The 72,089-nt window shown below is 35.9% G+C and overlaps 1 long non-coding RNA gene across 1 annotated transcript; it reads right to left on the reverse strand.

Moving 5' to 3' along the window:
* Positions 1 to 17,039: 17,039 nt before the first annotated feature.
* On the reverse strand, positions 17,040 to 45,864 carry LOC140543535 (uncharacterized). The gene is made up of 5 exons (XR_011978185.1): positions 45,825 to 45,864; positions 30,293 to 30,355; positions 19,113 to 19,175; positions 18,283 to 18,345; positions 17,040 to 17,104 (listed from the first exon to the last, which is right to left on the reverse strand). It is a non-coding gene; the product is annotated as an uncharacterized lncRNA (long non-coding RNA).
* Between the last annotated feature and the right edge of the window lie 26,225 nt (positions 45,865 to 72,089).

Below are 72,089 nucleotides of genomic sequence, written 5' to 3' on the forward strand. Positions count from 1 at the left end.
AAAACCAAGCTACTGGAATAGTTACAGTTTCAGATGTGATGGAAAACACATTCGAATATTAATAAAAAATAATTATAATAATAATTAGGACAAAAATGAAGTCTTTTATACGCTTTTTTCGCTCCGTTTGGTCATCGTACTTTGATAGGCTTCTTAATAATGGATTTGTCGTTATTTAGTAAGTTTAAATTACAATCGATCTGTCAGGGAGGTCGCATTTACAAGTAGGAATACTTGAGATTGTAGATGTAACACGACTTGACCAGAAATGAAGTGTAACTGTGGTATAAAAATGAAAAAAATATACATACATCAAGCAGAATGAGGCGGGATTTCAGCAAGAAGGTATTTAAGTGTAAACAGTTGAAAGGGACCTGGAAGAGAAAGAGAAGGAGTAATAAACAAAACACAACCTAACACAAAGCTACTGGAATAGTTACAGTTTCAGATGTGATGGAAAACACATTCGAAAATTAATAAAAAATAATTATAATAATAACTGGGACAAAAATGGCGTCTTTTATACGCTTTTTTCGCTCCGTTTGGTCATCGTACTTTGATAGGCTTCTTAATAATGGATTTGTCGTTATTTAGTAAGTTTAAATTACAATCGATCTGTCAGGGAGGTCGCATTTACAAGTAGGAATACTTGAGATTGTAGATGGAACACGACTTGACCAGATGTGAAGTGTAACTGTGGTATAAAAATGATAAAATATAAATAAATCAAGCAGAATGAGGCGGGAACTCAGTGAGAATGTATTGAAGTGTAAATAGTTAAAAGGGACCTGGAGGAGAAAGACAAGGAGTAATTAACAAAACACAACCTAAAGCCAAGCTACTGGAATAGTTACAGTTTCAGATGTGGTGGAAAACACATTCGAATATTAACAAAAAATAATTATAATAATAATTGGGACAAAAAATTGCGTCTTTTATACGCTTTTTTCGCTCCGTTTGGTCATCGTACTTTGATAGGCTTCTTAATAATAGATATTTTGGTATTTAGGAAGTTTAATTTATATTCGATCTGTCAGGGAGGTCGAGTTTACAGGTGGGGATACTTGGGATTGTATCTGGAACACGACTTGACCAGATGTGAAGTGTAACTGTGGTATAAAAATGATAAAATATAACAATAAAATCAAGCAGAATGAGGCGGGAAGGTAGTGAAGTGTAAATAGGTAAAAGGGAGCTGGAGGAGGAAATGGAGTAATTAACAAAACTCCACAAAAAAACAAGCTAATGAAATAGTTACAGTTTAAGATGTGGTGGAAAACACATTCTAATATTAATTTTAAAATAATAATAATAATAATAATAATAATAATAATTGGGACTAAATTAGCATCCTTTTACAAGATTTTTTGCTCAGTTTAGTTATCGTCCTTTGCTAGGCTGCTTAATAATGAATATTATGTTTTTAGAAAGTTTAAATTTCATCCTTCAGTGAGGTCGTATTTACAAGAGGTGATACTGGAGAGTGTACATGAAACACGTCCTGACAAGATCTGAAGTGTAACTTTGGTATAAAAATGAGAAAATATATATAAATCAAGCAGAATGAGGCGGGAACTACGCAACAAGGTAGTGAATCATAAATAATTAACAGGGGGTTAGAGACGAAGGCTAGAGAAGTTTTGTGATATTCTCTTCCTATTTCCCAGTTAACCATATGATATATAGAATCTTCAGATGAGTTCGCAAGCACAGGGCATGTACTTAATTACATGTTTTAAGTAACTCATTTAATATTTAACCTGTTCAGAAACGAAGAGTGTTCAGGACCCTGTAAATAATTGTGGTATAATAATGAGAAAATGTTAGTAAACCAACAAAACGCAGTGGGAGTTTAGTCAGAAACAGGTGAAAAATGTAAAAACTGTTTTCGATGTGGTTGACGTGGATTTGGTTTATAACAAGATCAATGAAAATAAACAATAATCATACCTTTAACAATGATCCCACGCTACTGCTCCGCTGTTGCCGAGCTGTTGTGTCACTGCGACGCTAATCCAATGTTCGCTTGCTGCTGCTGCACTGGTATAAAATAATAAAAATAATGTATACATTATAATAATAGACACTTGAAGCCACTGCTACAGGTCAGTGGTAACCTTAAAATCAAAACATTTACTCACACAATACAGCCGACAGTCCTTTCTCTCTACCAAACCTAAAATATTCAAATAAATTAGTTAATGTGTTTTGGTACATTATGTTTAATACAAGTTGTTATACTAGACAAATATACATGGAATGTGCACTTTAGTTATAAGTCAACACAAATAATTTTAGGGCTACCAAGTCCATTTCTATAGATGTTAAGTTATTTGTAGGTAACCTGACTGAAATTCAAAGTTAACACACATTAAAACCAGTAATTACATACTACATATAGCAGAGTTTGCTTGAATTTGTGAGTTGTCTCAATGTTTTCCCAAGCTTGATTGAGTTGAGATGAAATATTATTCTTTTATTATTCTTTTATAATTAAATATTATTATTATAAGTCATATCAGTAAAAGATAATGCTGCGTTTACAAAACATTTTGTCTCATTCAAAAATATTAGATCAACATTATCAGATCAACATACTTTTTCATTGATTTATCCTAAATACTATGTTGCATGAAATTAAATGTTTAGTTTTAGTTAAATTAATTTAAACGCAACCAGGTTACTTATTTTTTATTAGTTAGTTTTTTTAACAGTGCAGTATTGAAGGATATCAAGATAGACAACCTGTGTAAATACACAGAAAGAGTAAACAACAGGGAGAGTATGCACATGGGTGCGACAGGGAGTTTCTGTGTGAAATAAGAGGCGGTGATGAACAAAAAGAGAATGGGCAGGTTTTAAAGATTTAAACACGCCGGTTGCCACTTTTTGTTAATAAGATCAGCTGGTCTTTGTTCTAGACAGGACTAGAAACAAAAAAAGAAAGAATGAGTTAAGTGTCATCAGCATAGAAGTGGTAAGAGAACCCATGAAATTATATTCCTCACATCAGGACAGCAAGTGTAGAGTTAGAACAGAGGACCAAGCACAGAGCCTGGTGCAACACCAGTGGAGAGTCTACACGGAGCCGATGGTCTGTTGCTCGGTCACTTTTGGATGGAAGGAAGGTTGAGGTGGATGTAAAATCAGGATAACGGTTTTAATAAAAAGAACCAAACTGGTGAGGAACACAAGACAGACAGGTGGTAAACACACAACAAAGAAAGGAGAATCAAAACAAAAAGTCAGAGTAGGAGCACCTGACAATCATAACAGACAGGTCCAGGCTAACAATGGAAAAAGTCTAAGGAAGGTACAAATACAGAAAAGGAAAGGTCAAGGTGGAACAGTTTGATTAGTATTCAAATCTTCCTCCTGGTGAAGGTAGCAGAGCATTGATCACAGCATCACAGTAAAAGTACAGACCCCAACACAGGGGGCTTAGCTGAACACATGGCATAATTCTTGATTTTGCCAATGCTGGACAGTATGCAGTGAGTCCATGGGACACCGCCTGCTTTACCCTTTCAGCTCAGCAAAACCCGTCACGTCCGTGTTTTCAGCAGAAAGTGCTTCCCATTTTTCAGGGTAAAGATCATTTAACATGTTCCTCTGTTTACATTTTCCTTCCTACATCTGCCTTTTACTGACATTCTTAAAGCTATGTTTGCTTATGTGTTATCAGATGAACGTATGAAATGACCTACTGACCAAATTTTAGGTTAACAGGACCAGACCACAATGATCACTTTTTGCCCCAAAAATTAAAACATCTGAAAAGTCTTTTTCACCAGCTTCTTTAAACTGAAATGACCAGTCTAACTTGTATATTTACACACAGTTACACACTCCAGTTTCACAAAACACAATAACGACAAGTCTTTGCAGTGGTTTCATTGAACTCTTTATTTTCTGCATTATCCTTTCTAGTCCTCTTTCCTCCTCCTCAGCCTCCCACCATCATCTCTCCTCACTTTCTATTGCCAGGAAAGCTGAATCTGAAACACACACACACACACACACACACACACACACACACAGTTTAAATGCAAGTTAAGGTTTGATTTTAACATACAGTATTAAAACTCGGTGCTACAGAAGAGCTTCTCCACCAAGCATGCTGGTTAATATTTCTACAGCTCCTGAATTTAAACCAGGCTTTGGTTCTAAATGTGCTCCATTGCAGCCGGTCTGGTTCTGGTGAGGACAGACTAGTCTCTCTATATATCTGTAGCGTTTTCACAAGCTGAGATTGGTTAATACAGACTGATCGGTCTCCAATTAAACCTTCCTCAGCTCGTCAGGACTGCCGAAAGACAGAGAGGGTGGTAGTTAACGACTAAACGCGGAAACCGTTGTTTTTCTTTTGATGGATGAAGCGCCGGTCTACACTGAGCAGCGTTAGCTGTGTGCTACTTACTGAGGGGAACGTTAGCTAGTTAGCTATCAAAGTTAACCCAACTCTTAATGCTGAACATTCAGTCCTAAAACTCCCAAAATTCACCAAACCTGACCTTCATAAATCGCTCATTTACAAGCAAAAAACTAAATTCAAATGTTTGCAGCCTCTCACCTCGTAAAGAACTCCACTTTTCCCCCCCTTGCCACCGTTCACTGACGACCCTCAGCCTCCAGCGGTTCCACCACCTCAGTTGTGTTTTGGTCACATACTCCAAAATGTCTCCGGAAGCAGTCATGTCATCCGGGGACTTTTCTGCGTCCTGTTGATATTATATACATTTTTTTACTAGATGTTTTGTTTGTAATTAACTTGATTTGAAAATAGAAATAATGTTTAATGTAAAAATAATGCTTTCCTAGAATGCACTGTCCAATAAAAATAAAACCTTTCGGGTCGTGAGGCATCTTGGACGCGGGCTGTAAGACTGCCCACCCAATCAGAAGACGTTAGTGATATTTTCTGTGGCTGAAAACAACAATACCGCTGGCCTTAAAGAGTCGTGTTTAGCTTACTGCTTAAGTAGGAGAATATTGTGACAGGAGTTACTGTCATCTGTCATACAGTCACGCAGGATAACGTTCAGCATTTTATTTTTTACAGCGGTTCCATGAAGTGCATACTCTTTGCTGCGATCTTTGCTGCCATCTAGTGTGTTTGGCGTGTGCAGCAGTGAGAAACGTAAAACATTTTTTTAGTGTTTGCAAAGCTTTTTAACAGTTTTTCAGGATTTCGTTTGTGGCAAAAAAAAGACATTTTTATTTACAGATAAAAAAAATAGTGAAAATTGTCGCTAAAGATAGTCAAGGATACAATTATAACAATGGCTAATAATTTAATATTCACTGATCACAATATTTTTTTTAATATTTTGTTTTTATGACTTTACCTGTGTAGTACCATGTCGTTTTATCATTCAATGTTATGCTTTTGGGTGCCCCGTGGTGGCGTTGGGCCGGCTCTACACCCGAAAGGCATCCGTAATCTCAAATCTCCAGCTAACTTTTGATTGCAACTGGAACTGCTGCACCATGCCAGTATATGAAAAATACACAGTGAAATACAGAGAGAACGCACAAGACATGGTTTTGTAATGAAGTGGTCTGAGAGTGGAAACGCAAGACAGACATATCCAGACATTTTCCAACATGTAGTGCAAATTTATCTTCAACATAGGTTTTAATCATTCCTGACTGTAAGCAGACACCTCCATGTCCTCATCTTTGATTCATTCATCAAATTATTCACCAAATTATGAAACCTAAAGTTCTTCTACCTGCATTGTTTTTCCTCTCTGGATTCCAAACCCATTTAACAGAAACACCACCCAAACTCCGTCTACACCAACTGTGCTACACAAGTAATTAGTCAAACAGCCAATCATATTGGCTAATTAGCAAATCATCCAATCAGGAGAGGTGTTGCACGTTCAGGTAGGCTGTTCCTACATAATCAAACCACAGGAAAACATAAATATACAAGAACTTCAGCTTTAGTTGTTCAAATCTATCTTAATTTCTAAACCTCTGGAGGTGCAACTGGTAATGTTTTAAATGTTACTGTGGAAAAAAATCAACACTGCAGCTGATGGCATACATGCTAGCAGTGTTCTCATTAGCTTCATAGCTCTGTGAGCTGAACAACAAACTTCCGATTTGTATCATCTATTGCTGCCTCCTGGGGGTCTGGAGTAAGAGACTAGCCTCTCTTTCTATGCTGTAGTTTCTGTGTTGAAGTTCCAAACAAAAAGGAGAGGAGAGAAATTTGGTTCTCCAGATTGGAACCATCAGCACCATGTTCCACGTGAGGCATGCGGAAGCTCTCCTTTAGTCCAGCAGTTGAAACTCCTGCGGTGTTTAATTAGTGAGGAACCTAACTTGCTGGTTGTGACGTTTCCAACAGACATGCCCATTAATATTGAGCGACGTGGCCCTGGTCAACAGCACCAAATTAAATATACCCACAACAGTGTTACAACACTACAGCAAAGCCATAACATCACGATAGAAAGCCCATAACAACACTATAGCAAAGCTATAGCAACCTAGAAGAAATGGCAGCTGGTTCCAGTGGAGCAGCTCTACTAAATATTTTTAATGGTTTAACTGCATGCAGCTGGTTGTTTGGAATCTGAACTGATCCAGTAAAGTGTTGGTGGGTTTAACTGGTTTTAAGATGTGTATGAAAATGAATTCCCAGTAGAGCTACTGGTTTAGAATGCTAATGCTTGGATATGGGATTCTACTGGAAGCAGCTGCATTTTGCAACTCGTTTCTACCGGAATTTCCACACCAGTACAGTAGAAGTGTTCCAGTTTCCAGATCAATTCCACTGGTGTCAACTGAAAGCAACTGGTATTGTACTGGAGTTTGCACTGGGGTGATGCTGGATCAGGTTTAGGATAATGCTAATGTTCACATCAGCATGTAATAAAGGACAGTAGAGGAAACTGGTGCTGGTGTTGAGAAGATGCTAATCCAAGTCCAGAAAGGCTGAGAAGGGTCAGTTTGAACATCCTGGTCTTTCTGTTTTACATATCCACATAAACCGAGACACCAGCAGAGCAGTCTGATCTCAGTCTAGATCTGATAAGTTTTATTTAGGGTCACTAAACTCTCACTAATGAACTCAATCTAATTCTAAAAGTTTAAGGATTAAGGATTAATCACTTCCAGATCTTCGCCCTCCGGTCCTGCTCTTCTGCTCTGGATTCAGCCCTAAACTCATAAATATGATCAGCAGCAGTTCTGAGCACCTTCTCTAATGCTAACTAGATAGATAGCTTTGGAGATCAACACTTGCAGTTAGCTTATGTGCAAAGGCTAACTCTGCAGTGGGCTTTGACCACCAGGGGGCGCTGCTCGCTATTAATGGCGTGTAGTGTTAGAGATGTCAGAAGCAGCAGGTGAGGTTTATTACAAATTACAAAAGTCTTTAGTTGGGAGAGACGCTGTTGAGCTTCCACGGGTGCCTCAGGTGGAACACACACGGTTCTCTGTATCTAGAACACCAGCACCACAGACTTTAAAATGGATCTGTCTTGAGCTACAAACCCACAGGAGTCAGAGTCGGACGTCCTGATGGATCTGTACCTTTCACTGAGAATCAGGAGTTGATCTGTCCTAGCTAGCTAGCTGGGAAGCTAATGCAAACACTGTTAGCATGTATGCTAGCAGCTCCAGTGCTGTTCTGCTCCTGTTTTCCACACTAATGTTTAAACCATGAACAGTTTCTTCTCCAGAGGTTTAAAGGTGAAGCTGGGAGAGTCTCTGGACGTGCTGAAGATCCTGTCCTTGTTCCGTTCTTTACATTTTCCATCGTTTATAAAGTTGGAGTAGCCTACCTGACTGTGGAGGCCTTCTTCTTCCTGTCCTTTACAGACACTCTCCCTACAACAACTCACCTGGTTGGCTGATTGGCCAATTACAGATGTAGTTCAGCTAGTAAGCAAGGTGATGAGATGGTGTATTGAACAGGTTTTTAGGCAACAGGCCAGAGTCTCCTGAGCACAGAGAAATCAGTGTGATCTGGGACAGAGGCAGTGACTAATTTCTGAAGGGCAGAGCTGCCAAATGGTTGCACCCTGCACTGACTTTTAGCTAACAGGTTTAATTCAGGCTAAAACAGGCTAACCTTATCCAACAGGTTTAACTCAGGCTAAAACAGGCTAACAGGTTTAGCCAACGGATTTAGCTCAGGCTAAACAGTCTAATCCTAGCCAATGGGTTTAGCTCAGGCTAAAATGGGCTAACCTTAGCTAATGTGTTTCACTCAGGGTAAGATGGGCTAAGCTTAGCCATCAGGTTTACCTCAGGCTAAAAGAGCTAACCTTGCCATCAGGTTTAACTCTGGGCTAAAACAGGCTAACCTTAGCCAACAGGTTTGACTCAGACTAAAACAGGCTAACCCTAGACAACAGGCTTAATTCAGGCTAAAACGGGCTAACCTTGGCCAACAAGCGTAACTCTAATTCAGTCAGGATATGTCCAGCTAACACATTTTTTTAAGATAAGCTAAGGCAGGCTAGCCTTAGCCAACAGGTTTAACTCAGGCTAAAACGGGCTAACCTTAGCCAACAGGTTTGACTCAGGCTAAAACAGGCTAACTTCAGATTTAGCTCAGGCTAAATAGATGTAGATGCTTTAAGTAGATGAGTTTATAGGTGTGTTAAACTACAGCACTATCAGTAGCGTTCTGCTTCGCAGTGCTAACGCTACACACTGAAGTGTTCTCCATATAATCTGAGATTAATGTTCTGTTTTGCAGGTTGAGGTTCTGCCCGTGTTCCAAGTTGATGATGCTGGAATGAGAACATTGCTCTGAGAACGTCTTTAGCTCAGTAACCTGCTGAGTGACAGTAAGACAGGTGGGGGTGTACAAACTGATCTACATAGGTTCTAGAGAAATGCATTTCAGAGAGGGTGTGGTGTTTGAGTTCCTCACTCTTTGCAGATGTTCTGATGATCCTAAAGTTGCTGTTCTATTGTAGGAACCTGGTTTCTGAATCTGTACCCCGTCCTGAAAACTGCCTGGTTCCTCATCTGTGCTGAAGATTCCTGTCTAGAAGATCAGCCTGAGCCCTTGTTTGTCTGAGCTCCTGCCTCTGTGATTGCTTCCCACAATGCAAAGATTCCATAGCTTCATCCACTGTTTCTCCACATGCCACACCCTTTCTGAACATATTTGCATATATAATGAGTGAGTAGCCATTGAGAGGTGCTGACGAAAATGAGTGTTTAAAAGGCGTGTGATGTGAGCGGTGTTCACGATGACGGTGAGGATTAAAAAAAGAGTAAAATCTGAGATCTTTCCACCGTGATTGAGAAGACTAGTACTGCAGAATAAGTAGCAGCATCGGAACCAGACCCTCCACCTGAACTGGTTCCAAAAAAAATGGGGAATATCATTTCCTTCTGTTCAGAAGTTCCTGTCTTGCTCTCCCTCACCAGGGGGAGTGCAGTGTCCCCAGCCCTGGGTAACATCTCATTCTCTCTCAGGCATGGAGCATTTCCTTTCCATTTTCCTCAAACCCACCCACACTCAGTGGAGAAGGAGGAGAAATTGCCCCGCCCACACTTACAAAGACATTTACAACTGGGGTTCACAATTATGGTGACCTTTGGTCAGTTCCTGATTGGGTAATGTGGTAATATGCTAATTAACTGAGTTACCATCAACGTGAAGTCTGGAGCATCAAGCTAAGATGGACGGGAGAAGCTGTGACCTCTGTTTGACTGTTTGGGGGCAGATTCAGGAGGGTTTACTCTCTGTAATCAAAAAACCGCAGTAGGTGTGATAAACTCCTCCCACACTGCACCCATGCGCTAGTATAGGCTGACTCACATCTGCAGCTGTTCTTTTCTCTCTATGAGGTTCTAGGTAGTTCAGTGCTGGTTTTCAGGTTCAGGGTAAGTGCCGTTGATTCTAAGCTGATTACAGACAGCTGTTCAGAATATTCTCTGATCAGTTTAACTGGAGAACTTTACTTCCTGTGTTTACTGACTTTCACACTGACGGTCAGCATTGGTCAGGTCGTCTAGGTGAAATGGTCATTTTCTGAGGCAGCCTGAAGTCTGGATCTCTCGAAATCTGAGTTTTTCCTCATGTTAGTCAAACAGGCTCTGCAAAAAAAAACAAAAAAAGAAAACTCCAATGGCAGGTATTTCAGTACTAGTCTTTACCTTCATGGTAACCTTTGATCATATCCCAGCTTACCTGATCTGTAAGGACCCATAAAGCATGCGGAGCATTCAACATCCAGCCTTCGTTCATCCTTCAGTCAAACAGCCGTCTGCACAACAGCGCCACCCTCAGGCTGTGATTGGTTTAGTGCATGGTCTTCTGATCTACAGTAGATGCTCTAGTGCTATTCTGACTGTTAGATCCCAAATGCTGCCATAAAAGATCCTATTTAACCCATTTAAGACAAATGTTTGTGCAGATATTTGCATATATTGTAATCTATATACAAATATATTTGCATACTCAAACAAATGTAGCAAATTTAAATGAATGTAACCTGTATGTCTTACCAGCGTGTGCACAAATCCAGAGTCACACAGTTTAATCACGTTACAATGATCACATTTACATACAGTGCATTGACAAAAGTATGTGGACACCTGCTCATGCAACGTCCAAAATCAGGAGCCATAGACAGGAGTTTTTACTCATTTACTGCAGTAACAGCCTCTACTCTTTTGGGAAGGCAGTATGCTAGATGTTGGAACATTGCTGCAAGAAGGATTTGATTACATTTAACCTCGAGTGAGAGTATCTAAGAGGTCAAGTCCTGTTATTAGATCAATAGTTCCACCACAGCAACTCGTCCCAAAGGTAATAGAAACCAGTGTATCAGAGCTCGCTGCAATCAGTTAGTGTGTAGAACAGAAGCAGAACAGCACTGGAGCTCCTAGCATACATGCTAACAGTGTTTGCATTAGTTTCCCAGCTAACTACCTAGAACAGATCAACTCCGTAAATTGAAGCTTTTATAGATTCTCAGTAAAAGGTTCAGGTCCATCAGGACGTCCAGCTCTGACTCCTGTGGGTTCGTAGCTCAAGACAGATCCTTTTTAAAGTCTGTAGTGCTGGTGTTGGTGTTGTAGATACAGAAAACTGTCTGTGTTCCACCTGAGGCACCCGTGGAAGCTCAGAAGCATTTGTCCTACCTCACCTGCTGCTTCTGATGTCTCCAACACCACACGCCATTGATTGTGAGCAGCGCCCCCTGGTAGAAGAGGACTAGGATAAAATTGGACTCTCTGGAGCAGAAAAACATGAACTTACTGGCACCATGCCCAATGTCCGGCATGAGTCACCTGGATATAAAGCCCCCCACCATTGAGCTGTGGAGCAGTGTAACTGTCTTCTCTAGAACTTTTGGGATGAGGTGGAGTGGTGCTCATCCAACATACTGACTTCTCTAATGCTCGTCATTGAAGGTGTTGAAGTTGTTGGATAGTTATTTGGCATCCTACGGCACGCCAATCTTTATGTGTTCTGTTCATAATGCTGCTTTTCAAGCAAAATTCTCCTCTTCCTCCAGTTACTGCAAGACCCTCTAACTGAGCATATTACACTACCGTACATCTGCTGTTCCACTGGATGTTCTAAAACAAAGATGGCCACCCCACTTTTTTAATTGAAAAGAAGTTTAGCTGAGCAGACCCCAGTAAGTTTGACAATAAGTGACAGTAAGTGAACAGCATTGTCTCACTTGTCAGTAATAAAGTGGGAATTGTGTCTAGAACTGCTGAAATGTTCTAGATAGATTCTAATAAAATATATCCCAGCACAAAGACTGTGAGGAAATTTTGAGAGCTTCATTCTTTTCAACAGCTTTCATGATTCTAACACCGTTCCAGGAACCTGGTTGTCAGCTGGATCTCATCCGCACCCAAGATTCCAGTCTAGAGGATCAGGCTGAGGACTCATTTATCTGAGCTTTTTATACTAGTATATTTAATAAAAAAAACAACCTATCAAAACCAGCAATTAATATGAGTCTTTAAAAGGCATGTGATGTGACCGGTGTTCTCCATCGCGGTAGAGACAAGAAAAAGTGCAAAATCTGAGATTGTTCCACCACGATTGAGAAGACTGGAGCCGTAGACTAAGTCTCAGCATTGGAATGAAAAAAGGTACTTAAAACTGAGTTTTTTTTTTCCTTCCACCTATAGCGTCTCTGGCTCTAGAAGCATTTTATTCTCCATTTGGCCTGGGGCACTCTCCGATCCACCGAGGACCAAGGAGCCCCTCAGACCTTACCCAAAGTGGGCTAAGAACAAGATTGCATTGATTGGGCCAACCCAACTGCTCCGCTTTTCTGAGTGGAAGACGAAGGCAGGCCAACCCCATTCTTGAGTGGGACTTGAACACACTGACACTAAGTGGAGGTCAAGACAAACTGGGCCAACTCAAATATATATTGTTCATGAGACTCCGAACAGTTACTATTTTAAATCAGGGTTTCACACTGATGGTTACTTTTGCTCTTTTTAACCTGATTGGGTGAGGTGGAAATATGATGGAATTTTTTAAAACATGGATATATTCTATAAAACAAGAGCTATGGTGTTTATTAAGGAGCTAATAAGCTTACTTGAGAAAAAAATGAAAACATGAACCTCTTCAAACTAGATTATGTTAAGGATATACGCATAAGACTAGTTTTCACAGTGATGGTAACTAAGATAAACACTCTGATGTCTGGAAGAACAGAAAAAAAAACAAAAAAGAGCCCAGATTTGTTAAAGGATGTGTAAAAAAAACTAACAAAAAAAACATAATAATAATATAAAACATAAAACATCACACTCCAATCTCCATTGGAGATCATTGTTAAGTGTGGCAATCCTGACTGCTTCCTCCCCATTCATTTAGTCCTGTATGTAGAAAAAAGTTTACTAAAGTGTCCAGTAGGGGGAAGCACAAGGCTGTGGTTTTTAAAAAAGTGGCCCATGAGGGAAAGCATTAGGAAGGGGTTGAGAAAGGGGTGTGTAAAAACTTTTCAACATATAGTGCAAATTTATCTTCAGCATGATTTCAGCAGTGTACGCTTTAATGTTTCCTGACTGCAAGCAATGTCCTTATTTATGATTCATTAATTAAAAGTTTTAACCAAACCATGAAAACTAAAGCTCTTCAACCTGCAGTGTTTCTCCACTCTGGATTCCAAACTCATTCAACACTAACACCTTCCAAACATCATGCTAACCAGCAATCATGGAAGCCCTGCTATAGTCTTTAGAACTCAGCGTTGTGTCTTGCAGTGAAAGGTGTTTAATTAGTGATAAACATTTCCAACATGACACGCCTATTAATAGTGAGCCAATTCTTAGTTAATAGTTAATTCTTTTCTGCAGATTGTGTTCCTTCCTATTCGCTGATGCTGGAACATCAACATAACTCAGAGAATGACTTCAGCTCATTCATCTGCTGACTGACAGTAAGTGAACAGCAGCATCTCAGTAATCAAGTTGGTATTGTGTCTAGAACTGATGAAATGTCCTAGATAAAAATATCCCAGTACAAAATCCATGAGGAGAGTGTCTGATGATCGACATCTTCATTCTTTCAAGCAGCTTTGATGATTCTAATACTGCAGTTTTTTTTCCCCCTGGTAACCTGGTTGTCAGCTGGACCTGGGCTCTGAGATCTTCATCTGCTCCAAACAGTCCAGTCTAGAAGATCAGCCCGAAGAATCATTTATCTGAGCTTATCTGTCAGCCCACAGTGCTTTTGTGATTACTTCCCACAATGCAAAGCATTCACTACTTTATCCACATTCTCCCACCTTTTTGGAATATATTTTCCTGTTTAATAAGCAGCCAATCGGACATAGCAATTATGATGAGTCTTCGAAAGGTGCGTGATGTAAATGGTGCTCTCAATAGAGAAGACTGTAGCAGCAAACCAAGTCTTAGCATCAGAACATAAAACCTGCTTAAAGTTTTTGGAAATAGTTAGGAGATTTTTTTTTTCTTTTATCTAAAGATCTGATGGAGCGGGGTTTGTGTTTGTTGCCCTTTCAGCCAGAGACCATGTAGTGCCCCTGACTCTAGGAGCATCTCATTCTTTCTCTCTGACCCACATAGGACCAGGAAAACCCTGCCCAAAATGGACAGAGAATGAGCTTAGAGTTTTTGTTTTTTTTTCTGGATCAGCCTAACTGCACCTCCCCTATGTGTGGGAGAAGAAAGAAAGCCTGAAAGATTGGGTGTGGTGGAAATATAGTAATTATCTGTCTTACCATCAACGTAAAGTCTAGAGCATCAGGCTAAGATTGAGGGGAAGGCGGTCAGCTCTGTTTGTCAGGTAGGCATCCTGTTCTACTCTGATAATTATCTCATTGTTTCATGTGTTTTAATCACAGCTAGCAATAACTCAAATGTAGGTCAGTTCTGTGTGTAAAGCCCAACCCACATCACACACCCAGAAACACATTCACAGGTTTGCTGCTTTCTGAAGTTATAAGTAGCTCAGTGCTTATCTTTCAGTTCATGGTAGATGCTTTTAATTCCTAGAAAATTATCATCAGTGTTAAGAATAGCAATCTTTATTTGATAGAAAAACAAGAACATACATTTAACTAGTCTAGACTTGATTACGTTAAGACTGTGCATTGTGAGACTAGTTTTCACAATGACTGTAACTGAGATACACGGAGTCTGAGATATGGAATATCAGAAAAAAAACAACCCAGAATTTTTGGAATTGTACACTGCCGGACCCACACTAAAGTTTGTGGACACCACTTCTCAATAGCTAATCCAATTAAGTAGCTTTGGGATAAGTTGTCTAACAGGAGACTCTATACATCTAATGCTAGCATTGTGGAATGGCATCGAAGGGTATAAAACCCCCCAGCATTGAGCATTGGGGTTCTCTATAAAGCCAGCAAAGTCTCGGTTCACAGTAATAAAGTGCTATATAAATAACCACATTTGGATTAAAGTGGGAATTGTGTCTAGAACTGCTGAAATGTTCTACATCAATATATCACAGCACAAAGATCATGAACAATGGCTTGGTGTTTGAGATCTTCACTCTTTCCAGCAGTTTTGATGATTCGAACACTGCAGTTCTGTTTCAGGAACCTGGTTTTCAGCTGGATCTGGGTTTCTGGATCTTCATCTGCACTGAAGAGACCATTCTGGAAAGTCAGCGTGAGGACTCATTTAGCTGAGCTTCTTCCCTTAACGCAAAGCCTCCACTTCATCATCCATGCTCTTCCATTCCTTATTCTAAAAGATCTGATGGTGTGGGTTTTCTGAGCAATTCATTTTCCGTTTGGCCTGGTGCCCTCAGTAAACCACATATGACCCTCAGCCCTACCCATGCTGGGCAGATAACAAGGTTTGGTTCATTTGGGAAAGCCCAAAGACTCTTTTTCTGTCAGATGAAAAAGAAGAAGTCATGCCATACAGAAAATCTCTCTTCTGAATCTCCCCTGCCTAAAGAATAAATCAAATTGATCCAACCCAGACTGATATCATATGAGCTTCAGAGTTCTGATTATTTTAGAGCAAAGTTTTAACTCTGATGGTTGGTTAATACTATGGGGACAGATAGTCATCGTCTTCTGCTTTGATGAACATTGCAATCAAGTTGTGTCATGTGTTTAAATCACAGCTAATATCAAGTTATAGACTGTGGCTCAGATTTGTTTGTAAAGCTAGAGGAAAAGAAGGACAAGGATAAAAAAAAACACATGAAATCAAGCTATTGGACTAGTTTCAGATGTGGTGGAAAACAAATTCTAATATTAAAAAAAATAATAATTGGCAAAACAATGGCATCTTTTACATGCCTTTTTCGCTCCATTTTGCCATCGTACTTTGATAGCCTTCTTATGAATGGATATGTCGTTTTTAAAAAGAATAAATTACATTCGATCTGTCAGTGAGATGGTACTTGCAAGTGGGGATACTTGGGATTGTAGATGGAACACGACTTGACCAGATGTGAAGTTGCTGTGGTAGAAAACAGAGAAAAAGTTACATAAATCAAGCAGAATAAGAAGAAGGTAGGGTAATGGCACGTTTTACAAGCCATTTTTGCTGGGGTTGGTCATCGTACTTTTATAGGCTTCTTAATAATGGATATTTCGGTATTTAGAAAGTTTAAATTACATTCGATCTGTTTGGGAGGTCGAATTTACAAGTGGGGATACTTGGGATTGCAGATGGAACGCAACTTGACCAGATGTGAAGTGTAACTGTCGTATAAAAATGAAAAATATATACATACATCAAGCAGAATGAGACGTGAACTCAGCGGGAAGGTAGTGAAGTGAAAATAGTTAAAAGGGAACAATAGGAGAAAAACAAGGAATAATTAACAAAACACCACCTAATACAAAGCTACTGGCACAGTAACAGTTTCATATGTGGTGTAAAACGCATTGTAATATGAAAAAATAATCATAATTATAATAATTAGGCCAAAAATGGCGTCTTTTATACGCTTTTTTCGCTCCGCTTGTTCATCGTACTTTGTTAGGCTTCTTAATAATGGACATGTCGGTATTTAGGAAATTTAATTTATATTCGATCTTTCAGGGAAGTCGAATTTACAAGTGGGGATACTTGGGATAGTAGGTGGAACACGACATGACCAGATATGAAGTGTAACTGTAGTATAAAAATAATAAAACATAATAAATCAAGCAGAATGAGGCGGGATTTCAGCAAGAAGGTAGTGAAGTGAAAATAGTTAAAAGGGAACTGGAGAAGAAAAACAAGGAATAATTAACCAAACACCACCTAAAACCAAGCTACTGGAATAGTTACAGTTTCAGGTGTGGTGGAAAACACATTCGAATAATAATATAAAATAATTAGAATAATAATTGGGGCAAGAATTACGTCTTTTATACGCTTTTGTCGCTCCGCTTGTTCATCGTACTTTGATAGGCTTCTTAATAATAGATATGTCGCTATTTAGGAAGTTTAATTTACATTCGATCTGTCAGGAAGGTCATATTTACAAGTGGGGACACTCGGGAATGTAGATTGAACACGACTTGACCAGATGTGAAGTGTAACTGTGGTATAAAAATGAAAAAAATATACATACATCAAGCAGAATGAGGCGGAATTTCAGTAAGAAGGTATTTAAGTGTAAATAGTTGAAAGGGACCTGGAAGAGAAAGACAAGGAGTAATAAACAAAACAACTTAAAACCAAGCTACTGGAATAGTTACAGTTTCAGATGTGATGGAAAACACATTCGAATATTAATAAAAAATAATTTAAAAAATAATTAGGACAAAAATAGCGTCTTTTATACGCTTTTGTCGCTCCGTTTTGTCATCGTACTTTGATAGGCTTCTTAGTAATGGATATTTCGGTATTTACGAAGTTTAATTTACATTTGATCTGTCAGGAGGGTTATATGTACAAGTGGGGATACTTGGGAATGTAGATGGAACACGACTTGACCAGATGTGAAGTGTAACTGTGGTATAAAAATGATGAAATATAATAAATCAAGCAGAATGAGCCGGGAACTCAGCGAGAAGGTAATGAAGTGTATATAGTTGAAAGGGACCTGGAGCAGAAAGACAAGGAGGAATTTACAAAATACAACCTAAAACCAAGCTACTGCTATAGTTCCAGTTTCAGATGTGGTGGAAAACACATTCGAATATTAATATAAAAATAATTACAATAAAAATTGGGGCAAGAATTGCATCTTTTATACGCTTTTGTCGCTCCGTTTGGTCATCGTACTTTGATAGGCTTCTTAATAATAGATATTTCGGTATTTAGTAAGTTTAAAATACATTCGATCTGTCAGGGAGGTCGTATTTACAAGTAGGAATACTTGTGATTGTAGATGTAACACGACTTGACCAGATGTGAAGTGTAACTGTGGTATAAAAATGATGAAATATAAATAAATCAAGCAGAATGAGACTGGGACTCAGCGAGAAGATAGTGAAGTGTAAATAGTTGAAAGGGACCCGGAAGAGAGCGCCAAGGAGTACTTAACAAAACACAACGTAAAACCAAGCTATTGGAATAGTTACAGTTTCAGACGTGGTGGAAAACACATTCGAATAATAATATAAAATAATTAGATTAATAATTGGGACAAAAATGGCGTCTTTTATACGCTTTTTTCGATCCGTTTGGTCATCGTTCGTTGATAGGCTTCTTAATAATGGATTTGTCGTTATTTAGTAAGTTTAAATTACATTCGATCTGTCAGGGAGGTCGTATTTACAAGTAGGAATACTTGGGATTGTAGATGTAACACGACTTGACCAGATGTGAAGTGTAACTGTGGTATAAAAAAGAAAAAAAAATACATACATCAAGCAGAATTAGGCGGAATTTCAGCAAGAAGGTATTGAAGTGTAAATAGTTGAAAGGGACCTGGAAGAGAAAGAGAAGGAGTAATAAACAAAACACAACTTAAAACCAAGCTACTGGAATAGTTACAGTTTCAGATGTAATGGAAAACACATTCGAATATTAATAAAAAAATAATTAAAATAATAATTAGGACAAAAATGGCGTCTTTTATACGCTTTTTTCGCTCCGTTTGGTCATCGTACGTTGATAGGCTTCTTAATAATGGATATTTCGGTATTTACGAAGTTTAATTTACATTCGATCTGTCAGGAGGGTCATATGTACAAGTGGAGATACTTGGGAATGTAGATGGAACACGACTTGACCAGATGTGAAGTGTAACTTTGGTATAAAAATGATAAAATATAATAAATCAAGCAGAATGAGCCGGGAACTCAGCGAGAAGGTAATGAAGTGTAAATAGTTGAAAGGGACCTGGAGCAGAAAGACAAGGAGGAATTTACAAAATACAACCTAAAACCAAGCTACTGCTATAGTTCCAGTTTCAGATGTGGTGGAAAACACATTCGAATATTAATATAAAAATAATTACAATAAAAATTGGGGCAAGAATTGCATCTTTTATAGGCTTTTGTCGCTCCGTTTGGTCATCGTACATTGATAGGCTTCTTAATAATAGATATTTCGGTATTTAGTAAGTTTAAATTACATTCGATCTGTCAGGGAGGTCGTATTTACAAGTAGGAATACTTGGGATTGTAGATGTAACACGACTTGACCAGATGTGAAGTGTAACTGTGGTATAAAAATGAAAAAAATATACATGCATCAAGCAGAATGAGGCGGAATTTCAGCAAGAAGGTATTGAAGTGTAAATAGTTGAAAGGGACCTGGAAGAGAAAGACAAGGAGTAATAAACAAAACACAACTTAAAACCAAGCTACTGAAATAGTTACAGTTTCAGATGTGATGGAAAACACATTCGAATATTAATAAAAAATAATTATAATAATAATTAGGACAAAAATGGCGTCTTTTATACGCTTTTTTCGCTCCGTTTGGTCATCGTACTTTGATAGGCTTCTTAATAATGGATATTTCGGTATTTTGGAAATTTAATTTACATTCGATCTGTCAGGAAGGTCATATTGACAAGTGGGGACACTCGGGAATGTAGATGGAACACGACTTGACCAGATGTGAAGTGTAACTGTGGTATAAAAATGATGAAATATAAATAAATCAAGCAGAATGAGACTGGAACTCAGCGAGAAGGTATTGAAGTGTAAATAGTTGAAAGAGACCTGGAAGAGAAAGAGAAGGAGTAACAAACAAAACAACTTAAAACCAAGCTACTGGAATAGTTACAGTTTCAGATGTGAAGGTAAACACATTCGAATATTAATAAAAAATAATTATAATAATAATTAGGACAAAAATGGCGTCTTTTATACGCTTTTTCCGCTCCGTTTGGTCATCGTACTTTGATAGGCTTCGTAATAATAGATATTTCGGTATTTAGGAAGTTTAATTTACATTCGATCTGTCAGGAAGGTCATATTTACAAGTGGGGACACTCGGGAATGTAGATGGAACACGACTTGACCAGATGTGAAGTGTAACTGTGGTATAAAAATGATAAAATGTAAGAAATCAAGCAGAACGAGGAGGGAACTCAGCGAGAAGGTAGTGAAGTGTAAATAGTTAAAAGGGACCCGGAAGAGAGCGACAAGGAGTACTTAACAAAAAAAAAATTAAAACCAAGCTACTGGAATAGTTACAGTTTCAGATGTGATGGAAAACACATTCGAATATTAATAAAAAATAATTATAATAATAATTAGGACAAAAATGGCGTCTTTTATACGCTTTTTTCGCTCCGTTTGGTCATCGTACGTTGATAGGCTTCTTAATATTGGATATATCGGTATTTACGAAGTTTAATTTACATTCGATCTGTCAGGAGGGTCATATGTACAAGTGGGGATACTTGGGAATGTAGATGGAACACGACTTGACCAGATGTGAAGTGTAACTGTGGTATAAAAATGATAAAATATAAATAAATCAAGCAGAATGAGACTGGAACTCAGCGAGAAGGTAGTGAAGTGTAAATAGTTAAAAGGGACCTGGAAGAGAGCGACAAGGACTACTTAACAAAACACAACCTAAAACCAAGCTACTGGCATAGTTACAGTTTCAGATGTGGTGTAAAACACATTCGAATATTAATATAAAAATAATTTGAATAATAATTGGGACAAAAATGTCGTCTTTTAGACGCTTTTTTCGCTCCGTTTGGTCATCGTACTTTGATAGGCTTCTTAATAATGGATTTGTCGTTATTTAGTAAGTTTAAATTACATTCGATCTGTCAGGGAGGTCGTATTTACAAGTAGGAATACTTGAGATTGTAGATGTAACAGGACTTGACCAGATATGAAGTGTAACTGTGGTATAAAAATGAAAAAAATATACATACATCAAGCAGAATGAGGCGGGATTTCAGCAAGAAGGTATTTAAGTGTAAATAGTTGAAAGGGACCTGGAAGAGAAAGAGAAGGAGTAATGAACAAAAAACAATTTAAAACCAAGCTACTGGAATAGTTACAGTTTCAGATGTGATGGAAAACACATTCGAATATTAATAAAAAATAATTAAAATAATAATTAGGACAAAAATGGCGTCTTTTATACGCTTTTTTCGCTCCGTTTGGTCATCGTACGTTGATAGGCTTCTTAATATTGGATATATCGGTATTTACGAAGTTTAATTTACATTCGATCTGTCAGGAGGGTCATATGTACAAGTGGGGATACTTGGGAATGTAGATGGAACACGACTTGACCAGATGTGAAGTGTAACTGTGGTATAAAAATGATGAAATATAAATAAATCAAGCAGAATGAGACTGGAACTCAGCGAGAAGGTTTTGAAGTGTAAATAGTTGAAAGGGACCTGGAGCAGAAAGACAAGGAGGAATTTACAAAATACAACCTAAAACCAAGCTACTGGTATAGTTCCAGTTTCAGATGTGGAGGAAAACACATTCGAATATTAATATAAAAATAATTACAATAAAAATTGGGGCAAGAATTGCGTCTTTTATACGCTTTTGTCGCTCCGTTTGGTCATCGTACTTTGATAGGCTTCTTAATAATGGATTTGTCGTTATTTAGTAAGTTTAAATTACATTCGATCTGTCAGGGAGGTCGTATTTACAAGTAGGAATACTTGAGAATGTAGATGTAACACGACTTGACCAGATATGAAGTGTAACTGTGGTATAAAAATGATAAAATATAATAAATCAAGCAGAATGAGCCGGGAACTCAGCGAGAAGGTAGTGAAGTGTAAATAGTTAAAAGGGACCCGGAAGAGAGCGACAAGGAGTACTTAACAAAACACAATTTAAAACCAAGCTACTGGAATAGTTACAGTTTCAGATGTGATGGAAAACACATTCGAATATTAATAAAAAATAATTATAATAATAATTAGGACAGAAATGGCGTCTTTTATACGCTTTTTTCGCTCCGTTTGGTCATCGTACGTTGATAGGCTTCTTAATATTGGATATATCGGTATTTACGAAGTTTAATTTACATTCGATCTGTCAGAAGGGTCATATGTACAAGTGGGGATACTTGGGAATGTAGATGGAACACGACTTGACCAGATGTGAAGTGTAACTGTGGTATAAAAATGATAAAATATAAATAAATCAAGCAGAATGAGACTGGAACTCAGCGAGAAGGTAGTGAAGTGTAAATAGTTAAAAGAGACCCGGAAGAGAGCGACAAGGAGTACTTAACAAAACACAACGTAAAACCAAGCTACTGGAATAGTTACAGTTTCAGACGTGGTGGAAAACACATTCGAATAATAATATAAAATAATTAGATTAATAATTGGGACAAAAATGGCGTCTTTTAGACGCTTTTTTCGCTCCGTTTGGTCATCGTACTTTGATAGGCTTCTTAATAATGGATTTGTCGTTATTTAGTAAGTTTAAATTACATTCGATCTGTCAGGGAGGTTGTATTTACAAGTAGGAATACTTGGGATTGTAGATGTAACACGACTTGACCAGATGTGAAGTGTAACTGTGGTATAAAAATGAAAAAAATATACATACATCAAGCAGAATGAGGCGGGATTTCAGCAAGAAGGTATTGAAGTGTAAATAGTTGAAAGGGACCTGGAAAAGAAAGAGAAGGAGTAATAAACAAAACACAACTTAAAACCAAGCTACTGGAATAGTTATAGTTTCAGATGTGATGGAAAACACATTCGAATATTAATAAAAAATAATTATAATAATAATTAGGACAAAAATGGCGTCTTTTATACGCTTTTTTCGCTCCGTTTGGTCATCGTACTTTGAAAGGCTTCTTAACAATGGATATTTAGGTATTTAGGAAGATTAATTTACATTCGATCTGTCAGGAAGGTCATATTTACAAGTGGGGACACTCGGGAATGTAGATGGAACACGACTTGACCAGATGTGAAGTGTAACTGTGGTATAAAATGATAAAATGTAAGAAATCAAGCAGAATGAGGCGCGAACTCAGCGAGAAGGTAGTGAAGTGTAAATAGTTAAAAGGGACCTGGAAGAGAGCGACAAGGACTACTTAACAAAACACAACCTAAAACCAAGCTACTGGCATAGTTACTGTTTCAGATGTGGTGTAAAACACATTCGAATATTAATATAAAAATAATTTGAATAATAATTGGGACAAAAATGTCGTCTTTTAGACGCTTTTTTCGCTCCGTTTGGTCATCGTACTTTGATAGGCTTCTTAATAATGGATTTGTCGTTATTTAGTAAGTTTAAATTACATTCGATCTGTAGGGGAGGTTGTATTTACAAGTAGGAATACTTTGGATTGTAGATGTAACACGACTTGACCAGATGTGAAGTGTAACTGTGGTATAAAAATGAAAAAAATATACATACATCAAGCAGAATGAGGCGGGATTTAAGCAAGAAGGTATTGAAGTGTAAATAGTTGAAAGGGACCTGGAAAAGAAAGAGAAGGAGTAATAAACAAAACACAATTTAAAACCAAGCTACTGGAATAGTTACAGTTTCAGATGTGATGGAAAACACATTCGAATATTAATAAAAAATAATTATAATAATAATTAGGACAAAAATGGCGTCTTTTATACGCTTTTTTCGCTCCGTTTGGTCATCGTACGTTGATAGGCTTCTTAATATTGGATATATCGGTATTTACGAAGTTTAATTTACATTCGATCTGTCAGGAAGGTCATATTTACAAGTGGGGACACTCGGGAATGTAGATGGAACACGACTTGACCAGATGTGAAGTGTAACTGTGGTATAAAAATGATAAAATATAAATAAATCAAGCAGAATGAGACTGGAACTCAGCGAGAAGGTAGTGAAGTGTAAATAGTTAAAAGGGACCTGAAAGAGAGCGACAAGGACTACTTAACAAAACACAACCTAAAACCAAGCTACTGGCATAGTTACAGTTTCAGATGTGGTGTAAAACACATTCAAATATTAATATAAAAATAATTAGAATAATAATTGTGACAAAAATGTCGTCTTTTAGACGCTTTTTTCGCTCCGTTTGGTCATCGTACTTTGATAGGCTTCTTAATAATGGATTTGTCGTTATTTAGTAAGTTTAAATTACATTCGATCTGTCAGGGAGGTCGTATTTACAAGTAGGAATACTTGAGATTGTAGATGTAACAGGACTTGACCAGATATGAAGTGTAACTGTGGTATAAAAATGAAAAAAATATACATACATCAAGCAGAATGAGGCGGGATTTCAGCAAGAAGGTATTTAAGTGTAAATAGTTGAAAGGGACCTGGAAGAGAAAGAGAAGGAGTAATGAACAAAAAACAATTTAAAACCAAGCTACTGGAATAGTTACAGTTTCAGATGTGATGGAAAACAAATTCGAATATTAATAAAAAATAATTATAATAATAATTAGGACAAAAATGGCGTCTTTTATACGCTTTTTTCGCTCCGTTTGGTCATCGTACGTTGATAGGCTTTTTAATATTGGATATATCGGTATTTACGAAGTTTAATTTACATTCGATCTGTCAGGAGGGTCATATGTACAAGTGGGGATACTTGGGAATGTAGATGGAACACGACTTGACCAGATGTGAAGTGTAACTGTGGTATAAAAATGATGAAATATAAATAAATAAAGCAGAATGAGACTGGAACTCAGCGAGAAGGTTTTGAAGTGTAAATAGTTGAAAGGGACCTGGAGCAGAAAGACAAGGAGGAATTTACAAAATACAACCTAAAACCAAGCTACTGGTATAGTTCCAGTTTCAGATGTGGTGGAAAACACATTCGAATATTAATATAAAAATAATTACAATAAAAATTGGGGCAAGAATTGCGTCTTTTATACGCTTTTGTCGCTCCGTTTGGTCATCGTACTTTGATAGGCTTCTTAATAATGGATTTGTCGTTATTTAGTAAGTTTAAATTACATTCGATCTGTCAGGGAGGTCGTATTTACAAGTAGGAATACTTGAGAATGTAGATGTAACACGACTTGACCAGATATGAAGTGTAACTGTGGTATAAAAATGATAAAATATAATAAATCAAGCAGAATGAGCCGGGAACTCAGCGAGAAGGTAGTGAAGTGTAAATAGTTAAAAGGGACCCGGAAGAGAGCGACAAGGAGTACTTAACAAAACACAATTTAAAACCAAGCTACTGGAATAGTTACAGTTTCAGATGTGATGGAAAACACATTCGAATATTAATAAAAAATAATTATAATAATAATTAGGACAGAAATGGCGTCTTTTATACGCTTTTTTCGCTCCGTTTGGTCATCGTACGTTGATAGGCTTCTTAATATTGGATATATCGGTATTTACGAAGTTTAATTTACATTCGATCTGTCAGGAGGGTCATATGTACAAGTGGGGATACTTGGGAATGTAGATGGAACACGACTTGACCAGATGTGAAGTGTAACTGTGGTATAAAAATGATAAAATATAAATAAATCAAGCAGAATGAGACTGGAACTCAGCGAGAAGGTAGTGAAGTGTAAATAGTTAAAAGAGACCCGGAAGAGAGCGACAAGGAGTACTTAACAAAACACAACGTAAAACCAAGCTACTGGAATAGTTACAGTTTCAGACGTGGTGGAAAACACATTCGAATAATAATATAAAATAATTAGATTAATAATTGGGACAAAAATGGCGTCTTTTAGACGCTTTTTTCGCTCCGTTTGGTCATCGTACTTTGATAGGCTTCTTAATAATGGATTTGTCGTTATTTAGTAAGTTTAAATTACATTCGATCTTTCAGGGAGGTTGTATTTACAAGTAGGAATACTTGGGATTGTAGATGTAACACGACTTGACCAGATGTGAAGTGTAACTGTGGTATAAAAATGAAAAAAATATACATACATCAAGCAGAATGAGGCGGGATTTCAGCAAGAAGGTATTGAAGTGTAAATAGTTGAAAGGGACCTGGAAAAGAAAGAGAAGGAGTAATAAACAAAACACAACTTAAAACCAAGCTACTGGAATAGTTATAGTTTCAGATGTGATGGAAAACACATTCGAATATTAATAAAAAATAATTATAATAATAATTAGGACAAAAATGGCGTCTTTTATACGCTTTTTTCGCTCCGTTTGGTCATCGTACTTTGAAAGGCTTCTTAACAATGGATATTTAGGTATTTAGGAAGATTAATTTACATTCGATCTGTCAGGAAGGTCATATTTACAAGTGGGGACACTCGGGAATGTAGATGGAACACGACTTGACCAGATGTGAAGTGTAACTGTGGTATAAAATGATAAAATGTAAGAAATCAAGCAGAATGAGGCGCGAACTCAGCGAGAAGGTAGTGAAGTGTAAATAGTTAAAAGGGACCTGGAAGAGAGTGACAAGGACTACTTAACAAAACACAACCTAAAACCAAGCTACTGGCATAGTTACTGTTTCAGATGTGGTGTAAAACACATTCGAATATTAATATAAAAATAATTTGAATAATAATTGGGACAAAAATGTCGTCTTTTAGACGCTTTTTTCGCTCCGTTTGGTCATCGTACTTTGATAGGCTTCTTAATAATGGATTTGTCGTTATTTAGTAAGTTTAAATTACATTCGATCTGTCAGGGAGGTTGTATTTACAAGTAGGAATACTTTGGATTGTAGATGTAACACGACTTGACCAGATGTGAAGTGTAACTGTGGTATAAAAATGAAAAAAATATACATACATCAAGCAGAATGAGGCGGGATTTAAGCAAGAAGGTATTGAAGTGTAAATAGTTAAAAGGGACCTGGAAAAGAAAGAGAAGGAGTAATAAACAAAACACAATTTAAAACCAAGCTACTGGAATAGTTACAGTTTCAGATGTGATGGAAAACACATTCGAATATTAATAAAAAATAATTATAATAATAATTAGGACAAAAATGGCGTCTTTTATACGCTTTTTTCGCTCCGTTTGGTCATCGTACTTTGATAGGCTTCTTAATAATAGATATTTCGGTATTTAGGAAGTTTAATTTACATTCGATCTGTCAGGAAGGTCATATTTACAAGTGGGGACACTCGGGAATGTAGATGGAACACGACTTGACCAGATGTGAAGTGTAACTGTGGTATAAAAATGATAAAATGTAAGAAATCAAGCAGAATGAGGCGGGAACTCAGCGAGAAGGTAGTGAAGTGTAAATAGTTAAAAGGGACCCGGAAGAGAGCGACAAGGAGTACTTAACAAAACACAATTTAAAACCAAGCTACTGGAATAGTTATAGTTTCAGATGTGACGGAAAACACATTCGAATATTAATAAAAAATAATTATAATAATAATTAGGACAAAAATGGCGTCTTTTATACGCTTTTTTCGCTCCGTTTGGCCATCGTACGTTGATAGGCTTCTTAATATTGGACATATCGGTATTTACGAAGTTTAATTTACATTCGATCTGTCAGGAGGGTCATATGTACAAGTGGGGATACTTGGGAATGTAGATGGAACACGACTTGACCAGATGTGAAGTGTAACTGTGGTATAAAAATGATGAAATATAAATAAATCAAGCAGAATGAGACTGGAACTCAGCGAGAAGGTAGTGAAGTGTAAATAGTTAAAAGGGACCCGGAAGAGAGCGACAAGGAGTACTTAACAAAACACAACGTAAAACCAAGCTACTGGAATAGTTACAGTTTCAGACGTGGTGGAAAACACATTCGAATAATAATATAAAATAATTAGATTAATAATTGGGGCAGAAATGGCGTCTTTTATACGCTTTTTTCGCTCCGTTTGGTCATCGTACGTTGATAGGCACCTTAATAATGGATTTGTCGTTATTTAGTAAGTTTAAATTACATTCGATCTGTCAAGGAGGTCGTATTTACAAGTAGGAATACTTGGGATTGTAGATGTAACACGACTTGACCAGATGTGAAGTGTAACTGTGGTATAAAAATGAAAAAAATATACATACATCAAGCAGAATGAGGCGGGATTTCAGCAAGAAGGTATTGAAGTGTAAATAGTTGAAAGGGACCTGGAAGAGAAAGAGAAGGAGTAATAAACAAAACACAACTTAAAACCAAGCTACTGGAATAGTTACAGTTTCAGATGTGATGGAAAACACATTCGAATATTAATAAAAAATAATTATAATAATAATTAGGACAAAAATGGCGTCTTTTATAGCTTTTTTCGCTCCGTTTGGTCGTCGTTCTTTGATAGGCTTCTTAGTAATGGATATTTCGGTATTTAGGAAGATTAATTTACATTCGATCTGTCAGGAAGGTCATATTTACAAGTGGGGACACTCGGGAATGTAGATGGAACACGACTTGACCAGATGTGAAGTGTAACTGTGGTATAAAAATGATAAAATGTAAGAAATCAAGCAGAATGAGCCGGGAACTCAGCGAGAAGGTAATGAAGTGTAAATAGTTGAAAGGGACCTGGAGCAGAAAGACAAGGAGGAATTTACAAAATACAACCTAAAACCAAGCTACTGGTATAGTTCCAGTTTCAGATGTGGTGGAAAACACATTCGAATATTAATCTAAAAATAATTACAATAAAAATTGGGGCAAGAATTGCGTCTTTTATATGCTTTTGTCGCTCCGTTTGGTCATCGTATTTTGATAGGCTTCTTAATAATAGATATTTCGGTATTAGGAAGTTTAATTTACATTCGATCTGTCAGGAAGGTCATATTTACAAGTAGGGACACTCGGGAATGTAGATGGAACACGACTTGACCAGATGTGAAGTGTAACTGTGGTATAAAAATGATAAAATGTAAGAAATCAAGCAGAATGAGGCGGGAACTCAGCGAGAAGGTAGTGAAGTGTAAATAGTTAAAAGGGACCCGGAAGAGAGCGACAAGGAGTACTTAACAAAACACAATTTAAAACCAAGCTACTGGAATAGTTACAGTTTCAGATGTGACGGAAAACACATTCGAATATTAATAAAAAATAATTATAATAATAATTAGGACAAAAATGGCGTCTTTTATACGCTTTTTTCGCTCCGTTTGGCCATCGTACGTTGATAGGCTTCTTAATATTGGACATATCGGTATTTACGAAGTTTAATTTGCATTCGATCTGTCAGGAGGGTCATATGTACAAGTGGGGATACTTGGGAATGTAGATGGAACACGACTTGACCAGATGTGAAGTGTAACTGTGGTATAAAAATGATGAAATATAAATAAATCAAGCAGAATGAGACTGGAACTCAGCGAGAAGGTAGTGAAGTGTAAATAGTTAAAAGGGACCCGGAAGAGAGCGACAAGGAGTACTTAACAAAACACAACGTAAAACCAAGCTACTGGAATAGTTACAGTTTCAGACGTGGTGGAAAACACATTCGAATAATAATATAAAATAATTAGATTAATAATTGGGGCAGAAATGGCGTCTTTTATACGCTTTTTTCGCTCCGTTTGGTCATCGTACGTTGATAGGCTCCTTAATAATGGATTTGTCGTTATTTAGTAAGTTTAAATTACATTCGATCTGTCAAGGAGGTCGTATTTACAAGTAGGAATACTTGGGATTGTAGATGTAACACGACTTGACCAGATGTGAAGTGTAACTGTGGTATAAAAATGAAAAAAATATACAAACATCAAGCAGAATGAGGCGGGATTTCAGCAAGAAGGTATTGAAGTGTAAATAGTTGAAAGGGACCTGGAAGAGAAAGAGAAGGAGTAATAAACAAAACACAACTTAAAACCAAGCTACTGGAATAGTTACAGTTTCAGATGTGATGGAAAACACATTCGAATATTAATAAAAAATAATTATAATAATAATTAGGACAAAAATGGCGTCTTTTATACGCTTTTTTCGCTCCGTTTGGTCATCGTAGGTTGATAGGCTTCTTAATAATAGATATTTCGGTATTTACGAAGTTTAATTTACATTCGATCTGTCAGGAGGGTCATATGTACAAGTGGAGATACTTGGGAATGTAGATGGAACAGGACTTGACCAGATGTGAAGTGTAACTTTGGTATAAAAATGATAAAATATAATAAATCAAGCAGAATGAGCCGGGAACTCAGCGAGAAGGTAATGAAGTGTAAATAGTTGAAAGGGACCTGGAGCAGAAAGACAAGGAGGAATTTACAAAATACAACCTAAAACCAAGCTACTGCTATAGTTCCAGTTTCAGATGTGGTGGAAAACACATTCGAATATTAATATAAAAATAATTACAATAAAAATTGGGGCAAGAATTGCATCTTTTATACGCTTTTGTCGCTCCGTTTGGTCATCGTACTTTGATAGGCTTCTTAATAATAGATATTTCGGTATTTAGTAAGTTTAAATTACATTCGATCTGTCAGGGAGGTCGTATTTACAAGTAGGAATACTTGGGATTGTAGATGTAACACGACTTGACCAGATGTGAAGTGTAACTGTGGTATAAAAATGAAAAAAATATACATGCATCAAGCAGAATGAGGCGGAATTTCAGCAAGAAGGTATTGAAGTGTAAATAGTTGAAAGGGACCTGGAAGAGAAAGACAAGGAGTAATAAACAAAACACAACTTAAAACCAAGCTACTGAAATAGTTACAGTTTCAGATGTGATGGAAAACACATTCGAATATTAATAAAAAATAATTATAATAATAATTAGGACAAAAATGGCGTCTTTTATACGCTTTTTTCGCTCCGTTTGGTCATCGTACTTTGATAGGCTTCTTAATAATGGATATTTCGGTATTTTGGAAGATTAATTTACATTCGATCTGTCAGGAAGGTCATATTGACAAGTGGGGACACTCGGGAATGTAGATGGAACACGACTTGACCAGATGTGAAGTGTAACTGTGGTATGTTCAGGGAATACTATGTGCAATATCCCATCCCCATGTGCAATTAAGAGTCTTTTACTGTAAATAATATTGTTTATTGCTTTTTTAATTCTTATTTATATTGTGTATATAGTGTAAATTATTTATCCAAATTTTTTGTAACTGAGTGTCCTGCTATCCCTTTCTGCTGCTACACTGTGAATTTCCCCACTGCGGGACTAATAAAGGATTATCTTATCTTAAAAATGATGAAATATAAATAAATCAAGCAGAATGAGACTGGAACTCAGCGAGAAGGTATTGAAGTGTAAATAGTTGAAAGAGACCTGGAAGAGAAAGAGAAGGAGTAACAAACAAAACAACTTAAAACCAAGCTACTGGAATAGTTACAGTTTCAGATGTGACGGTAAACACATTCGAATATTAATAAAAAATAATTATAATAATAATTAGGACAAAAATGGCGTCTTTTATACGCTTTTTCCGCTCCGTTTGGTCATCGTACTTTGATAGGCTTCGTAATAATAGATATTTCGGTATTTAGGAAGTTTAATTTACATTCGATCTGTCAGGAAGGTCATATTTACAAGTGGGGACACTTGGGAATGTAGATGGAACACGACTTGACCAGATGTGAAGTGTAACTTTGGTATAAAAATGATAAAATGTAAGAAATCAAGCAGAACGAGGAGGGAACTCAGCGAGAAGGTAGTGAAGTGTAAATAGTTAAAAGGGACCCGGAAGAGAGCGACAAGGAGTACTTAACAAAAAAAAAATTAAAACCAAGCTACTGGAATAGTTACAGTTTCAGATGTGATGGAAAACACATTCGAATATTAATAAAAAATAATTATAATAATAATTAGGACAAAAATGGCGTCTTTTATACGCTTTATTCGCTCCGTTTGGTCATCGTACGTTGATAGGCTTCTTAATATTGGATATATCGGTATTTACGAAGTTTAATTTACATTCGATCTGTCAGGAGGGTCATATGTACAAGTGGGGATACTTGGGAATGTAGATGGAACACGACTTGACCAGATGTGAAGTGTAACTGTGGTATAAAAATGATGAAATATAAATAAATCAAGCAGAATGAGACTGGAACTCAGCGAGAAGGTAGTGAAGTGTAAATAGTTAAAAGGGACCCGGAAGAGAGCGACAAGGAGTACTTAACAAAACACAACGTAAAACCAAGCTACTGGAATAGGTACAGTTTCAGATGTGACGGAAAACACATTCGAATATTAATAAAAAATAATTATAATAATAATTAGGACAAAAATGGCGTCTTTTATACGCTTTTTTCGCTCCGTTTGGTCATCGTACTTTGATAGGCTTCTTAATAATGGATTTGTCGTTATTTAGTAAGTTTAAATTACATTCGATCTGTCAGGGAGGTCGTATTTACAAGTAGGAATACTTGAGAATGTAGATGTAACACGACTTGACCAGATATGAAGTGTAACTGTGGTATAAAAATGAAAAAAATATACATACATCAAGCAGAATGAGGCGGGATTTCAGCAAGAAGGTATTTAAGTGTAAATAGTTGAAAGGGACCTGGAAGAGAAAGACAAGGAGTAATAAACAAAACACAATTTAAAACCAAGCTACTGGAATAGTTACAGTTTCAGATGTGATGGAAAACACATTCGAATATTAATAAAAAATAATTATAATAATAATTAGGACAGAAATGGCGTCTTTTATACGCTTTTTTCGCTCCGTTTGGTCATCGTACGTTGATAGGCTTCTTAATATTATATATATCGGTATTTACGAAGTTTAATTTACATTCGATCTGTCAGGAGGGTCATATGTACAAGTGGGGATACTTGGGAATGTAGATGGAACACGACTTGACCAGATGTGAAGTGTAACTGTGGTATAAAAATGATAAAATATAAATAAATCAAGCAGAATGAGACTGGAACTCAGCGAGAAGGTAGTGATGTGTAAATAGTTAAAAGAGACCCGGAAGAGAGCGACAAGGAGTACTTAACAAAACACAATTTAAAACCAAGCTACTGGAATAGTTACAGTTTCAGATGTGACGGAAAACACATTCGAATATTAATAAAAAATAATTACAATAAAAATAGGGGCAAGAATTGCGTCTTTTATACGCTTTTTTCGCTCCGTTTGGTCATCGTACTTTGATAGGCTTCTTAATAATAGATATTTCGGTATTAGGAAGTTTAATTTACATTCGATCTGTCAGGAAGGTCATATTTACAAGTGGGGACACTCGGTAATGTAGATGGAACACGACTTGACCAGATGTGAAGTGTAACTGTGGTATAAAATGATAAAATGTAAGAAATCAAGCAGAATGAGGCGGGAACTCAGCGAGAAGGTAGTGAAGTGTAAATAGTTAAAAGGGACCTGGAGCAGAAAGACAAGGAGGAATTTACAAAATACAACCTAAAACCAAGCTACTGGTATAGTTCCAGTTTCAGATATGGTGGAAAACACATTCGAATATTAATATAAAAATAATTACAATAAAAATTGGGGCAAGAATTGCGTCTTTTATACGCTTTTGTCGCTCCGTTTGGTCATCGTACTTTCATAGGCTTCTTAATAATAGATATTTCGGTATTTAGGAAGTTTAATTTACATTCGATCTGTCAGGAAGGTCATATTTACAAATAGGGACACTCGGGAATGTAGATGGAACACAACTTGACCAGATGTGAAGTGTAACTGTGGTATAAAAATGATAAAATATAATAAATCAAGCAGAATGAGCCGGGAACTCAGCGAGAAGGTAGTGAAGTGTAAATAGCTAAAAGGGACCCGGAAGAGAGTGACAAGGAGTACTCAACAAAACACAATTTAAAACCAAGCTACTGGAATAGTTACAGTTTCAGATGTGACGGAAAACACATTCGAATATTAATAAAAAATAATTATAATAATAATTAGGACAAAAATGGCGTCTTTTATACGCTTTTTTCGCTCCGTTTGTTCATCGTACTTTGATAGGCTTCTTAGTACTGAATATTTCGGTATTTAGGAAGATTAATTTACATTCGATCTGTCAGGAGGGTCATATGTACAAGTGGAGATACTTGGGAATGTAGATGGAACACGACTTGACCAGATGTGAAGTGTAACTTTGGTATAAAAATGATAAAATATAATTAATCAAGCAGAATGAGCCGGGAACTCAGCGAGAAGGTAATGAAGTGTAAATAGTTGAAAGGGACCTGGAGCAGAAAGACAAGGAGGAATTTACAAAATACAACGTAAAACCAAGCTACTGGTATAGTTTCAGTTTCAGATGTGGTGGAAAACACATTCGAATATTAATATAAAAATAATTACAATAAAAATTGGGGCAAGAATTGCGTCTTTTATACGCTTTTGTCGCTCCGTTTGGTCATCGTACTTTGATAGGCTTCTTAATAATAGATATTTCGGTATTTAGGAAGTTTAATTTACATTCGATCTGTCAGGAAGGTCATATTTACAAGTGGGGACACTCGGGAATGTAGATGGAACACGACTTGACCAGATGTGAAGTGTAACTGTGGTATAAAAATGATAAAATGTAAGAAATCAAGCAGAATGAGGCGGGAACTCAGCGAGAAGGTAGTGAAGTGTAAATAGTTAAAAGGGACCCGGAAGAGAGCGACAAGGAGTACTTAACAAAACACAATTTAAAACCAAGCTACTGGAATAGTTATAGTTTCAGATGTGACGGAAAACACATTCGAATATTAATAAAAAATAATTATAATAATAATTAGGACAAAAATGGCGTCTTTTATACGCTTTTTTCGCTCCGTTTGGTCATCGTACGTTGATAGGCTTCTTAATATTGGATATATCGGTATTTACGAAGTTTAATTTACATTCGATCTGTCAGGAGGGTCATATGTACAAGTGGGGATACTTGGGAATGTAGATGGAACACGACTTGACCAGATGTGAAGTGTAACTGTGGTATAAAAATGATGAAATATAAATAAATCAAGCAGAATGAGACTGGAACTCAGCGAGAAGGTAGTGAAGTGTAAATAGTTAAAAGGGACCCGGAAGAGAGCGACAAGGAGTACTTAACAAAACACAACGTAAAACCAAGCTACTGGAATAGTTACAGTTTCAGACGTGGTGGAAAACACATTCGAATAATAATATAAAATAATTAGATTAATAATTGGGGCAGAAATGGCGTCTTTTATACGCTTTTTTCGCTCCGTTTGGTCATCGTACGTTGATAGGCACCTTAATAATGGATTTGTCGTTATTTAGTAAGTTTAAATTACATTCGATCTGTCAAGGAGGTCGTATTTACAAGTAGGAATACTTGGGATTGTAGATGTAACACGACTTGACCAGATGTGAAGTGTAACTGTGGTATAAAAATGAAAAAAATATACATACATCAAGCAGAATGAGGCGGGATTTCAGCAAGAAGGTATTGAAGTGTAAATAGTTGAAAGGGACCTGGAAGAGAAAGAGAAGGAGTAATAAACAAAACACAACTTAAAACCAAGCTACTGGAATAGTTACAGTTTCAGATGTGATGGAAAACACATTCGAATATTAATAAAAAATAATTATAATAATAATTAGGACAAAAATGGCGTCTTTTATAGCTTTTTTCGCTCCGTTTGGTCGTCGTTCTTTGATAGGCTTCTTAGTAATGGATATTTCGGTATTTAGGAAGATTAATTTACATTCGATCTGTCAGGAAGGTCATATTTACAAGTGGGGACACTCGGGAATGTAGATGGAACACGACTTGACCAGATGTGAAGTGTAACTGTGGTATAAAAATGATAAAATGTAAGAAATCAAGCAGAATGAGCCGGGAACTCAGCGAGAAGGTAATGAAGTGTAAATAGTTGAAAGGGACCTGGAGCAGAAAGACAAGGAGGAATTTACAAAATACAACCTAAAACCAAGCTACTGGTATAGTTCCAGTTTCAGATGTGGTGGAAAACACATTCGAATATTAATCTAAAAATAATTACAATAAAAATTGGGGCAAGAATTGCGTCTTTTATATGCTTTTGTCGCTCCGTTTGGTCATCGTATTTTGATAGGCTTCTTAATAATAGATATTTCGGTATTAGGAAGTTTAATTTACATTCGATCTGTCAGGAAGGTCATATTTACAAGTGGGGACACTCGGGAATGTAGATGGAACACGACTTGACCAGATGTGAAGTGTAACTGTGGTATAAAAATGATAAAATGTAAGAAATCAAGCAGAATGAGGCGGGAACTCAGCGAGAAGGTAGTGAAGTGTAAATAGTTAAAAGGGACCCGGAAGAGAGCGACAAGGAGTACTTAACAAAACACAATTTAAAACCAAGCTACTGGAATAGTTATAGTTTCAGATGTGACGGAAAACACATTGGAATATTAATAAAAAATAATTATAATAATAATTAGGACAAAAATGGCGTCTTTTATACGCTTTTTTCGCTCCGTTTGGTCATCGTACGTTGATAGGCTTCTTAATATTGGATATATCGGTATTTACGAAGTTTAATTTACATTCGATCTGTCAGGAGGGTCATATGTACAAGTGGGGATACTTGGGAATGTAGATGGAACACGACTTGACCAGATGTGAAGTGTAACTGTGGTATAAAAATGATGAAATATAAATAAATCAAGCAGAATGAGACTGGAACTCAGCGAGAAGGTAGTGAAGTGTAAATAGTTAAAAGGGACCCGGAAGAGAGCGACAAGGAGTACTTAACAAAACACAACGTAAAACCAAGCTACTGGAATAGTTACAGTTTCAGACGTGGTGGAAAACACATTCGAATAATAATATAAAATAATTAGATTAATAATTGGGGCAGAAATGGCGTCTTTTATACGCTTTTTTCGCTCCGTTTGGTCATCGTACGTTGATAGGCACCTTAATAATGGATTTGTCGTTATTTAGTAAGTTTAAATTACATTCGATCTGTCAAGGAGGTCGTATTTACAAGTAGGAATACTTGGGATTGTAGATGTAACACGACTTGACCAGATGTGAAGTGTAACTGTGGTATAAAAATGAAAAAAATATACATACATCAAGCAGAATGAGGCGGGATTTCAGCAAGAAGGTATTGAAGTGTAAATAGTTGAAAGGGACCTGGAAGAGAAAGAGAAGGAGTAATAAACAAAACACAACTTAAAACCAAGCTACTGGAATAGTTACAGTTTCAGATGTGATGGAAAACACATTCGAATATTAATAAAAAATAATTATAATAATAATTAGGACAAAAATGGCGTCTTTTATAGCTTTTTTCGCTCCGTTTGGTCGTCGTTCTTTGATAGGCTTCTTAGTAATGGATATTTCGGTATTTAGGAAGATTAATTTACATTCGATCTGTCAGGAAGGTCATATTTACAAGTGGGGACACTCGGGAATGTAGATGGAACACGACTTGACCAGATGTGAAGTGTAACTGTGGTATAAAAATGATAAAATGTAAGAAATCAAGCAGAATGAGCCGGGAACTCAGCGAGAAGGTAATGAAGTGTAAATAGTTGAAAGGGACCTGGAGCAGAAAGACAAGGAGGAATTTACAAAATACAACCTAAAACCAAGCTACTGGTATAGTTCCAGTTTCAGATGTGGTGGAAAACACATTCGAATATTAATCTAAAAATAATTACAATAAAAATTGGGGCAAGAATTGCGTCTTTTATATGCTTTTGTCGCTCCGTTTGGTCATCGTATTTTGATAGGCTTCTTAATAATAGATATTTCGGTATTAGGAAGTTTAATTTACATTCGATCTGTCAGGAAGGTCATATTTACAAGTAGGGACACTCGGGAATGTAGATGGAACACGACTTGACCAGATGTGAAGTGTAACTGTGGTATAAAAATGATAAAATGTAAGAAATCAAGCAGAATGAGGCGGGAACTCAGCGAGAAGGTAGTGAAGTGTAAATAGTTAAAAGGGACCCGGAAGAGAGCGACAAGGAGTACTTAACAAAACACAATTTAAAACCAAGCTACTGGAATAGTTACAGTTTCAGATGTGACGGAAAACACATTCGAATATTAATAAAAAATAATTATAATAATAATTAGGACAAAAATGGCGTCTTTTATACGCTTTTTTCGCTCCGTTTGGTCATCGTACGTTGATAGGCTTCTTAATATTGGATATATCGGTATTTACGAAGTTTAATTTACATTCGATCTGTCAGGAGGGTCATATGTACAAGTGGGGATACTTGGGAATGTAGATGGAACACGACTTTACCAGATGTGAAGTGTAACTGTGGTATAAAAATGATGAAATATAAATAAATCAAGCAGAATGAGACTGGAACTCAGCGAGAAGGTAGTGAAGTGTAAATAGTTAAAAGGGACCCGGAAGAGAGCGACAAGGAGTACTTAACAAAACACAACGTAAAACCAAGCTACTGGAATAGGTACAGTTTCAGACGTGGTGGAAAACACATTCGAATAATAATATAAAATAATTAGATTAATAATTGGGACAAAAATGGCGTCTTTTATACGCTTTTTTCGCTCCGTTTGGTCATCGTACTTTGAAAGGCTTCTTAACAATGGATATTTAGGTATTTAGGAAGATTAATTTACATTCGATCCGTCAGGAAGGTCATATTTACAAGTGGGGACACTCGGGAATGTAGATGGAACACGACTTGACCAGATGTGAAGTGTAACTGTGGTATAAAATGATAAAATGTAAGAAATCAAGCAGAATGAGGCGCGAACTCAGCGAGAAGGTAGTGAAGTGTAAATAGTTAAAAGGGACCTGGAAGAGAGCGACAAGGACTACTTAACAAAACACAACCTAAAACCAAGCTACTGGCATAGTTACTGTTTCAGATGTGGTGTAAAACACATTCGAATATTAATATAAAAATAATTTGAATAATAATTGGGACAAAAATGTCGTCTTTTAGACGCTTTTTTCGCTCCGTTTGGTCATCGTACTTTGATAGGCTTCTTAATAATGGATTTGTCGTTATTTAGTAAGTTTAAATTACATTCGATCTGTCAGGGAGGTTGTATTTACAAGTAGGAATACTTTGGATTGTAGATGTAACACGACTTGACCAGATGTGAAGTGTAACTGTGGTATAAAAATGAAAAAAATATACATACATCAAGCAGAATGAGGCGGGATTTAAGCAAGAAGGTATTGAAGTGTAAATAGTTGAAAGGGACCTGGAAAAGAAAGAGAAGGAGTAATAAACAAAACACAATTTAAAACCAAGCTACTGGAATAGTTACAGTTTCAGATGTGATGGAAAACACATTCGAATATTAATAAAAAATAATTATAATAATAATTAGGACAAAAATGGCGTCTTTTATACGCTTTTTTCGCTCCGTTTGGTCATCGTACGTTGATAGGCTTCTTAATATTGGATATATCGGTATTTACGAAGTTTAATTTACATTCGATCTGTCAGGAAGGTCATATTTACAAGTGGGGACACTCGGGAATGTAGATGGAACACGACTTGACCAGATGTGAAGTGTAACTGTGGTATAAAAATGATAAAAAATAAATAAATCAAGCAGAATGAGACTGGAACTCAGCGAGAAGGTAGTGAAGTGTAAATAGTTAAAAGGTACCTGGAAGAGAGCGACAAGGACTACTTAACAAAACACAACCTAAAACCAAGCTACTGGCATAGTTACAGTTTCAGATGTGGTGTAAAACACATTCGAATATTAATATAAAAATAATTAGAATAATAATTGTGACAAAAATGTCGTCTTTTAGACGCTTTTTTCGCTCCGTTTGGTCATCGTACTTTGATAGGCTTCTTAATAATGGATTTGTCGTTATTTAGTAAGTTTAAATTACATTCGATCTGTCAGGGAGGTCGTATTTACAAGTAGGAATACTTGAGATTGTAGATGTAACAGGACTTGACCAGATATGAAGTGTAACTGTGGTATAAAAATGAAAAAAATATACATACATCAAGCAGAATGAGGCGGGATTTCAGCAAGAAGGTATTTAAGTGTAAATAGTTGAAAGGGACCTGGAAGAGAAAGAGAAGGAGTAATGAACAAAAAACAATTTAAAACCAAGCTACTGGAATAGTTACAGTTTCAGATGTGATGGAAAACACATTCGAATATTAATAAAAAATAATTAAAATAATAATTAGGACAAAAATGGCGTCTTTAATACGCTTTTTTCGCTCCGTTTGGTCATCGTACGTTGATAGGCTTTTTAATAATGGATATTTCGGTATTTACGAAATTTAATTTACATTCGATCTGTCAGGAGGGTCATATGTACAAGTGGAGATATTTGGGAATGTAGATGGAAAACGACTTGACCAGATGTGAAATATAACTTTGGTATAAAAATGATAAAATATAATAAATCAAGCAGAATGAGCCGGGAACTCAGCGAGAAGGTAATGAAGTGTAAATAGTTGAAAGGGACCTGGAGCAGAAAGACAAGGAGGAATTTACAAAATACAACCTAAAACCAAGCTACTGGTATAGTTCCAGTTTCAGATGTGGTGGAAAACACATTCGAATATTAATATAAAAATAATTACAATAAAAATTGGGGCAAGAATTGCGTCTTTTATACGCTTTTGTCGCTCCGTTTGGTCATCGTACTTTGATAGGCTTCTTAATAATAGATATTTCGGTATTTAGGAAGTTTAATTTACATTCGATCTGTCAGGAAGGTCATATTTACAAGTAGGGACACTCGGGAATGTAGATGGAACACGACTTGACCAGATGTGAAGTGTAACTGTAGTATAAAAATGATAAAATATAATAAATCAAGCAGAATGAGCCGGGAACTCAGCGAGAAGGTAGTGAAGTGTAAATAGTTAAAAGGGACCCGGTAGAGAGCGACAAGGAGTACTTAACAAAACACAATTTAAAACCAAGCTACTGGAATAGTTACAGTTTCAGATGTGATGGAAAACACATTCGAATATTAATAAAAAATAATTATAATAATAATTAGGACAAAAATGGCGTCTTTTATACGCTTTTTTCGCTCCGTTTGGTCATCGTACGTTGATAGGCTTCTTAATATTGGATATATCGGTATTTACGAAGTTAAATTTACATTCGATCTGTCAGGAGGGTCATATGTACAAGTGGGGATACTTGGGAATGTAGATGGAACACGACTTGACCAGATGTGAAGTGTAACTGTGGTATAAAAATGATGAAATATAAATAAATCAAGCAGAATGAGACTGGAACTCAGCGAGAAGGTTTTGAAGTGTAAATAGTTGAAAGGGACCTGGAGCAGAAAGACAAGGAGGAATTTACAAAATACAACCTAAAACCAAGCTACTGGTATAGTTCCAGTTTCAGATGTGGTGGAAAACACATTCGAATATTAATATAAAAATAATTACAATAAAAATTGGGGCAAGAATTGCGTCTTTTATACGCTTTTGTCGCTCCGTTTGGTCATCGTACTTTGATAGGCTTCTTAATAATGGATTTGTCGTTATTTAGTAAGTTTAAATTACATTCGATCTGTCAGGGAGGTCGTATTTACAAGTAGGAATACTTGAGAATGTAGATGTAACACGACTTGACCAGATATGAAGTGTAACTGTGGTATAAAAATGATAAAATATAATAAATCAAGCAGAATGAGCCGGGAACTCAGCGAGAAGGTAGTGAAGTGTAAATAGTTAAAAGGGACCCGGAAGAGAGCGACAAGGAGTACTTAACAAAACACAATTTAAAACCAAGCTACTGGAATATTTACAGTTTCAGATGTGATGGAAAACACATTCGAATATTAATAAAAAATAATTATAATAATAATTAGGACAGAAATGGCGTCTTTTATACGCTTTTTTCGCTCAGTTTGGTCATTGTACGTTGATAGGCTTCTTAATATTGGATATATCGGTATTTACGAAGTTTAATTTACATTCGATCTGTCAGGAGGGTCATATGTACAAGTGGGGATACTTGGGAATGTAGATGGAACACGACTTGACCAGATGTGAAGTGTAACTGTGGTATAAAAATGATAAAATATAAATAAATCAAGCAGAATGAGACTGGAACTCAGCGAGAAGGTAGTGAAGTGTAAATAGTTAAAAGAGACCCGGAAGAGAGCGACAAGGAGTACTTAACAAAACACAACGTAAAACCAAGCTACTGGAATAGTTACAGTTTCAGACGTGGTGGAAAACACATTCGAATAATAATATAAAATAATTAGATTAATAATTGGGACAAAAATGGCGTCTTTTAGACGCTTTTTTCGCTCCGTTTGGTCATCGTACTTTGATAGGCTTCTTAATAATGGATTTGTCGTTATTTAGTAAGTTTAAATTACATTCGATCTTTCAGGGAGGTTGTATTTACAAGTAGGAATACTTGGGATTGTAGATGTAACACGACTTGACCAGATGTGAAGTGTAACTGTGGTATAAAAATGAAAAAAATATACATACATCAAGCAGAATGAGGCGGGATTTCAGCAAGAAGGTATTGAAGTGTAAATAGTTGAAAGGGACCTGGAAAAGAAAGAGAAGGAGTAATAAACAAAACACAATTTAAAACCAAGCTACTGGAATAGTTATAGTTTCAGATGTGATGGAAAACACATTCGAATATTAATAAAAAATAATTATAATAATAAATAGGACAAAAATTTCGTCTTTTATACGCTTTTTTCGCTCCGTTTGGTCATCGTACTTTGAAAGGCTTCTTAACAATGGATATTTAGGTATTTAGGAAGATTAATTTACATTCGATCCGTCAGGAAGGTCATATTTACAAGTGGGGACACTCGGGAATGTAGATGGAACACGACTTGACCAGATGTGAAGTGTAACTGTGGTATAAAATGATAAAATGTAAGAAATCAAGCAGAATGAGGCGCGAACTCAGCGAGAAGGTAGTGAAGTGTAAATAGTTAAAAGGGACCTGTAAGAGAGCGACAAGGACTACTTAACAAAACACAACCTAAAACCAAGCTACTGGCATAGTTACTGTTTCAGATGTGGTGTAAAACACATTCGAATATTAATATAAAAATAATTTGAATAATAATTGGGACAAAAATGTCGTCTTTTAGACGCTTTTTTCGCTCCGTTTGGTCATCGTACTTTGATAGGCTTCTTAATAATGGATTTGTCGTTATTTAGTAAGTTTAAATTACATTCGATCTGTCAGGGAGGTTGTATTTACAAGTAGGAATACTTTGGATTGTAGATGTAACACGACTTGACCAGATGTGAAGTGTAACTGTGGTATAAAAATGAAAAAAATATACATACATCAAGCAGAATGAGGCGGGATTTAAGCAAGAAGGTATTGAAGTGTAAATAGTTGAAAGGGACCTGGAAAAGAAAGAGAAAGAGTAATAAACAAAACACAATTTAAAACCAAGCTACTGGAATAGTTACAGTTTCAGATGTGATGGAAAACACATTCGAATATTAATAAAAAATAATTATAATAATAATTAGGACAAAAATGGCGTCTTTTATACGCTTTTTTCGCTCCGTTTGGTCATCGTACGTTGATAGGCTTCTTAATATTGGATATATTGGTATTTACGAAGTTTAATTTACATTCGATCTGTCAGGAAGGTCATATTTACAAGTGGGGACACTCGGGAATGTAGATGGAACACGACTTGACCAGATGTGAAGTGTAACTGTGGTATAAAAATGATAAAATATAAATAAATCAAGCAGAATGAGACTGGAACTCAGCGAGAAGGTAGTGAAGTGTAAATAGTTAAAAGGGACCTGGAAGAGAGCGACAAGGACTACTTAACAAAACACAACCTAAAACCAAGCTACTGGCATAGTTACAGTTTCAGATGTGGTGTAAAACACATTCGAATATTAATATAAAAATAATTAGAATAATAATTGGGACAAAAATGTACTCTTTTAGACGCTTTTTTCGCTCCGTTTGGTCATCGTACTTTGATAGGCTTCTTAATAATGGATTTGTCGTTATTTAGTAAGTTTAAATTACATTCGATCTGTCAGGGAGGTCGTATTTACAAGTAGGAATACTTGAGATTGTAGATGTAACAGGACTTGACCAGATATGAAGTGTAACTGTGGTATAAAAATGAAAAAAATATACATACATCAAGCAGAATGAGGCGGGATTTCAGCAAGAAGGTATTTAAGTGTAAATAGTTGAAAGGGACCTGGAAGAGAAAGAGAAGGAGTAATGAACAAAAAACAATTTAAAACCAAGCTACTGGAATAGTTACAGTTTCAGATGTGATGGAAAACACATTCGAATATTAATAAAAAATAATTAAAATAATAATTAGGACAAAAATGGCGTCTTTAATACGCTTTTTTCGCTCCGTTTGGTCGTCGTACGTTGATAGGCTTTTTAATAATGGATATTTCGGTATTTACGAAGTTTAATTTACATTCGATCTGTCAGGAGGGTCATATGTACAAGTGGAGATATTTGGGAATGTAGATGGAACACGACTTGACCAGATGTGAAATATAACTTTGGTATAAAAATGATAAAATATAATAAATCAAGCAGAATGAGCCGGGAACTCAGCGAGAAGGTAATGAAGTGTAAATAGTTGAAAGGGACCTGGAGCAGAAAGACAAGGAGGAATTTACAAAATACAACCTAAAACCAAGCTACTGGTATAGTTCCAGTTTCAGATGTGGTGGAAAACACATTCGAATATTAATATAAAAATAATTACAATAAAAATTGGGGCAAGAATTGCGTCTTTTATACGCTTTTGTCGCTCCGTTTGGTCATCGTACTTTGATAGGCTTCTTAATAATAGATATTTCGGTATTTAGGAAGTTTAATTTACATTCGATCTGTCAGGAAGGTCATATTTACAAGTAGGGACACTCGGGAATGTAGATGGAACACGACTTGACCAGATGTGAAGTGTAACTGTAGTATAAAAATGATAAAATATAATAAATCAAGCAGAATGAGCCGGGAACTCAGCGAGAAGGTAGTGAAGTGTAAATAGTTAAAAGGGACCCGGTAGAGAGCGACAAGGAGTACTTAACAAAACACAATTTAAAACCAAGCTACTGGAATAGTTACAGTTTCAGATGTGATGGAAAACACATTCGAATATTAATAAAAAATAATTATAATAATAATTAGGACAAAAATGGCGTCTTTTATACGCTTTTTTCGCTCCGTTTGGTCATCGTACGTTGATAGGCTTCTTAATATTGGATATATCGGTATTTACGAAGTTTAATTTACATTCGATCTGTCAGGAGGGTCATATGTACAAGTGGGGATACTTGGGAATGTAGATGGAACACGACTTGACCAGATGTGAAGTGTAACTGTGGTATAAAAATGATGAAATATAAATAAATCAAGCAGAATGAGACTGGAACTCAGCGAGAAGGTTTTGAAGTGTAAATAGTTGAAAGGGACCTGGAGCAGAAAGACAAGGAGGAATTTACAAAATACAACCTAAATCCAAGCTACTGGTATAGTTCCAGTTTCAGATGTGGTGGAAAACACATTCGAATATTAATATAAAAATAATTACAATAAAAATTGGGGCAAGAATTGCGTCTTTTATACGCTTTTGTCGCTCCGTTTGGCCATCGTCCGTTGATAGGCTTCTTAATATTGGACATATCGGTATTTACGAAGTTTAATTTACATTCGATCTGTCAGGAGGGTCATATGTACAAGTGGGGATACTTGGGAATGTAGATGGAACACGACTTGACCAGATGTGAAGTGTAACTGTGGTATAAAAATGATGAAATATAAATAAATCAAGCAGAATGAGACTGGAACTCAGCAAGAAGGTAGTGAAGTGTAAATAGTTAAAAGGGACCCGGAAGAGAGCGACAAGGAGTACTTAACAAAACACAACGTAAAACCAAGCTACTGGAATAGTTACAGTTTCAGACGTGGTGGAAAACACATTCGAATAATAATGTAAAATAATTAGATTAATAATTGGGGCAGAAATGGCGTCTTTTATACGCTTTTTTCGCTCCGTTTGGTCATCGTACGTTGATAGGCTCCTTAATAATGGATTTGTCGTTATTTAGTAAGTTTAAATTACATTCGATCTGTCAAGGAGGTCGTATTTACAAGTAGGAATACTTGGGATTGTAGATGGAACACGACTTGACCAGATGTGAAGTGTAACTGTGGTATAAAAATGAAAAAAATATATATACATCAAGCAGAATGAGGCAGGATTTCAGCAAGAAGGTATTGAAGTGTAATAGTTGAAAGGGACCTGGAAGAGAAAGACAAGGAGTAATAAACAAAACACAATTTAAAACCAAGCTACTGGAATAGTTACAGTTTCAGATGTGATGGAAAACACATTCGAATATTAATAAAAAATAATTAAAATAATAATTAGGACAAAAATGGCGTCTGTTATACGCTTTTTTCGCTCCGTTTGGTCATCGTACGTTGATAGGCTTCTTAATAATGGATATTTCGGTATTTACGAAGTTTAATTTACATTCGATCTGTCAGGAAGGTCATATTTACAAGTAGGGACACTCGGGAATGTAGATGGAACACGACTTGACCAGATGTGAAGTGTAACTGTGGTATAAAAATGATAAAATGTAAGAAATCAAGCAGAATGAGGCGGGAACTCAGCGAGAAGTTAGTGAAGTGTAAATAGTTAAAAGGGACCCGGAAGAGAGCGACAAGGAGTACTTAACAAAACACAATTTAAAACCAAGCTACTGGAATAGTTACAGTTTCAGATGTGACGGAAAACACATTCGAATATTAATAAAAAATAATTATAATAATAATTAGGACAAAAATGGCGTCTTTTATACGCTTTTTTCGCTCCGTTTGGCCATCGTACGTTGATAGGCTTCTTAATATTGGATATATCGGTATTTACGAAGTTTAATTTACATTCGATCTGTCAGGAGGGTCTTATATGTACAAGTGGGGATACTTGGGAATGTAGATGGAACACGACTTGACCAGATGTGAAGTGTAACTGTGGTATAAAAATGATGAAATATAAATAAATCAAGCAGAATGAGACTGGAACTCAGCGAGAAGGTAATGAAGTGTAAATAGTTGAAAGGGACCTGGAGCAGAAAGACAAGGAGGAATTTACAAAATACAACTTAAAACCAAGCTACTGGAATAGTTACAGTTTCAGATGTGATGGAAAACACATTCGAATATTAATGAAAAAAAATTATAATAATAATTAGGACAAAATGGCGTCTTTTATACGCTTTTTTCGCTCCGTTTGGTCATCGTACTTTGATAGGCTTCTTAATAATGGATATTTCGGTATTTAGGAAGATTAATTTACATTCGATCTGTCAGGGAGGTCATATTTACAAGTGGGGACACTCGGGAATGTAGATGGAACACGACTTGACCAGATGTGAAGTGTAACTGTGGTATAAAATGATAAAATGTAAGAAATCAAGCAGAATGAGGCGGGAACTCAGCGAGAAGGTAGTGAAGTGTAAATAGTTAAAAGGGACCTGGAGCAGAAAGACAAGGAGGAATTTACAAAATACAACCTAAAACCAAGCTACTGGTATAGTTCCAGTTTCAGATGTGGTGGAAAACACATTCGAATATTAATATAAAAATAATTACAATAAAAATTGGGGCAAGAATTGCGTCTTTTATACGCTTTTGTCGCTCCGTTTGGTCATCGTACTTTCATAGGCTTCTTAATAATAGATATTTTGGTATTTAGGAAGTTTAATTTACATTCGATCTGTCAGGAAGGTCATATTTACAAATAGGGACACTCGGGAATGTAGATGGAACACGACTTGACCAGATGTGAAGTGTAACTGTGGTATAAAATGATAAAATGTAAGAAATCAAGCAGAATGAGGCGGGAACTCAGCGAGAAGGTAGTGAAGTGTAAATAGTTAAAAGGGACCCGGAAGAGAGTGACAAGGAGTACTCAACAAAACACAATTTAAAACCAAGCTACTGGAATAGTTACAGTTTCAGATGTGACGGAAAACACATTCGAATATTAATAAAAAATAATTATAATAATAATTAGGACAAAAATGGCGTCTTTTATAGGCTTTTTTCGCTCCGTTTGTTCATCGTACTTTGATAGGCTTCTTAGTACTGAATATTTCGGTATTTAGGAAGATTAATTTACATTCGATCTGTCAGGAGGGTCATATGTACAAGTGGAGATACTTGGGAATGTAGATGGAACACGACTTGACCAGATGTGAAGTGTAACTTTGGTATAAAAATGATAAAATATAATAAATCAAGCAGAATGAGCCGGGAACTCAGCGAGAAGGTAATGATGTGTAAATAGTTGAAAGGGACCTGGAGCAGAAAGACAAGGAGGAATTTACAAAATACAACGTAAAACCAAGCTACTGGTATAGTTTCAGTTTCAGATGTGGTGGAAAACACATTCGAATATTAATATAAAAATAATTACAATAAAAATTGGGGCAAGAATTGCGTCTTTTATACGCTTTTGTCGCTCCGTTTGGCCATCGTACGTTGATAGGCTTCTTAATATTGGACATATCGGTATTTACGAAGTTTAATTTACATTCGATCTGTCAGGAGGGTCATATGTACAAGTGGGGATACTTGGGAATGTAGATGGAACACGACTTGACCAGATGTGAAGTGTAACTGTGGTATAAAAATGATGAAATATAAATAAATCAAGCAGAATGAGACTGGAACTCAGCGAGAAGGTAGTGAAGTGTAAATAGTTAAAAGGGACCCGGAAGAGAGCGACAAGGAGTACTTAACAAAACACAACGTAAAACCAAGCTACTGGAATAGTTACAGTTTCAGACGTGGTGGAAAACACATTCGAATAATAATGTAAAATAATTAGATTAATAATTGGGGCAGAAATGGCGTCTTTTATACGCTTTTTTCGCTCCGTTTGGTCATCGTACGTTGATAGGCTCCTTAATAATGGATTTGTCGTTATTTAGTAAGTTTAAATTACATTCGATCTGTCAAGGAGGTCGTATTTACAAGTAGGAATACTTGGGATTGTAGATGTAACACGACTTGACCAGATGTGAAGTGTAACTGTGGTATAAAAATGAAAAAAATATACATACATCAAGCAGAATGAGGCGGGATTTCAGCAAGAAGGTATTGAAGTGTAAATAGTTGAAAGGGACCTGGAAGAGAAAGACAAGGAGTAATAAACAAAACACAATTTAAAACCAAGCTGCTGGAATAGTTACAGTTTCAGATGTGATGGAAAACACATTCGAATATTAATAAAAAATAATTAAAATAATAATTAGGACAAAAATGGCGTCTGTTATACGCTTTTTTCGCTCCGTTTGGTCATCGTACGTTGATAGGCTTCTTAATAATGGATATTTCGGTATTTACGAAGTTTAATTTACATTCGATCTGTCAGGAAGGTCATATTTACAAGTAGGGACACTCGGGAATGTAGATGGAACACGACTTGACCAGATGTGAAGTGTAACTGTGGTATAAAAATGATAAAATGTAAGAAATCAAGCAGAATGAGGCGGGAACTCAGCGAGAAGGTAGTGAAGTGTAAATAGTTAAAAGGGACCCGGAAGAGAGCGACAAGGAGTACTTAAGAAAACACAATTTAAAACCAAGCTACTGGAATAGTTACAGTTTCAGATGTGACGGAAAACACATTCGAATATTAATAAAAAATAATTATAATAATAATTAGGACAAAAATGGCGTCTTTTATACGCTTTTTTCGCTCCGTTTGGCCATCGTACGTTGATAGGCTTCTTAATATTGGATATATCGGTATTTACGAAGTTTAATTTACATTCGATCTGTCAGGAGGGTCTTATATGTACAAGTGGGGATACTTGGGAATGTAGATGGAACACGACTTGACCAGATGTGAAGTGTAACTGTGGTATAAAAATGATGAAATATAAATAAATCAAGCAGAATGAGACTGGAACTCAGCGAGAAGGTAGTGAAGTGTAAATAGTTAAAAGGGACCCGGAAGAGAGCGACAAGGAGTACTTAACAGAACACAACGTAAAACCAAGCTACTGGAATAGTTACAGTTTCAGACGTGGTGGAAAACACATTCGAATAATAATGTAAAATAATTAGATTAATAATTGGGACAGAAATGGCGTCTTTTATACGCTTTTGTCGCTCCGTTTGGTCATCGTACGTTGATAGGCTCCTTAATAATGGATTTGTCGATATTTAGTAAGTTTAAATTACATTCGATCTGTCAGGGAGGTCGTATTTACAAGTAGGAAAACTTGGGATTGTAGATGTAACACGACTTGACCAGATGTAAAGTGTAACTGTGGTATAAAAATGAAAAAAATATACATACATCAAGCAGAATGTGGCGCGATTTCAGCAAGAAGGTATTGAAGTGTAAATAGTTGAAAGGGACCTGGAAGAGAAAGAGAAGGAGTAATAAACAAAACACAACTTAAAACCAAGCTACTGGAATAGTTACAGTTTCAGATGTGATGGAAAACACATTCGAATATTAATAAAAAATAATTATAATAATAATTAGGACAAAAATGGCGTCTTTTATACGCTTTTTTCGCTCCGTTTGGTCATCGTTCTTTGATAGGCTTCTTAGTAATGGATATTTCGGTATTTAGGAAGATTAATTTACATTCGATCTGTCAGGAAGGTCATAATTACAAGTGGGTACACTCGGGAATGTAGATGGAACACGACTTGACCAGATGTGAAGTGTAACTGTGGTATAAAATGATAAAATGTAAGAAATCAAGCAGAATGAGGCGGGAACTCAGCGAGAAGGTAGTGAAGTGTAAATAGTTGAAAGGGACCTGGAAGAGAAAGACAAGGACTACTTTACAAAACACAACCTAAAACCAAGCTACTGGCATAGTTACAGTTTCAAATGTGGTGTAAAACACATTCGAATATTAATATAAAAATAATTAGAATAATAATTGGGACAAAAATGTCGTCTTTTATACGCTTTTTTCGATCCGTTTGGTCATCGTACGTTGATAGGCTTCTTAATATTAGATATATCGGTATTTACGAAGTTTAATTTACATTCGATCTGTCAGGAGGGTCATATGTACAAGTGGGGATACTTGGGAATGTAGATGGAACACGACTTGACCAGATGTGAAGTGTAACTGTGGTATAAAAATGATAAAATATAAATAAATCAAGCAGAATGAGACTGGAACTCAGCGAGAAGGTAGTGATGTGTAAATAGTTAAAAGAGACCCGGAAGAGAGCGACAAGGAGTACTTAACAAAACACAATTTAAAACCAAGCTACTGGAATAGTTACAGTTTCAGATGTGACGGAAAACACATTCGAATATTAATAAAAAATAATTACAATAAAAATAGGGGCAAGAATTGCGTCTTTTATACGCTTTTGTCGCTCCGTTTGGTCATCGTACTTTGATAGGCTTCTTAATAATAGATATTTCGGTATTAGGAAGTTTAATTTACATTCGATCTGTCAGGAAGGTCATATTTACAAGTGGGGACACTCGGTAATGTAGATGGAACACGACTTGACCAGATGTGAAGTGTAACTGTGGTATAAAATGATAAAATGTAAGAAATCAAGCAGAATGAGGCGGGAACTCAGCGAGAAGGTAGTGAAGTGTAAATAGTTAAAAGGGACCTGGAGCAGAGAGACAAGGAGGAATTTACAAAATACAACCTAAAACCAAGCTACTGGTATAGTTCCAGTTTCAGATATGGTGGAAAACACATTCGAATATTAATATAAAAATAATTACAATAAAAATTGGGGCAAGAATTGCGTCTTTTATACGCTTTTGTCGCTCCGTTTGGTCATCGTACTTTCATAGGCTTCTTAATAATAGATATTTCGGTATTTAGGAAGTTTAATTTACATTCGATCTGTCAGGAAGGTCATATTTACAAATAGGGACACTCGGGAATGTAGATGGAACACGACTTGACCAGATGTGAAGTGTAACTGTGGTATAAAAATGATAAAATATAATAAATCAAGCAGAATGAGCCGGGAACTCAGCGAGAAGGTAGTGAAGTGTAAATAGCTAAAAGGGACCCGGAAGAGAGTGACAAGGAGTACTCAACAAAACACAATTTAAAACCAAGCTACTGGAATAGTTACAGTTTCAGATGTGACGGAAAACACATTCGAATATTAATAAAAAATAATTATAATAATAATTAGGACAAAAATGGCGTCTTTTATACGCTTTTTTCGCTCCGTTTGGTCATCGTACTTTGATAGGCTTCTTAGTACTGAATATTTCGGTATTTAGGAAGATTAATTTACATTCGATCTGTCAGGAGGGTCATATGTACAAGTGGAGATACTTGGGAATGTAGATGGAACACGACTTGACCAGATGTGAAGTGTAACTTTGGTATAAAAATGATAAAATATAATAAATCAAGCAGAATGAGCCGGGAACTCAGCGAGAAGGTAATGAAGTGTAAATAGTTGAAAGGGACCTGGAGCAGAAAGACAAGGAGGAATTTACAAAATACAACGTAAAACCAAGCTACTGGTATAGTTTCAGTTTCAGATGTGGTGGAAAACACATTCGAATATTAATATAAAAATAATTACAATAAAAATTGGGGCAAGAATTGCGTCTTTTATACGCTTTTGTCGCTCCGTTTGGTCATCGTACTTTGATAGGCTTCTTAATAATAGATATTTCGGTATTTAGGAAGTTTAATTTACATTCGATCTGTCAGGAAGGTCATATTTACAAGTGGGGACACTCGGGAATGTAGATGGAACACGACTTGACCAGATGTGAAGTGTAACTGTGGTATAAAAATGATAAAATGTAAGAAATCAAGCAGAATGAGGCGGGAACTCAGCGAGAAGGTAGTGAAGTGTAAATAGTTAAAAGGGACCCGGAAGAGAGCGACAAGGAGTACTTAACAAAACACAATTTAAAACCAAGCTACTGGAATAGTTATAGTTTCAGATGTGACGGAAAACACATTCGAATATTAATAAAAAATAATTATAATAATAATTAGGACAAAAATGGCGTCTTTTATACGCTTTTTTCGCTCCGTTTGGCCATCGTACGTTGATAGGCTTCTTAATATTGGACATATCGGTATTTACGAAGTTTAATTTGCATTCGATCTGTCAGGAGGGTCATATGTACAAGTGGGGATAGTTGGGAATGTAGATGGAACACGACTTGACCAGATGTGAAGTGTAACTGTGGTATAAAAATGATGAAATATAAATAAATCAAGCAGAATGAGACTGGAACTCAGCGAGAAGGTAGTGAAGTGTAAATAGTTAAAAGGGACCCGGAAGAGAGCGACAAGGAGTACTTAACAAAACACAACGTAAAACCAAGCTACTAGAATAGTTACAGTTTCAGACGTGGTGGAAAACACATTCGAATAATAATATAAAATAATTAGATTAATAATTGGGACAGAAATGGCGTCTTTTATACGCTTTTTTCGCTCCTTTTGGTCATCGTACGTTGATAGGCTCCTTAATAATGGATTTGTCGATATTTAGTAAGTTTAAATTACATTCGATCTGTCAGGGAGGTCGTATTTACAAGTAGGAATACTTGGGATTGTAGATGTAAAACGACTTGACCAGATGTGAAGTGTAACTGTGGTATAAAAATGAAAAAAATATACATACATCAAGCAGAATGAGGCGGGATTTCAGCAAGAAGGTATTGAAGTGTAAATAGTTGAAAGGGACCTGGAAGAGAAAGAGAAGGAGTAATAAACAAAATACAACTTAAAACCAAGCTACTGGAATAGTTACAGTTTCAGATGTGATGGAAAACACATTCGAATATTAATAAAAAATAATTATAATAATAATTAGGACAAAAATGGCGTCTTTTATACGCTTTTTTCGCTCCGTTTGGTCATCGTACTTTGATAGGCTTCTTAATAATGGATATTTCGGTATTTAGGAAGATTAATTTACATTCGATCTGTCAGGAGGGTCATATTTACAAGAGGGGACACTCGGGAATGTAGATGGAACACGACTTGACCAGATGTGAAGTGAAACTGTGGTATAAAATGATAAAATGTAAGAAATCAAGCAGAATGAGGCGGGAACTCAGCGAGAAGGTAGTGAAGTGTAAATAGTTAAAAGGGACCTGGAGCAGAAAGACAAGGAGGAATTTATAAAATACAACTTAAAACCAAGCTACTGGTATAGTTCCAGTTTCAGATGTGGTGGAAAACACATTCGAATATTAATATAAAAATAATTACAATAAAAATTGGGGCAAGAATTGTGTCTTTTATACGCTTTTGTCGCTCCGTTTGGTCATCGTACTTTGATAGGCTTCTTAATAATAGATATTTCGGTATTTAGGAAGTTTAATTTACATTCGATCTGTCAGGAAGGTCATATTTACAAGTAGGGACACTCGGGAATGTAGATGGAATACGACTTGACCAGATGTGAACTGTAACTGTGGTATAAAAATGATGAAATATAAATAAATCAAGCAGAATGAGACTGGAACTCAGCGAGAAGGTAGTGAAGTGTAAATAGTTAAAAGGGACCCGGAAGAGAGCGACAAGGAGTACTTAACAAAACACAATTTAAAACCAAGCTACTGGAATAGTTACAGTTTCAGATGTGATGGAAAACACATTCGAATATTAATAAAAAATAATTAAAATAATAATTAGGACAAAAATCGCGTCTTTTATACGCTTTTTTCGCTCCGTTTGGTCATCGTACTTTGATAGGCTTCTTATTACTGAATATTTCGGTATTTAGGAAGATTAATTTACATTCGATCTGTCAGGAGGGTCATATGTACAAGTGGAGATACTTGGGAATGTAGATGGAACACGACTTGACCAGATGTGAAGTGTAACTTTGGTATAAAAATGATAAAATATAATAAATCAAGCAGAATGAGCCGGGAACTCAGCGAGAAGGTAATGAAGTGTAAATAGTTGAAAGGGACCTGGAGCAGAAAGACAAGGTGGAATTTACAAAATACAACCTAAAACCAAGCGACTGGTATAGCTTCAGTTTCAGATGTGGTGGAAAACACATTCGAATATTAATATAAAAATAATTACAATAAAAATTGGGGCAAGAATTGCGTCTTTTATACGCTTTTGTCGCTCCGTTTGGTCATCGTACTTTGATAGGCTTCTTAATAATAGATATTTCGGTATTTAGGAAGTTTAATTTACATTCGATCTGTCAGGAGGGTCATATGTACAAGTGGAGATATTTGGGAATGTAGATGGAATACGACTTGACCAGATGTGAAGTATAACTTTGGTATAAAAATGATGAAATATAAATAAATCAAGCAAAATGAGACTGGGACTCAGCGAGAAGGTAGTGAAGTGTAAATAGTTAAAAGGGACCCGGAAGAGAGCGACAAGGAGTACTTAACAAAACACAACGTAAAACCAAGCTACTGGAATAGTTACAGTTTCAGACGTGGTGGAAAACACATTCGAATAATAATATAAAAATAATTACAATAAAAATTCGGGCAAGAATTGCGTCTTTTATACGCTTTTGTCGCTCCGTTTGGTCATCGTACTTTGATAGGCTTCTTAATAATAGATATTTCGGTATTTAGGAAGATTAATTTACATTCGATCTGTCAGGAAGGTCATATTTACAAGTAGGGACACTCGGGAATGTAGATGGAACACGACTTGACCAGATGTGAAGTGTAACTGTGGTATAAAAATGATAAAATATAATAAATCAAGCAGAATGAGCCGGGAACTCAGCGAGAAGGTAGTGAAGTGTAAATAGTTCAAAGGGACCCGGAAGAGAGCGACAAGGAGTACTTAACAAAACACAATTTAAAACCAAGCTACTGGAATAGTTACAGTTTCAGATGTGATGGAAAACACATTCGAATATTAATAAAAAATAATTATAATAATAATTAGGACAGAAATGGCGTCTTTTATACGCTTTTTTCGCTCCGTTTGGTCATCGTACGTTGATAGGCTTCTTAATATTGGATATATCGGTATTTACGAAGATTAATTTACATTCGATCTGTCAGGAGGGTCATATGTACAAGTGGAGATACTTGGGAATGTAAATGGAACACGACTTGACCAGATGTGAAGTGTAACTTTGGTATAAAAATGATAAAATATAATAAATCAAGCAGAATGAGCCGGGAACTCAGCGAGAAGGTAATGAAGTGTAAATAGTTGAAAGGGACCTGGAGCAGAAAGACAAGGTGGAATTTACAAAATACAACCTAAAACCAAGCTACTGGTATAGCTTCAGTTTCAGATGTGGTGGAAAACACATTCGAAAATTAATATAAAAATAATTACAATAAAAATTGGGGCAAGAATTGCGTCTTTTATACGCTTTTGTCGCTCCGTTTGGTCATCGTACTTTGATAGGCTTCTTAATAATAGATATTTCGGTATTTAGGAAGTTTAATTTACATTCGATCTGTCAGGAAGGTCATATTTACAAGTGGGGACACTCGGGAATGTAGATGGAACACGACTTGACCAGATGTGAAGTGTAACTGTGGTATAAAAATGATGAAATATAAATAAATCAAGCAGAATGAGACTGGGACTCAGCGAGAAGGTAGTGAAGTGTAAATAGTTAAAAGGGACCCGGAAGAGAGCGACAAGGAGTACTTAACAAAACACAACGTAAAACCAAGCTACTGGAATAGTTACAGTTTCAGACGTGGTGGAAAACACATTCGAATAATAATATAAAATAATTAGATTAATAATTGGGACAAAAATGGCGTCTTTTATACGCTTTTTTCGCTCCGTTTGGTCATCGTACTTTGATAGGCTTCTTAATAATGGATTTGTCGTTATTTAGTAAGTTTAAATTACATTCGATTTGTCAGGGAAGTCGTATTTACAAGTAGGAATACTTGGGATTGTAGATGTAACACGACTTGACCAGATGTGAAGTGTAACTGTGGTATAAAAATGAAAAAAATATACATACATCAAGCAGAATGAGGCGGGATTTCAGCAAGAAGGTATTGAAGTGTAAATAGTTGAAAGGGACCTGGAAGAGAAAGAGAAGGAGTAATAAACAAAACACAACTTAAAACCAAGCTACTGGAATAGTTACAGTTTCAGATGTGATGGAAAACACATTCGAATATTAATAAAAAATAATTATAATAATAATTAGGACAAAAATGGCGTCTTTTATACGCTTTTTTCGCTCCGTTTGGTCATCGTACTTTGATAGGCTTCTTAATAGTGGATATTTCGGTATTTAGGAAGATTAATTTACATTCGATCTGTCAGGAAGGTCATATTTACAAGTGGGGACACTCGGGAATGTAGATGGAACACGACTTGACCAGATGTGAAGTGTAACTGTGGTATAAAATGATAAAATGTAAGAAATCAAGCAGAATGAGGCGGGAACTCAGCGAGAAGGTAGTGAAGTGTAAATAGTTAAAAGGGACCTGGAGCAGAAAGACAAGGAGGAATTTACAAAATACAACCTAAAACCAAGCTACTGGTATAGTTCCAGTTTCAGATGTGGTGGAAAACACATTCGAATATTAATATAAAAATAATTAAAATAATAATTCGGACAAAAATGTCGTCTTTTAGACGCTTTTTTCGCTCCGTTTGGTCATCGTACTTTGATAGGCTTCTTAATAATGGATTTGTCGTTATTTAGTAAGTTTAAATTACATTCGATCTGTCAGGAGGGTCATATGTACAAGTGGAGATACTTGGGAATGTAGATGGAACACGACTTGACCAGATGTGAAGTGTAACTTTGGTATAAAAATGATAAAATATAATAAATCAAGCAGAATGAGCCGGGAACTCAGCGAGAAGGTAATGAAGTGTAAATAGTTGAAAGGGACCTGGAGCAGAAAGACAAGGTGGAATTTACAAAATACAACCTAAAACCAAGCTACTGGTATAGCTTCAGTTTCAGATGTGGTGGAAAACACATTCGAATATTAATATAAAAATAATTACAATAAAAATTGGGGCAAGAATTGCGTCTTTTATACGCTTTTGTCGCTCCGTTTGGTCATCGTACTTTGATAGGCTTCTTAATAATAGATATTTCGGTATTTAGGAAGTTTAATTTACATTCGATCTATCAGGAGGGTCATATGTACAAGTGGGGATACTTAGGAATGTAGATGGAACACGACTTGACCACATGTGAAGTGTAACTGTGGTATAAAAATGATAAAATATAAATAAATCAAGCAGAATGAGACTGGAACTCAGCGAGAAGGTAGTGAAGTGTAAATAGTTAAAAGAGACCCGGAAGAGAGCGACAAGGAGTACTTAACAAAACACAATTTAAAACCAAGCTACTGGAATAGTTACAGTTTCAGACGTGGTGGAAAACACATTCGAATAATAATATAAAATAATTAGATTAATAATTGGGACAAAAATGGCGTCTTTTATACGCTTTTTTCGCTCCGTTTGGTCATCGTACTTTGATAGGCTTCTTAATAATGGATTTGTCGTTATTTAGTAAGTTTAAATTACATTCGATTTGTCAGGGAAGTCGTATTTACAAGTAGGAATACTTGGGATTGTAGATGTAACACGACTTGACCAGATGTGAAGTGTAACTGTGGTATAAAAATGAAAAAAATATACATACATCAAGCAGAATGAGGCGGGATTTCAGCAAGAAGGTATTGAAGTGTAAATAGTTGAAAGGGACCTGGAAGAGAAAGAGAAGGAGTAATAAACAAAACACAACTTAAAACCAAGCTACTGGAATAGTTACAGTTTCAGATGTGATGGAAAACACATTCGAATATTAATAAAAAATAATTATAATAATAATTAGGACAAAAATGGCGTCTTTTATACGCTTTTTTTCGCTCCGTTTGGTCATCGTACTTTGATAGGCTTCTTAATAGTGGATATTTCGGTATTTAGGAAGATTAATTTACATTCGATCTGTCAGGAAGGTCATATTTACAAGTGGGGACACTCGGGAATGTAGATGGAACACGACTTGACCAGATGTGAAGTGTAACTGTGGTATAAAATGATAAAATGTAAGAAATCAAGCAGAATGAGGCGGGAACTCAGCGAGAAGGTAGTGAAGTGTAAATAGTTAAAAGGGACCTGGAGCAGAAAGACAAGGAGGAATTTACAAAATACAACCTAAAACCAAGCTACTGGTATAGTTCCAGTTTCAGATGTGGTGGAAAACACATTCGAATATTAATATAAAAATAATTAAAATAATAATTCGGACAAAAATGTCGTCTTTTAGACGCTTTTTTCGCTCCGTTTGGTCATCGTACTTTGATAGGCTTCTTAATAATGGATTTGTCGTTATTTAGTAAGTTTAAATTACATTCGATCTGTCAGGAGGGTCATATGTACAAGTGGAGATACTTGGGAATGTAGATGGAACACGACTTGACCAGATGTGAAGTGTAACTTTGGTATAAAAATGATAAAATATAATAAATCAAGCAGAATGAGCCGGGAACTCAGCGAGAAGGTAATGAAGTGTAAATAGTTGAAAGGGACCTGGAGCAGAAAGACAAGGTGGAATTTACAAAATACAACCTAAAACCAAGCTACTGGTATAGCTTCAGTTTCAGATGTGGTGGAAAACACATTCGAATATTAATATAAAAATAATTACAATAAAAATTGGGGCAAGAATTGCGTCTTTTATACGCTTTTGTCGCTCCGTTTGGTCATCGTACTTTGATAGGCTTCTTAATAATAGATATTTCGGTATTTAGGAAGTTTAATTTACATTCGATCTGTCAGGAGGGTCATATGTACAAGTGGGGATACTTAGGAATGTAGATGGAACACGACTTGACCACATGTGAAGTGTAACTGTGGTATAAAAATGATAAAATATAAATAAATCAAGCAGAATGAGACTGGAACTCAGCGAGAAGGTAGTGAAGTGTAAATAGTTAAAAGAGACCCGGAAGAGAGCGACAAGGAGTACTTAACAAAACACAATTTAAAACCAAGCTACTGGAATAGTTACAGTTTCAGACGTGGTGGAAAACACATTCGAATAATAATATAAAATAATTAGATTAATAATTGGGACAAAAATGGCGTCTTTTATACGCTTTTTTCGCTCCGTTTGGTCATCGTACTTTGATAGGCTTCTTAATAATGGATTTGTCGTTATTTAGTAAGTTTAAATTACATTCGATTTGTCAGGGAAGTCGTATTTACAAGTAGGAATACTTGGGATTGTAGATGTAACACGACTTGACCAGATGTGAAGTGTAACTGTGGTATAAAAATGAAAAAAATATACATACATCAAGCAGAATGAGGCGGGATTTCAGCAAGAAGGTATTGAAGTGTAAATACTTGAAAGGGACCTGGAAGAGAAAGAGAAGGAGTAAGAAACAAAACACAACTTAAAACCAAGCTACTGGAATAGTTACAGTTTCAGATGTGATGGAAAACACATTCGAATATTAATAAAAAATAATTATAATAATAATTAGGACAAAAATGGCGTCTTTTATACGCTTTTTTCGCTCCGTTTGGTCATCGTACTTTGATAGGCTTCTTAATAATGGATATTTCGGTATTTAGGAAGATTAATTTACATTCGATCTGTCAGGAAGGTCATATTTACAAGTGGGGACACTCGGGAATGTAGATAGAACACGACTTGACCAGATGTGAAGTGTAACTGTGGTATAAAATGATAAAATGTAAGAAATCAAGCAGAATGAGGCGGGAACTCAGCGAGAAGGTAGTGAAGTGTAAATAGTTAAAAGGGACCTGGAGCAGAAAGACAAGGAGGAATTTACAAAATACAACCTAAAACCAAGCTACTGGTATAGTTCCAGTTTCAGATGTGGTGGAAAACACATTCGAATATTAATATAAAAATAATTACAATAAAAATTCGGACAAAAATGTCGTCTTTTAGACGCTTTTTTCGCTCCGTTTGGTCATCGTACTTTGATAGGCTTCTTAATAATGGATTTGTCGTTATTTAGTAAGTTTAAATTACATTCGATCTGTCAGGGAGGTCGTATTTACAAGTAGGAATACTTGAGAATGTAGATGTAACACGACTTGACCACATGTGAAGTGTAACTGTGGTATAAAATGATAAAATGTAAGAAATCAAGCAGAATGAGCCGGGAACTCAGCGAGAAGGTAGTGAAGTGTAAATAGCTAAAAGGGACCCGGAAGAGAGTGAGAAGGAGTACTCAACAAAACACAATTTAAAACCAAGCTACTGGAATAGTTACACTTTCAGATGTGATGGAAAACACATTCGAATATTAATAAAAAATAATTATAATAATAATTAGGACAGAAATGGCGTCTTTTATACGCTTTTTTCGCTCCGTTTGGTCATCGTACTTTGATAGGCTTCTTAATAATAGATATTTCGGTATTTAGGAAGTTTAATTTACATTCGATCTGTCAGGAAGGTCATATTTACGAGTGGGGACACTCGGGAATGTAGATGGAACACGACTTGACCAGATGTGAAGTGTAACTGTGGTATAAAAATGATAAAATGTAAGAAATCAAGCAGAATGAGGCGGGAACTCAGCGAGAAGGTAGTGAAGTGTAAATAGTTAAAAGGGACCCGGAAGAGAGCGACAAGGAGTACTTAACAAAACACAATTTAAAACCAAGCTACTGGAATAGTTACAGTTTCAGATGTGACGGAAAACACATTCGAATATTAATAAAAAATAATTATAATAATAATTAGGACAAAAATGGCGTCTTTTATACGCTTTTTTCGCTCCGTTTGGCCATCGTACGTTGATAGGCTTCTTAATATTGGATATATCGGTATTTACGAAGTTTAATTTACATTCGATCTGTCAGGAGGGTCATATGTACAAGTGGGGATACTTAGGAATGTAGATGGAACACGACTTGACCACATGTGAAGTGTAACTGTGGTATAAAAATGATAAAATATAAATAAATCAAGCAGAATGAGACTGGAACTCAACGAGAAGGTAGTGAAGTGTAAATAGTTAAAAGAGACCCGGAAGAGAGCGACAAGGAGTACTTAACAAAACACAACGTAAAACCAAGCTACTGGAATAGTTACAGTTTCAGACGTGGTGGAAAACACATTCTAATAATAATATAAAATAATTAGACTAATAATTGGGACAAAAATGGCGTCTTTTATACGCTTTTTTCGCTCCGTTTGGTCATCGTACTTTGATAGGCTTCTTAATAATGGATTTGTCATTATTTAGTAAGTTTAAATTACATTCGATCTGTCAGGGAAGTCGTATTTACAAGTAGGAATACTTGGGATTGTAGATGTAACACGACTTGACCAGATGTGAAGTGTAACTGTGGTATAAAAATGAAAAAAATATACATACATCAAGCAGAATGAGGCGGGTTTTCAGCAATAAGGTATTGAAGTGTAAATACTTGAAAGGGACCTGGAAGAGAAAGAGAAGTAGTAATAAACAAAACACAACTTAAAACCAAGCTACTGGAATAGTTACAGTTTCAGATGTGATGGAAAACACATTCGAATAATAATATAAAATAATTAGACTAATAATTGGGACAAAAATGGCGTCTTTTATACGCTTTTGTCGCTCCGTTTGGTCATCGTACTTTGATAGGCTTCTTAATAATGGATTTGTCGTTATTTAGTAAGTTTAAATTACATTCGATCTGTCAGGGAAGTCGTATTTACAAGTAGGAATACTTGGGATTGTAGATGTAACACTACTTGACCAGATGTGAAGTGTAACTGTGGTATAAAATGATAAAATGTAAGAAATCAAGCAGAATGAGGCGGGAACTCAGCGAGAAGGTAGTGAAGTGTAAATAGTTAAAAGGGACCTGGAAGAGAGCGACAAGGACTACTTAACAAAACACAACCTAAAACCAAGCTACTGGAAAAGTTACAGTTTCAGATGTGGTGTAAAACACATTCGAATATTAATATAAAAATAATTAGAATAATAATTGGGACAAAAATGTCGTCTTTTAGACGCTTTTTTCGCTCCGTTTGGTCATCGTACTTTGATAGCCTTCTTAATAATGGATTTGTCGTTATTTAGTAAGTTTAAATTACATTCGATCTGTCAGGGAGGTCGTATTTACAAGTAGAAATACTTGAGAATGTAGATGTAACACGACTTGACCAGATGTGAAGTGTAACTGTGGTATAAAATGATAAAATGTAAGAAATCAAGCAGAATGAGGCGGGAACTCAGCGAGAAGGTAGAGAAGTGTAAATAGTTAAAAGGGACCCGGAAGAGAGCGACAAGGAGTACTCAACAAAACACAATTTAAAACCAAGCTACTGGAATAGTTACAGTTTCAGATGTGATGGAAAACACATTCGAATATTAATAAAAAAATAATTAAAATAATAATTAGGACAAAAATGGCGTCTTTTATACGCTTTTTTCGTACCGTTTGGTCATCGTACATTGATAGGCTTCTTAATAATGGATATTTCGGTATGTACGAAGTTTAATTTACATTCGATCTGTCAGGAGGGTCATATGTACAAGTGGAGATACTTGGGAATGTAGATGGAACACGACTTGACCAGATGTGAAGTGTAATTTTGGTATAAAAATGATAAAATATAATAAATCAAGCAGAATGAGCCGGGAACTCAGCGAGAAGGTAATGAAGTGTAAATAGTTGAAAGGGACCTGGAGCAGAAAGACAAGGAGGAATTTACAAAATACAACCTAAAACCAAGCTACTGGTATAGTTCCAGTTTCAGATGTGGTGGAAAACACATTCGAATATTAATATAAAAATAATTACAATAAAAATTGGGGCAAGAATTGCGTCTTTTATACGCTTTTGTTGCTCCGTTTGGTCATCGTTCTTTGATAGGCTTCTTAATAATAGATATTTCGGTATTTAGGAAGTTTAATTTACATTCGATCTGTCAGGAAGGTCATATTTACAAGTGAGGACACTCTGGAATGTAGATGGAACACGACTTGACCAGATGTGAAGTGTAACTGTGGTATAAAAATGAAAAAAATATACATACATCAAGCAGAATGAGGCGGGATTTCAGCAAGAAGGTATTTAAGTGTAAATAGTTGAAAGGGACCTGGAAGAGAAAGACAAGGAGTAATAAACAAAACACAATTTAAAGCCAAGCTACTGGAATAGTTACAGTTTCAGATGTGATGGAAAACACATTCGAATATTAATAAAAAATAATTAAAATAATAATTAGGACAAAAATGGCGTCTTTTATACGCTTTGTTCGCTCCGTTTGGTCATCGTTCTTTGATAGGCTTCTTAAAAATGAATATTTCAGTATTTAGGAAGATTAATTTACATTCGATCTGTCAGGAAGGTCATATTTACAAGTGGGGACACTCGGGAATGTAGATGGAACACGACTTGACCAGATGTGAAGTGTAACTGTGGTATAAAAATGATGAAATATAAATAAATCAAGCAGAATGAGACTGGAACTCAACGAGAAGGTAGTGAAGTGTAAATAGTTAAAAGGGACCCGGAAGAGAGCGACAAGGAGTACTTAACAAAACACAATTTAAAACCAAGCTACTGGAATAGTTACAGTTTCAGATGTGATGGAAAACACATTCGAAAATTAATAAAAAATAATTATAATAATAACTGGGACAAAAATGGCTTCTTTTATACGCTTTTTTTCGCTCCGTTTGGTCATCGTACTTTGATAGGCTTCTTAGTAATGGATATTTCGGTATTTACTGAGTTTAATTTACATTCGATCTTTCAGGAGGGTTATATGTACAAGTGGGGATACTTGGGAATGTAGATGGAACACGACTTGACCAGATGTGAAGTGTAACTGTGGTATAAAAATGATGAAATATAAATAAATCAAGCAGAATGAGACTGGAACTCAGCGAGAAGGTAGTGAAGTGTAAATAGTTAAAAGGGACCCGGAAGAGAGCGACAAGGAGTACTTAACAAAACACAATTTAAAACCAAGCTACTGGAATAGTTACAGTTTCAGATGTGATGGAAAACACATTCGAAAATTAATAAAAAATAATTATAATAATAACTGGGACAAAAATGGCTTCTTTTATACGCTTTTTTTCGCTCCGTTTGGTCATCGTACTTTGATAGGCTTCTTAGTAATGGATATTTCGGTATTTACTAAGTTTAATTTACATTCGATCTGTCAGGAGGGTTATATGTACAAGTGGGGATACTTGGGAATGTAGATGGAACACGACTTGACCAGATGTGAAGTGTAACTGTGGTATAAAAATGATGAAATATAAATAAATCAAGCAGAATGAGACTGGAACTCAGCGAGAAGGTAGTGAAGTGTAAATAGTTAAAAGGGACCCGGAAGAGAGCGACAAGGAGTACTTAACAAAACACAATTTAAAACCAAGCTACTGGAATAGTTACAGTTTCAGATGTGATGGAAAACACATTCGAAAATTAATAAAAAATAATTATAATAATAACTGAGACAAAAATGGCGTCTTTTATACGCTTTTTTCGCTCCGTTTGGTCATCGTACGTTGATAGGCTTCTTAATAATGGATTTGTCTTTATTTAGTAAGTTTAAATTACATTCGATCTGTCAGGGAGGTCGTATTTACAAGTAGGAATAATTGGGATTGTAGATGTAACACGACTTGACCAGATGTGAAGTGTAACTGTGGTATAAAAATGAAAAAAATATACATACATCAAGCAGAATGAGGCGGGATTTCAGCAAAAAGGTATTGAAGTGTAAATAGTTGAAATGGACCTGGAAGAGAAAGAGAAGGAGTAATAAACAAAACACAACTTAAAACCAAGCTACTGGAATAGTTACAGTTTCAGATGTGATGGAAAACACATTCGAATATTAATAAAAAATAATTATAATAATAATTAGGACAAAAATGGCGTCTTTTATACGCTTTTTTCTCTCCGTTTGGTCATCGTACTTTGATAGGCTTCTTAATAATGGATATTTCGGTATTTACGAAGTTTAATTTACATTCGATGTGTCAGGAGGGTTATATGTACAAGTGGGGATACTTGGGAATGTAGATGGAACACGACTTGACCAGATGTGAAGTGTAACTGTGGTATAAAAATGATGAAATATAAATAAGTCAATCAGAATGAGACTTGAACTCAGCGAGAAGGTATTGAAGTCTAAATAGTTGAAAGGGACCTGGAAGAGAAAGAGAAGGAGTAATAAACAAAACACATCTTAAAACCAAGCTACTGGAATAGTTACAGTTTCAGATATGACGGAAAACACATTTGAATATTAATAAAACATAATTATAATAATAATTAGGACAAAAATGGCGTCTTTTATACGATTTTTTCGCTCCGTTTGGCCATTGTACGTTGATAGGCTTCTTAATAATAGATATTTCGGTATTTAGGAAGTTTCATTTACATTGAATCTGTCAGGAAGGTCATATTTACAAGTGGGGACACTCGGGAATGTAGATGGAACACGACTTGACCAGATGTGAAGTGTAACTGTGGTATAAAAATGATAAAATGTAAGAAATCAAGCAGAATGAGGCGGGAACTCAGCGAGAAGGTAGTGAAGTGTAAATAGTAAAAGGGACCCAGAAGAGAGCGACAAGGAGTACTTAACAAAACACAACGTAAAACCAAGCTACTGGAATAGTTACAGTTTCAGACGTGGTGGAAAACATATTCGAATAATAATATAAAATAATTAGATTAAAAATTGGGACAAAAATGGTGTCTTTTATACGCTTTTTTCGCTCCGTTTGATCATCGTACTTTGATAGGCTTCTTAATATTGGATATATCGGTATTTACGAAGATTAATTTACATTCGATCAGTCAGGAGGGTCATATGTACAAGTGGGGATACTTGGGAATGTAGATGGAACACGACTTGACCAGATGTGAAGTGTAACTGTGGTATAAAAATGATAAAATATAATAAATCAAGCAGAATGAGGCGGGATTTCAGCAAGAAGGTATTGAAGTGTAAATAGTTGAAAGGGACCTGGAAGAGAAAGACAAGGAGTAATTAACAAAACAATTTAAAACCAAGCTACTGGAATAGTTCCAGTTTCAGATGTGATGGAAAACACATTCGAATATTAATAAAAAAATAATTAAAATAATAATTAGGACAAAAATGGCGTCATTTATACGCTTTTTTCGCTCCATTTGGTCATCGTACATTGATAGGCTTCTGAATAATGGATATTTCGGTATGTACGAAGTTTAATTTACATTCGATCTGTCAGGAGGGTCATATGTACAAGTGGAGATACTTGGGAATGTAGATTGAACACGACTTGACCAGATGTGAAGTGTAACTTTGGTATAAAAATGATAAAATATAATAAATCAAGCAGAATGAGCCGGGAACTCAGCGAGAAGGTAATGAAGTGTAAATAGTTGAAAGGGACCTGGAGCAGAAAGACAAGGAGGAATTTACAAAATACAACCTAAAACCAAGCTACTGGTATAGTTCCAGTTTCAGATGTGGTGGAAAACACATTCGAATATTAATATAAAAATAATTACAATAAAAATTGGGACAAGAATTGCGTCTTTTATACGCTTTTGTTGCTCCGTTTGGTCATCGTACTTTGATAGGCTTCTTAATAATAGATATTTCGGTATTTAGGAAGTTTAATTTACATTCGATCTGTCAGGAGGGTTATATGTACAAGTGGGGATACTTGGGAATGTAGATGGAACACGACTTGACCAGATGTGAAATGTAACTGTGGTATAAAAATAATGAAATATAAATAAATCAAGCAGAATGAGACTGGAACTCAGCGAGAAGGTAGTGAAGTGTAAATAGTTAAAAGGGACCCGGAAGAGAGCGACAAGGAGTACTTAAAAAAACAAAATTTAAAACCAAGCTACTGGAATAGTTACAGTTTCAGATGTGATGGAAAACACATTCGAAAATTAATAAAAAATAATTATAATAATAACTGGGACAAAAATGGCTTCTTTTATACGCTTTTTTTCGCTCCGTTTGGTCATCGTACTTTGATAGGCTTCTTAGTAATGGATATTTCGGTATTTACTAAGTTTAATTTACATTCGATCTGTCAGGAGGGTTATATGTACAAGTGGGGATACTTGGGAATGTAGATGGAACACGACTTGACCAGATGTGAAGTGTAACTGTGGTATAAAAATGATGAAATATAAATAAATTAAGCAGAATGAGACTGGAACTCAGCGAGAAGGTAGTGAAGTGTAAATAGTTAAAAGGGACCCGGAAGAGAGCGACAAGGAGTACTTAACAAAACACAATTTAAAACCAAGCTACTGGAATAGTTACAGTTTCAGATGTGATGGAAAACACATTCGAAAATTAATAAAAAATAATTATAATAATAACTGAGACAAAAATGGCGTCTTTTATACGCTTTTTTCGCTCCGTTTGGTCATCGTACGTTGATAGGCTTCTTAATAATGGATTTGTCTTTATTTAGTAAGTTTAAATTACATTCGATCTGTCAGGGAGGTCGTATTTACAAGTAGGAATAATTGGGATTGTAGATGTAACACGACTTGACCAGATGTGAAGTGTAACTGTGGTATAAAAATGAAAAAAATATACATACATCAAGCAGAATGAGGCGGGATTTCAGCAAAAAGGTATTGAAGTGTAAATAGTTGAAATGGACCTGGAAGAGAAAGAGAAGGAGTAATAAACAAAACACAACTTAAAACCAAGCTACTGGAATAGTTACAGTTTCAGATGTGATGGAAAACACATTCGAATATTAATAAAAAATAATTATAATAATAATTAGGACAAAAATGGCGTCTTTTATACGCTTTTTTCTCTCCGTTTGGTCATCGTACTTTGATAGGCTTCTTAATAATGGATATTTCGGTATTTACGAAGTTTAATTTACATTCGATGTGTCAGGAGGGTTATATGTACAAGTGGGGATACTTGGGAATGTAGATGGAACACGACTTGACCAGATGTGAAGTGTAACTGTGGTATAAAAATGATGAAATATAAATAAGTCAATCAGAATGAGACTTGAACTCAGCGAGAAGGTATTGAAGTCTAAATAGTTGAAAGGGACCTGGAAGAGAAAGAGAAGGAGTAATAAACAAAACACATCTTAAAACCAAGCTACTGGAATAGTTACAGTTTCAGATATGACGGAAAACACATTTGAATATTAATAAAACATAATTATAATAATAATTAGGACAAAAATGGCGTCTTTTATACGCTTTTTTCGCTCCGTTTGGCCATTGTACGTTGATAGGCTTCTTAATAATAGATATTTCGGTATTTAGGAAGTTTCATTTACATTCGATCTGTCAGGAAGGTCATATTTACAAGTGGGGACACTCGGGAATGTAGATGGAACACGACTTGACCAGATGCGAAGTGTAACTGTGGTATAAAAATGATAAAATGTAAGAAATCAAGCAGAATGAGGCGGGAACTCAGCGAGAAGGTAGTGAAGTGTAAATAGTAAAAGGGACCCAGAAGAGAGCGACAAGGAGTACTTAACAAAACACAACGTAAAACCAAGCTACTGGAATAGTTACAGTTTCAGACGTGGTGGAAAACATATTCGAATAATAATATAAAATAATTAGATTAAAAATTGGGACAAAAATGGTGTCTTTTATACGCTTTTTTCGCTCCGTTTGGTCATCGTACTTTGATAGGCTTCTTAATATTGGATATATCGGTATTTACGAAGATTAATTTACATTCGATCAGTCAGGAGGGTCATATGTACAAGTGGGGATACTTGGGAATGTAGATGGAACACGACTTGACCAGATGTGAAGTGTAACTGTGGTATAAAAATGATAAAATATAATAAATCAAGCAGAATGAGGCGGGATTTCAGCAAGAAGGTATTGAAGTGTAAATAGTTGAAAGGGACCTGGAAGAGAAAGACAAGGAGTAATTAACAAAACAATTTAAAACCAAGCTACTGGAATAGTTCCAGTTTCAGATGTGATGGAAAACACATTCGAATATTAATAAAAAAATAATTAAAATAATAATTAGGACAAAAAATGGCGTCATTTATACGCTTTTTTCGCTCCATTTGGTCATCGTACATTGATAGGCTTCTTAATAATGGATATTTCGGTATGTACGAAGTTTAATTTACATTCGATCTGTCAGGAGGGTCATATGTAAAAGTGGAGATACTTGGGAATGTAGATGGAACACGACTTGACCAGATGTGAAGTGTAACTTTGTTATAAAAATGATAAAATATAATAAATCAAGCAGAATGAGCCGGGAACTCAGCGAGAAGGTAATGAAGTGTAAATAGTTGAAAGGGACCTGGAGCAGAAAGACAAGGAGGAATTTACAAAATACAACCTAAAACCAAGCTACTGGTATAGTTCCAGTTTCAGATGTGGTGGAAAACACATTCGAATATTAATATAAAAATAATTACAATAAAAATTGGGACAAGAATTGCGTCTTTTATACGCTTTTGTTGCTCCGTTTGGTCATCGTACTTTGATAGGCTTCTTAATAATAGATATTTCGGTATTTAGGAAGTTTAATTTACATTCGATCTGTCAGGAAGGTCATATTTACAAGTGGGGACACTCTGGAATGTAGATGGAACACGACTTGACCAGATGTGAAGTGTAACTGTGGTATAAAAATGAAAAAAATATACATACATCAAGCAGAATGAGGCGGGATTTCAGCAAGAAGGTATTTAAGTGTAAATAGTTAAAAGGGACCCGGAAGAGAGCGACAAGGAGTACTTAAAAAAACAAAATTTAAAACCAAGCTACTGGAATAGTTACAGTTTCAGATGTGATGGAAAACACATTCGAAAATTAATAAAAAATAATTATAATAATAACTGGGACAAAAATGGCTTCTTTTATACGCTTTTTTTCGCTCCGTTTGGTCATCGTACTTTGATAGGCTTCTTAGTAATGGATATTTCGGTATTTACTAAGTTTAATTTACATTCGATCTGTCAGGAGGGTTATATGTACAAGTGGGGATACTTGGGAATGTAGATGGAACACGACTTGACCAGATGTGAAGTGTAACTGTGGTATAAAAATGATGAAATATAAATAAATCAAGCAGAATGAGACTGGAACTCAGCGAGAAGGTAGTGAAGTGTAAATAGTTAAAAGGGACCCGGAAGAGAGCGACAAGGAGTACTTAAAAAAACAAAATTTAAAACCAAGCTACTGGAATAGTTACAGTTTCAGATGTGATGGAAAACACATTCGAAAATTAATAAAAAATAATTATAATAATAACTGGGACAAAAATGGCTTCTTTTATACGCTTTTTTTCGCTCCGTTTGGTCATCGTACTTTGATAGGCTTCTTAGTAATGGATATTTCGGTATTTACTAAGTTTAATTTACATTCGATCTGTCAGGAGGGTTATATGTACAAGTGGGGATACTTGGGAATGTAGATGGAACACGACTTGACCAGATGTGAAGTGTAACTGTGGTATAAAAATGATGAAATATAAATAAATCAAGCAGAATGAGACTGGAACTCAGCGAGAAGGTAGTGAAGTGTAAATAGTTAAAAGGGACCCGGAAGAGAGCGACAAAGAGTACTTAACAAAACACAATTTAAAACCAAGCTACTGGAATAGTTACAGTTTCAGATGTGATGGAAAACACATTCGAAAATTAATAAAAAATAATTATAATAATAACTGAGACAAAAATGGCGTCTTTTATACGCTTTTTTCGCTCCGTTTGGTCATCGTACGTTGATAGGCTTCTTAATAATGGATTTGTCTTTATTTAGTAAGTTTAAATTACATTCGATCTGTCAGGGAGGTCGTATTTACAAGTAGGAATACTTGGGATTGTAGATGTAACACGACTTGACCAGATGTGAAGTGTAACTGTGGTATAAAAATGAAAAAAATATACATACATCAAGCAGAATGAGGCGGGATTTCAGCAAAAAGGTATTGAAGTGTAAATAGTTGAAATGGACCTGGAAGAGAAAGAGAAGGAGTAATAAACAAAACACAACTTAAAACCAAGCTACTGGAATAGTTACAGTTTCAGATGTGATGGAAAACACATTCGAATATTAATAAAAAATAATTATAATAATAATTAGGACCAAAATGGCGTCTTTTATACGCTTTTTTCTGTCCGTTTGGTCATCGTACTTTGATAGGCTTCTTAATAATGGATATTTCGGTATTTACGAAGTTTAATTTACATTCGATGTGTAAGGAGGGTTATATGTACAAGTGGGGATACTTGGGAATGTAGATGGAACACGACTTGACCAGATGTGAAGTGTAACTGTGGTATAAAAATGATAAAATGTAAGAAATCAAGCAGAATGAGGCGGGAACTCATCGAGAAGGTAGTGAAGTGTAAATAGTAAAAGGGACCCAGAAGAGAGCGACAAGGAGTACTTAACAAAACACAACGTAAAACCTAGCTACTTGAATAGTTACAGTTTCAGACGTGGTGGAAAACATATTCGAATAATAATATAAAATAATTAGATTAAAAATTG

Source organism: Salminus brasiliensis, chromosome 22, assembly GCF_030463535.1.
Source record: "Salminus brasiliensis chromosome 22, fSalBra1.hap2, whole genome shotgun sequence".
NCBI lineage: Eukaryota > Metazoa > Chordata > Actinopteri > Characiformes > Bryconidae > Salminus > Salminus brasiliensis.